General features: G+C 37.1%; 1 protein-coding gene across 1 annotated transcript; it reads left to right on the forward strand.

Annotated features, from left to right (window-relative positions):
• The first annotated feature begins 1,841 nt into the window (after positions 1-1,841).
• Positions 1,842-60,390, forward strand: LOC131050170 (uncharacterized). Its single transcript, XM_057984353.2, has 2 exons — positions 1,842-2,112; positions 59,863-60,390. The coding sequence occupies exons 1-2, from the start codon at positions 1,970-1,972 to the stop codon at positions 59,981-59,983; spliced, it is 264 nt and encodes an 87-aa protein (XP_057840336.1). The 5' UTR covers positions 1,842-1,969; the 3' UTR covers positions 59,984-60,390.
• Positions 60,391-72,089: the final 11,699 nt, after the last annotated feature.

Below are 72,089 nucleotides of genomic sequence, written 5' to 3' on the forward strand. Positions count from 1 at the left end.
TGTCAATGATGGAAATAAGATAAAATGGACAAAGATACCTCCTAGGAATCTAGTTTGGGGAATGTGAAGAGTCATGAGTTGGACACCCAATTTTGGAAGGTCAAAGGTTGTCCATTGGGTGATCCAAAAAGTCATTGTGAAGTTACAAAGTATTTGAGAAGTGGAAGAGTTGAGTGGCTATGGGTTAGGCATTCATTTTGGAGTCATTTTAGATATTTTATCTTATTATCATGTCAATTAGTTGTCCATTATCACATGCATGGGTTTTTTCAATTGGTTTCTTGCCTCTTATTTTGGGATACTATAGTGGTTTTCCTTCTCACAATTTTTTATAAATTGGATCCATGACATGCTAGTGATGTATTGAATTCTTGCAAGTATTAGGGTGTTGTTGAGTTAGAGAGTAGTGAAGTGTATCGTTGTATGTCTCATTGAAGATTAATAATATACTTGCCCTCTTTCTAGCATGGAGTTTTTTCTTGAAAGGATTTCTCCATGTAAATTTGGTGTCACTATGGTTTGGTGATTTTTCTATTTAAGTTGAATGTGCAGTCATATACATAAATAAGATTTGGTTTAATCTTATTTTTAGATTTTCTATCACATTTAATATTGCAAGCTTTCTTCACCTTATTTTCAACATATAAGAGCACACATGCCATGGGATGGATCCACATTATGATATTCAACATTTTCCATTACTTTACATTGACCCTTCATTATCCTTTTATCTCTATATATTTGATTACATGCACGTTTGTGAAACTTACATACTTTGAGATGCATTATTCCTCTAAGATTCAAATGCACCTCAAAATGGGAACTAAATGTAATGACACAATTTGCACACCCTTGCCATTTTCCATGTAGTTGTGTACCCACTTTGAGAGGATATCATAATATATTATATATTGATGAATAACGTAGTCTTCTGCAAAGTTGAACTCCTTCCCCTATTCCATTATTTACCAATTATATAAATTCTGATACAACCATCCCTTACCTTATCCATATATTTTGAAATTACACATTAACTATACCTATCCATGCACATATCCCTATACATTTTGTTATACACTTGATTTAATTATTTATATATCTTGAGTCATTTTTGTGATTACATCATCGATCCCATGGCTGTAAATTTGACCTTAAAAGTTCAAAATTTAAATTCAAAATCTGGTCAACTAGTCCATTTCTTTCCTACCTAGTGCCAACTAAACAAATATTTTTGAGATTTATTACTATGTCTTAATATTAGATATCATTCATAACAAAAGAAGCATGCTAAGAACATTTCAATTGGAATACTTAAAAAAGTTTAGTTTTGTATCACACCACACTAGAGTATTTCCACAATTAGAAAATGTTGTCTTTTAATTCTTTACATAGATTTTTTGTGGATTGACCTAATAGAACATGTCCCCTAGCAACATATTGACAACCCCCTCAAGTTATTTCTAACTACTGCCAATATAGATAACAAAATTAATAAAAACAAATTTAGCAAATTAGAAAGTAAAAATGCATACTCAAAAAGATTAAATTGTAAGATAGGAAGACATATATGTGAAAATGAAAATTACTTAACCTACATACTCAATCATAAACCAGATAAAGCCATTCTGTCCCATGAACAAGATAGATATACTTTAATGCTACTTGATACATAAAACCAAATACTTTCATTTATCACATCTACTTTCCTCATTTAACATTTAATATTCCAATTTTTTTATATCCAATACCCATAATTTCCTTTATTTTAATCCAAATCAATTCATCTTAGGAAAAGTTTATTTTCCTTCACTCTCCTATGTTAACCACTTAATTGTGTTCATTAGTTTTCCCAACCCACGCTCCTTCAAATGTTGGGCTTAGAAGTAATTCTTCTTATATTTCGCTGAACGCAGGAGGCAATGTTAAACTCATAATACGAGGCATTCAATATTTTGGAAAGAGGCGAGCTATGCCCAAGAAGGCAGCTAGTTTGAGTGAAAGTCTCTTTGAATTGGCGCGAGAGAAATATGAACAAGTTGATCTTGGCAACGCAGGCACCTCCAAAATGCTCATGCCGGATTCTTCCGTAATCGTCGCTCACAGGCCAACCAGGTACGTTCTTGCTTTCATAATGCAAGCAGAAAAATCTTCAAGTGCTTGTAGTTGTTTGTCTATGGGACTTGTCCATGTCACCCGAAGCAGATGACACCACTGACAAAATTAGGGTTTGTTGGTTTAGGATTTATCCAACAATCTTTTATTTGTGCTTTTCATTTATAGCCTTTTGTCTTGTTGGGTTAGAGCTTTTCCTTAAAAAGGCTTCCTTGAGCTATTCTTATTAGTTGTTCTATCAAAGTTTCAGTGACCTGCTTCAGTCGTTTGTGGACAATTTGCTGCCTATGTTATCTCCGTAATGGATCCTGGAGTGTGATTTAAAAAGATGATGCAAATATTATTACAATTTTTAAATTTTTTTTTTTTCTAAACTCATTGAACTGGACTATGAAAATCTATTTCTCCTATTTAATAAGTATGGGTTAGTAGTGTTTGAGCACTTAGTTCTACCCGTGTAAATTGAAATTAAAAGCCACATGTTTCATTACTGAAAGTAGTCGAAGCTTTTAATGCATCTAAGTCTGAATCTTCTTTGAGTGCCACTATGATACTTTTGCACCTCATACTTGCGCATCGAGGCTTTTCAAAATCTCTGTCTACCATCCTTTTATTTTCCCATTGGTTCTTTCCGTTTGTTCCAGGTTTCTTCAGAAATAATACTGGCGTCTGGCAGTTGTGCTATTACATCAGCAAACTTATGATTACTTATCAGCGGTTTGCAGCCTTTTCCTTCTTAAGTAAAAAAATATTAAAGATAGTTTATTAGGTCGTCATCAAGTGTGAGACCAATTTGATTTATGAGTCTCTTTTTATGCAAACATTCTACAAGTGTTTGTTTATTTTCTATTTTACTGGGTTCTGCAGGGGGGCCCCCGGGTCCAGTTACCTATGGGTTTGGCCCTGCGAACTGAGGAAGAATTTTGATGCTTTTCAAGGGACCTGTGTAGAATTTGACCAAAATGTTATTTTTTTGACTTTTTTTTTTAAATTGTTTTTTTTTTTTTTGTGAAAAAGGCAAATCCGACCCCCCAACCCTTATTTGACCTCTTAAAACACAAAAAATGTAAAACCTATTTCATTTTTGCACAATAGAATGAAACAAAACTTCTTTGCTCATAAATCTGCTTGCTTCAACCCTGTCTTAAAAGCATCTCTAGGAAGCAGTTAAAAAGGCTAGTCATGGAAACATTAACTGCCCTGATAAAAGCAAACTCCCCACAGACCATAGATAGTGTATTGTACTTTGTAGTACATGGACTGTCAGAACTAGTTAAATCTGTTAAACAGTTAAACAATGAACCATTGATAAAAACTTTGGAAAACAGTTAACTTCAGATTCTAGTCTTGGTGGCATCCTCACCATCAATTACAAAAGCTAACAACTTACCCAAACAAACTTAATTGCTAGTACTGCTGCCCATGCTAGTGCCAGTGCCAGTGCCAGTGCCAGTGCCACTCCCAGTGGCACCGTTTGTGGTTCTTCTAATTTGCCACTGCATATGGAGGTGGATGATGACATTTTTGATGACCCATATGATATTTGATCAGTGATGGCTGATTGTTGACACTTCACATTATTATTTTTGAACTAAAACATTAATATGGTGGTGTATTTACTATTTTGCTATGTTATTTAAACTAAAACTTTAATATATCTCATGGCAGTCGATTTTTGGCTATTAATATGGTGGTGTATTTTGCTATTTTATTTGAATATTAGCATAGTGGTGTATTTTAAACTTAACTACTGCTGCATACATGTATATATATTTTTAATTTTTATATGTCTTTGTACTAATGAACCCAAAACAAACCCAAAACCCCCCAAAAATATTTGACCAAACCCGCAAACCTGAACCTTGATCCCAAACTTGAGCTCATATTGGGATTGGCAACTTAGTTTATTTTCACTGAACTTATTATAATTGAGTTTTACAACAGTATCTTCCATTCGACTTAAACATGTGTGTAATGAAATAACTTGCACAAGAGCAGCTTTGATAACACTTGTAATGAAATGATTTACACAAGAGAAGCTTTGATACCACTTGCAATGGTATAATGTGCACAAAAGAAGAATATGGTAGGAAATATGCTGCAAATAATTGATACTAATAAGCCACTTCAATTGGGCAACCTCCAAAAGTGGCCACTTTGAGGGGGATACCTCCAGTAGTCTTCAATAAGAATAAAATACACAATACGATGATAATAAACTACCGCTACCTCCTATATATACCATACTTATGCCATGGATGCCACCTATGCCAACCTAACTACCTATATAAGGCTATATAAATGATCATATAACTTAATTAAGAGTTATGCTAGTCAGATGCCAGCTACACATATCCCATGTGCACTATAAATTAAGGCTGTAGTATGCTCCATCCTTAAAAACTAACATTGTCCTTAATATTGATGTACTCTAGATGCTTTTGAAGGAATATGCCGTTTCCCATGTTGCATCTTTACTTGCGAAATTCTTCCATTTTTAGATACTCTATAATCATCCTCATTCGCAACCTCTTTGTGTGACAATGTTGACGAACTTTGGATGCTTCTCAAGGAACATTTCATTTCCCATGTTACATCTTCACTTGCTAGATTCTTCGACCCGATTAGATACTCTATAACCATCCCCATTTGCAATCTCTTACTGCATATTGAAAGAAATCCTTCAAGTTCCAAAATGTTTTTGCCCTCCTCATCAAGCTTTTGTAACTTATCTTGTATTGAAATTCTACACTAATTAGCTTGTTGCCCCATAATATTCTATACTTTTGCCTTGTTCTTTGAGAATGCCCCTTGTTGGTGTTACATGCTTTCTTCCAATGCTCAAACCTTTTGGCGTACCTTCAAAGAAGAGGTGATGGATGGTGAATGGTTCTTGAGTACTAGTTTAATGACCAAGTCCTGGTCTCTTTGGTTGGTAGACACTTTGGTATCTCTCCAAATAGTGACAATGCATGGCAAAATATTATTGGCTAGGACACTTCCTCCTCCTCTTCCTTTTCTTCATTAGCACCTATTTGCTTTATTTTGGTGATAGGAAGAAACCAAACTGCAGAAGAAAAGACCTTACTGCCTTAATCCAAACATGAAAAAGAGAGTGAAGATAGAATTAGACAAAATGTTGGCAACAAGAATAATAAAACCAGTGGAGGACTAGTCCCATGTTGGTTCAAAATAAGAAAACAAGCGAAATTAGGATCTGTGTAGATTTTTGGGAGCTCAATAAAGCTTGCATTCACAATCCCTTTCCCAGCCTTTTTATAGAAGAAATCTAGGAATATGTTGTAGGGCGAGAGATCTTTTCATTTATTGATGGTTATTTTGGCTACTATTAGGTTCAGATAAAAAAGGAAGACCAACCGAAAACCACATTTACCACTGAATGGGGTTTATGCCCTTCGGCCTGAAAAATGCTCTGGTAGCATTCAATAGGATTATGGTGAACACATTTAAGGAGTTTATTCATGATTTTCTGGAGGTATGTTTAGATGATTTGACGATATATGGATTGGTAAGAAATCACATTCAGTCCCTCCACATGATGTTAGAAAAATGCCAAAGTATGCGAATCTCTCTCAACATCAAGAAATGCATATTTGTGGTATCCTTTGGCACACATCTATGTCATATAATATGTAAAGGACTCACGGTGACCCAATGAAGATTGCCCTAATCATGACACTACTGCCACCCAAGACAGCTCCACATTTTTAGGATACATAGGCTATCATAGGAATTCTATTAAAGGATATGCCAACCTAGTATTCCCTCTAGAAGAACTCTCTTAAAAGAAGACTAATAAAGAAATTACTTGGACCAAACAATGCTAGCAATATTTTGACACCCTGAAACGAAAAATAGCAAAAGCCCCCTATCCTCATATTTCTAGATTTGATAGTCCCCTTCCATGTCTATTCGACATAGCTATAGGAGCAGTCCTCACACAACCTTGTGGTAACAAAGATCATCCCATTGCCTTCGCTAGTCGGAGACTTTTCAAGCAGAACAAAGCTATACAACCATCGAAAGAGAGGCCTTGGCTATGGTCTACACACTACATCAATTCCATGACCACCTTTTGTCTACACCCTTCACATTCTACATAGATCATGAACCTTTGAAGTTTTTACTAAATAAACTAGTTATTGAAGGACGAATCCGTAGATGGTTACTACTATTTCAAGAGTTTAATTTTAACATCACGGTGAAACCAAGGAGAAATAATCAAGGTCCAGACTACCTATCCTGCATTGACATAGGAGAACTAGATGAGGCTGAGGAGGACCTACTTGGCACCCTCTTGTTCAGAATAACTACGGTATTAGATGAGCTCTATGACGTTGCCACAATACTTTCTACAGGTGAATACAGTGCTGATATGACAACAAATATTTTCTAGAAGGCTCACCTTTCAAAATATTACTATGTAGGTTACCATGATGAGATGTACCTAGGGTTTGAAATTCTAACTTCAAATTTAAATTTCTGATTCCAGATGGAGCACTGAGATGTACCTAGGGTTTGAATATCTAACTTCAAATTTAATCCACTGATTCCAGAGTTACCTTACACCATCCATAAGAATTCACAACAGCATGCTTAAAAACTCAAATATGAAATTTTTATCTACAAAGAGTGCACAAGAAGTTTAGTAGTTTAGAGGACAACATAATTAAATTTTTGAGTTAATATAAGGGTCTGAAATTGATTATAGATCTTACATATTACATTAGCCTTTGTAGGTGTTATTAGGCCCTCCCAACTGGCAACAGTTGTGTCAAGGCCTCCAATTTGCCACCAGATTGATCTAGAATGCCACCACATAGTGGCTTAGGTCTGCTGATTAGGTGTCCTCTCTGCCGAATCTGTAGATCTAGGTTTGTTTATCTTAATTTGTTCCTCAATAATTACCCAGGTTTGTCAAGATCTCCTTAGGCTAGTGTTGTGACGTTTTCACACATCGCCCCATTGCAAATGGGGACCCTTGTTTTTTGCTTTTTAGGGTTTGTTTTCTAGGTCTTTTAGGGTTTTGTTAGCTAGCCTTTGCATTTTGAGTGTCGCCCAGGTGATCAATAGGGTAGCAAGTCCTACTTAAGTGATGCCCTAGTCCTGAAATTTGGCTAAGTCTGAATGTCCTGATCCTGAATTTGACTAAGTCTGGAAACTGAAAAAACCTCCAAAGACTAGATTTTGCAATATAACTCCTGGAGGTCTGAAACCACTCTCAAACATCTTGAAAGTATATATGGAATATAACTTAAAGTATAAGTAAACTTTCTTATACTTAAATGTTATATTCCATAAAAATTGTCCTGATAGAGAGTTCGAAAAGTCAAATTTCGTTCCTGTTCTTCACTGAGGATCCAGAGCGAACTTCGCTCCTGTCCCTCCCAGGAGGACCAAGGCGAAGCGCTCCTGTCCCTCGCCAAGGGTCCAGAGCGAAAATACTTATTTGAGCCATTCCTGACCTTGTTTGGACAAATTGAGACATCAAAGGCATGGTGAAGGACGAAATGAGCATGATAGAGCATCCAGACTTGATCAAAAACAATGAAATGATGAAGTTTTTGCCTAGAAGGTCAAATTCGCTCCTGTCCCTCACTGAAGGACCAGAGCGATTTTCTTTATATGCACAATTTTAGACCTTTTTTGGACATTAACTTTTATTCATAGCATTAAGTAAGATGATATCTTCCTTAGCCAAGACTTTTTTTGATGAAAATTGTAACGATTTGGCCTAGAGAGCAAATTTCGCTCTTGTCCCTCAGTGAAGGACCGGAGCTTAAAGTCTGACATTGCTTTGTCCTCGCAGGATTTTAACGACTTGATGATTTGAAGAAGTCCAAAGAGATGCATTTTACCAAATGAATATAACTTGAAGTGCCGTCGTGAAGAAAAATGAACCAAAATGCAAAAATCGCTCCTGTCCCTCAGTCAGGGACCAGGGCGATGAGGTTTGTATTTTTTCATCTTCCCATTTTGGCTCCAAAACAAACAATTGAATTTATTTTAAATGCTAAATTCGATAGGTTTTGAAAATTTAATTAAGTGGCATTTAAAAATAACGCACATCATTTATTAATTAATTTTGCCTATTAAAAATTAAAAAAATTAATTATAAAGGCATAAAGTTAATTAATTATAAAATCAAGTTGAGCGCTTGGGTTTATTTTGTCAAGGTCGGCCATTATTATTTATTTAAAATCATTTTAATTGCCTCATTTTATCAAAGTCGGCCTAGAGGTAATTGTGAGAGGTGAGCGCTTATAAAAGGAGGTGTTTATTTCATTTTCACATCATCATTTATCATCTCTCATATGCGACTTGGAGAAGGCAAAAGAGGAGCGAATTTCATACAAAGGAGGGGCGAAATTGTCATTCAAGAGAAGGTGCAAATTGTGTTCAAGGTGCGAGTCTTATCAATAGGAAGGCACAAGCATTATCAAAGGAGTTTGAGTTTCAAGTTAGGCGAACTTGCCAAGGACATTGAAGAACACATCAAAGATTCCAAGGGTGGCGAATTAATAAAGAGGACGTTCATTATCCTTCAAGATCAAGTCAAAGGCTTCAAATTTTAATTTTGCCTAGGCAAATTCCTCATTTTGCATTCTAGAGTTAGCTCTCAAGTGAGGCATCAAATGGAGATCTCATCAAGAAAAATCAAGCCGAATCAAGGACGATCTTCGCCGGGACGATCAAGCCAGGACAGGGGCGACCTCTTTCAATCCAGCGTTCCAAGGCAAGGTACATCATCATCTTGCAAATCAAGGACAAAAGGAGTTAGGACAAGAGTTAATTAAAGATAGCCTCTCAACGACATCAAATTGAATATCTAGCAAGCTACAAGTGTCAGATGAGGTGGCATCCTAGTCATCACTCCTCCAGTCAGTGTGGTCCACCTCAGCATGTCCAGATTCAATGTACCTAACTCATGGAAGGTGGCACAAACTCCGATGTACCTACCCCAGCTATCCATTGGTCGATTTTTCTAGAAGGGACATGTGTCCAAGCAATACAATTTTATCATTGGTCAAGCATTAAATGTTATGTAATGGTTGTAACAAACCCTAATTAGGGTTTTCATTGTTGAATCTTGGCCATTGATCTTGAATTGATCTAAGCCATCAAATTGTATTGTGGGCACTATATAAGCCCAGGCATTTCATTTGTAAAGGCTAATTAGAAATAAGGAGAGAGAGTTGTAAATAATAGAAAGCAGTTAGTAGATAGAGAGTAGTTAGAAATTGATAGAATAGTAATTAGAGTAGAATAGGAGGACAAGGCAAGAAATTGTTGCCATTGATTATAAACAAACTCCATTTTCATTGAAGTAATGGTGAAGTGTGTCGTTTCTTGCAATTTGCATGGTTTCTTGTTGAGTCTTCAATCCTTGATGGTAGATGATTAGATGAATGGAGGAAATGCGATTGATTAATGGTGGAATTCGTATATCCATACTACTAGCAGTTTGTTGATTGCAGACTTGCCTTGTGTAGTCAACTGGAATCATTCAGCTTAAGCTCAATTTCAATTTGTCGCTTCTTCATTGATATGCATCAACTTGATGGTGTCTATGCCTGCGGTGATGATTTGAACATCATAAAGCTTCCCTTAGAAGATCGCACTAGCCTTGTGGAGATGGTCCATTGATGTCAAAACAAGACCTAGTTAGAGTTTCATCAAAAATCAAATCATTGCTCCTACATTCTTAGTATTAGGATTAGATCTTCTCTTCGCCCTCATCCTTTTTCCATTTTTTCAAATCTAAGCCAGTAAGAGCCTGTGTTCCAGCAAAGCAGATCGGAAGTTCAATCATCAGATGTAAGTCCCCTTGTGATTCCAGCAAATCACATCATACCACGGCGAGCTTGTCCACACGTAGAGACCCTACTAACCAGAACATTGGAGTCATCCTAACTGATCCTTCATGCGAATCTTCAGCAGTTAGAGACTTTATTCAAGAGAGGATAAGATGCCTTTAGGTATTTTATTCTGTGTATGATGGTGTACAAAATACACGTCAACAGCTAGTTGCTGCAATAGGTAGCACCAGAATGACCCTCTGAATTCCTCCAACACTGGTTGCTGTAGTGATTATTGTCCAGGTGTAGCTCGTTCCTAGGGTTTGAGTAAACTGTTTGCCAGTTATGATTGGGATCTCCTGATTCTAGGGCGTAAGAGGATTACTACAGTTGCTGGTGGCTAATTTGGAAGTTGAATAACCCTTCCTTCTGCCTGTGATTGGCGACCTGCAGTCTAGAAATAACTTTGCTCTACTGAAGATGGCGATCAACACTCTAATCAGCTTCGTTCTGCCTGAAAATGGTGGCAGAGGATGATCAGCATTCTGTAATGAATTATCCTGAGGTTTGCATGTAATGTCCCTTTTTGTATAATGCCCTAATTTAACCCTAAATCACAATTTCCAAGTAAAACAAGAAATGGAATAGAGGAACATTAACTTAATATGATATACCTAATTTTTTGACAGAATTCAACTATAGGGAAGCTAGGATAAGGTGACTTGATAGGGTGCCCTAGAGATCTCTACCCTAGGCCCAAGAGCAGATATACCATCCCTCTTGGCCTCATGCGGCCCATACCATCCATATGAGGTGGTGTACCTAGTGAGGTGTCCTATAACCATTCCCCTTCATCTTGCCATCCATTTCCCACTTCCTATTATTGGATTTCTTGATGTATTAATTCACCATGATAAAGGGATGAGGTGTATTAACAATAGGGTGCCCCAGAAGCCCATCCCTTCTAACCTCAAAGGCAGTACCCCTTGTACCCCCTTGGCCTCATGGGACCATTTGGTCACCACCATGAGGTGGCATACCTAGAAGAGTACCCCATCGCCATTCGCCTCCTTGTAATCCCTCATTACACCTACCATGGTTGAAAAACATAATATATATAGAATATCCTATATTATGTTACACATTCTATACATTTATATATTAAATAGTCATAAGCAACAACACAATATGAATCAGCAATGAACAGATAGAAATAACATTCATTGTGCTATATTAAACAATCATAAATAGCAATACGTTATTAGGCAGTAGTATGCAGATATGTACAGTATTCATTATGCTATGTATGGGGAACTCATACCACAACCACTGTATAGAATCGAACTGCTGTGTATTTACTTTCTTATAAATGCCAAATCTGATCTCATTCAATGATTGATTGATTGAATGGATGAATTCCTTTGATTTGATGATTAAGTGATTGTTGATTTGATAGAATGATTTGCTGATTGATTGTTTGCTTCATTTGAATGATTGGAATGATGATTGATAAGTGATCCTTGAATTATTGGAATGATCTCTTTTATACTTCATTTGTGAAAGGGTCACCACCTTTCATAAGGCTTGAGTCACCACCCTTCATTAGAATTGAGTCACCATCCTTCATGACTATCTATGAGAATAATAAATTATTCTCCAAATAAATTGATCTCCCTTCTGTCTCTACCTAAATGAACCTTCTTCCTTTCATATCATCCCATGTGAGGGACAGGTCACATCTCGCATGGTCACATCTCTTCATCATGCCTGCCCTTTGGCAAGAGACACAACCTTTCACAATTTCCACCCTTTGAAATAGTACAACCCTTCATAATTTTTGCCCTTTGAAAAAGACACAACCTTTCCACTTCCCATTCATTTCTTCTTCCATTATTCCTTCCTTGGTTCACATGCTTCCATTCATTTCTTCCCCTCCTTTTTTCTTTTGAAATGACTCCTCTCTCTTATATCTCATGTGTGAGAGAGTCGTAACTCTTCATTCCATGCCTTTTGACCTTTCATTAACTTATTTACATTTTAATTATGTTATATTATATTTTTATTATTTTATGTTTTAATTTATTATTATTATTTATTATTGAATCCTATTTTAAAAAGGGGACATTACATTGCAGTTCAAAACACAATAGAGTTCGATGAAAGAGACTTGGGGTTTCTTCCAAAACTCCTAGGTTTGTAGCAATTTGAGTCCTTGTGCAAGTCTTTTCAGAAGACCAAAATCAGAAATAAGCTAAGTTACACAGTTCCAAATGGCACAATTAAATACCTGTAGTAGATGGGGTGCTAGGGCCCAAAATTGGTGCCTTGTTTGAAATTTATACTGCTGGCTGACCTAGCCACTTTATTTTTAAATATTTATTAATTATTCTTATTATTAATAATATTAATATTATTACTATATTATATTTTATTATTTATTAATGTTTTAAAACACTGCGATTAAATTAAAATAATAATGTTATATCCCCTGGATGAAGGGAACATGACAGTTTTCTTGTCCCAAATATTGGTTGTCCTCAAGCAATGACAACCCCTGAAACACTGTCCACTTTATGCAAAGGTAGCATAACATGGATTGGTGCTCAATGATCCTGGGCATTGCTCCAAATAAACTATCTTGCTTCCTTAATGTCCTTATCATCATATGTGTAAGCTTCCACAGCTTGTGCAAATACCGCTTTTGAGTTACTTTTGTGAAGTTTACTGGAGAACATTTGGTTTCCGACCATGCTACCTATTGTGACGTTTTCACACATTGCCCCATTGCAAATGGGGACTCCCACTTTTTTCTGTTTTCTAAGGTAGTTTTGGAGTCTTTAGTTATTAGCCTTTGTAAGGGGTATAGTTGGTTAAGAGCTGATCAAGTCAAGTCTCTCTCTCTAGATTAAGTAAGGTCAGTTAGTCTTCAAGGCTTAGGAAATGAATGGTTCACATCTTTGCTCGCTCTAATGGAAATGAAATGTTGAAATTTGGCTAAGGCAAGTTGCTTTTGGAGGACTTCCTTTGACCACCCAAATGTGCAACTTAAGCAAGTTGATCATTTCCTTTGCCCGTCCCAGGCATTGACAACATTTCCTTTGCCCTTCCAAGGCATTGACACCACTTCCTTTGCTCAACCAAGGCATTGACATCACTTTCTTTGACCTCATAGAAGCCTGATCAAGGTAGAAGACCTTTGAAATATTGGTTAAGGATGAGCATTTGATGTTTTTGTAGCGATTTGGAAGATATTGAACTTGAGTGAACAAGCTTGATGCAATTGATGGTATTTCCTTTGACCCTCTGTAATGCCCCCTACTAGATTTAGGCCTTGATTATAAGTGTGATTCTGACGACAACAATCATCGATGATAAACTAATATTTAGTCATCAACCTCATTGATCCTTCTATCTTCCTTGATCGATATATGCGACGCACACTATCTTATTGGTCACTTGTACATGCAATTGGGTGGATAGCAGATTAAACCTCTTGTCTTCATTACTACAACTTATTCATTAATCACACATGTTATCATTTGCCTTAGCGGATATTCTTTGACTGTTATTTCTTAAGCGCTAAATAATCATTAATTGGGGTAGCGATAATATGATATCTTATGTACTACAAATACAGATCGTTGCTCTTGCAATATTAAGTATGATCGATAAAATAGTCCACTTCACCTGTTGCAACCTTTGATTGGTATTGACAACGATGGTCGTTTTGGCTTGGCTCTATACTTTCATGTGTGATGATTATAATCGCTCTTTTCTACCTTTCCGTATTTAACATTAACTGAGTTTCTGGAATGTTTGTTTGATAATCCCTGGATTCGATAATCTTCCATGTGATAGTGTTGATTACGGAGACATATATTCATCAACATCTCTTAGCTGGGATTGTATACAAAAGGAGTTTTGGTATTAGCATAGCTCGACCATTTGCTGGCAGTGAGGAATCATTTATTGTAGAATTCCCAAAGTCGGTAATACCAAAAGATGATAGAGGAAATTCTCCAGAACCATAGTCTATTAAATATTAATCAAATAATAATATTTAACGGATGGATAAATAAATTTTAAGAATATTATTAGTAAAATATTAATTAAATAATAATATTAAATAATCATTTGTTGTTTAATTATTATATTAATTATTAATAATAATTGTTTCTTTTAGGATACATATAGCGATCAAGGAGGGGACATGACACCCCCCAAAAGTGTGACATAAGGATTGAGTGATTTCCTTTGAGCCCCCAAAAGTGTGACATAAGGATCGAGTGATTTCCTTTGACCCCCCAAAAGTGCTACTTAAGGATTTCAGGACTTCCTTTGGCAATGGAAATCAGCAACATAAGGATTTTAACACTTTCTTTGGCAATGGAAATTAGCAACTTAAGGTATTTACTTCCTTTGCCACCTAAAACCTGTCAAATCAGACATATAAAGTGGGAAATCAGACATAAATCAGGCCTGAGACACAAAATCAGACTTAAAATCAGATGTTTCCATGATCAGAAAATTCATTTTCAGATTTAGTAAAAGTAGTAGGAAACTTGATTAGATAATTTTGCAATGTCTTGATTCAAGTTATGTTTGTTCCCAGGTTTGATGCAATCGGAATGAACATGCAAAGGAACATTAGGTTCAAGGCGTGGAGGGAACATCAGCTCACATACAAACTCAAAATTTCACCACGTAAGCAAAAACAAGGGCCCAAGGAAGACATTGCAACACTTCAAGTGTCAAGCTCATACAAGGCGATAGGATCATCATCAAGACACTATAAGGCAAGAATAGAGAAGAGATCAAGGGGAGAACAAGAAGACTCTAGGCTAGGAATGAAGGATTTCCACCGCATGAAGAAGATGATACTATACAAGTAAGATCAATGCATTCAAGGCAAGAAGGAAGGATTAAGCATAAACATCACAAGGTCTACATCAAATGCAGCACTAAGGCAGAATTCCCAAGCAAGAAGACAAAAAGTGAAATGATCAAGAAGAGATATGCTTCAATCACCTTCACTTGTGATGAGTTACAAAGATCAAGCTAGCTAAGGTGGCGCCTAGTCATCACTTAGTCAATCATATTTTTTCAGGCTAAGGCGTCCAGATTCAATGCAACTAGCTCATCCAACAAGATAACTACCACACATGGGCACAAAGTCCTATGCACCTACCATCGTCATCCATTGGTCGAAAACTCAAGGAAGGACATGTGTCCTACATTATGTAATTTTGTCATTGGTCAAGCATTAAATGTTTTGCAATGGTTGTAACAAACCCTAATTAGGGTTTCTATCTTTCAATCTTGGCCATTGATTGTGAATCAATCCGAGCCATTCAATTGTAATGAGAGCACAATATAAGGCTCCACTTATTCATTTGTAATGGTTAATAGGGAATAGTTAGTAGTTGATCAATAGTTCATAGCAGATAGTTAGAGTAGAGTAGGAAGAGAAGGCAAAGATTGTTGCCAAGACATTGTTGTAAGAAGCATGTAAACTTCATTGAAGATATGGTGAAATTCATATGTTGATTCAACAATTTGCATGATCTCTACTTCTTATTTAATTTTCATGTTGTTTAGATGAATGGAAGAACTTTGTGCATGATCAATGGTGAAATTCGTGCATCCATACTACTAACACCTTACTGATGTTAAAATGTCTTGCGTAGTCAACTGGATTCATCTTAGCCAAGCTTAACTTCAACTCCTTCATTGATATGCATTGCCTTGATGGTGTCTATGCTTGTAGTGGTGATTTGAAAATCATAAAGCTATCCCTAGAAGATCGCACTAGCCTTGTGCAGATGTTCATTGCATGTCAAGTAAAGCTCAATTGAATTTCACCAAAGATTGTCCATTGCTCTTGTATTCTTAGGATTATATTAGCTTCTTCAACCCTCATCCTTTTTCCTTTTTTTCCAAATCAAGTAAAATTCCACGCTCCAACGACATTCAAGCATTCAATGAAGTCCACCTTGTGATTCCAGCAATATCACATCAAACAATTGAGTCTATCCAAAAGCACGTCAAGACCCGACATTCGAGAACCTTGGAGTTGTCCCATTTGATCACGCAGCTTAGCATTTGGGGAGTCTTTGTCCAAGAGAGGATAGAATACTTAGTATTTTATTCTATGTTGCATAGTGCGTAAAAACATTATCAACACTAACTCTGCCACTTGAGGTGAGTCTGCCACCAACCCTCCCAGAAACTGCAGAACTTCTAGAGATACAACAACACCAACCGTCCAACCTGATGTTGGAGAACTGTTCCTCTCTGTAACTAGAGACACACCAAGAACAACTGTCACGATTTTGAGGAAAAAATCGGCAAACCCTCCAAACTATTGTAGATGAGCAAGATACCCGAAAATAGATTGCAAATAAGAGACTAGTGCAGATGTTTGCACAACAACTCCAGGTGCGACTAAAAACAGACTACAACAACGTACAATTTTTGAGGAAAAAATCATAAACCCTCCCATGATTTTTTTTTTTACAGGGACAAAAAATATTTAAAAACCCACAGATAATTTTTTAGGACAATTATTAAAACCCATAGATTTTTTCAAGGGAAAAAAATATAAAAACCCATAAGAATTTTTTTCAGGTAAAAAAATATTAAAAACCGAAACAAACATCGATGCCCATAAGCCATCTTCATGCTTTTCGAGGCACGAAAAACGAGGTACTGAGAAGATGCTAAGTGCACAAAACCTGAGGTACGAGGTTCAATGCGCATGCACTGCTTCCAGGTGTTATAATTTTTCCCATTAAATCGCTGACTGCTTTCCAACATCAAGTTGGTCAATGATGCCATCTTGCACTTTTCCCAATGCACGGAAAACGAAAAAATCGAGAAGAGGCACTAGCATGGAATTCAAAAAAAATTCGAATCCCAATGCAAAAACAGAGGCAGATGCAAGTACAGACTTCAAAAAAATGAAGTACGACGGGCACGAATTTCAAGAAAAAAATTCCAGTTGACCTAGAAAAATCCGAAGACAACCCAGAAATCCTTGCGAAAAACCCAAAAAGAATATGTTGTTGGAATTTGGATCGGTTGCTCGAAAATCGAGGCACCCAGAAAATTATGATGACGACCCAGTTGAGATCTCGAAAAACCCACCACGAGTCTATGCTCAGAAAATTTTTTCGACTAAATCTGGAGGGTCAAAACCCTAGCTGAAAATGCAGATTTCTGTCCAAAAATGGCAGAAAAAGAAATCTGCAGGCGGGAAAAAACGCGTCGCGTGGTTGCGTGAAATGCAGGAGAGACGGGTCACGGGAGAGGGCAGAAAATAGCCAGAAAACCCTAGTAGCTGCAGCCAAAACGAACTGCCAAAGTAGCAATTTCGAATAAACAAAGAAATTTTTCAAAAAAAAACTGTTAAAAATTCGTGACGAATTTTTAATTAAAAAATTATTTCGAAAATAACCAAGGCTCTGATACCATAAAACATTGCGAGACACGCAATGAATTTCAAAGAATTGATTAATTTACAGAATGAGCAAGACGCTCATAAATAATACAAGAGTATTTATAAGAATAGCAAGTTTCTAATAAGAAACTGCTGAAAAGATCGTAGAAGATCTTACTAAAATAGAATATACACTATTGAGCATTAATACTAAAATTAACATTATTTTAATATTCTAATATGCTGTCTCCACAAGAAACTCCACAACACTTGCTGGTTAACGCTGTCCAAACATGATACAGTCAGCTGTAGCCTCTTGTCATAGCTGTCCACTTGCTTTTCTTTGCTCAGAGAAGAAAATATAACTGCATGTTTGTTGTTGCTCATGAAAATTATCATCAATTTAAAACCAGATTTTTGCAAAATGATCAATAGGAAACTATCCTGCACTAGTTGAGAGCACTTCAGCCATGGTAATGGATGGAAGTCTCCTCCACCATGTAATTGAAAGCTCTCCTTTGGCAGCAAGGGGAGTATGGAAGGTGCTAGAAATTTTGAGGACAATAGATCTAAAATTGGCAACCTTATTCAAAGTGACCCTTGGCTCATGTCTAATGCAACCAATGTTCATCCCAGCTATACCAAATCTGTGCTCCTCAAACAATAAGTTCTATTCAACAATTTTTTTCTTTGGTGGCCACCTTCGAATTGTAATATCGAGCATAAACAAAATAGACCAAATATCGTTATGGTCAAGCATCTCACCTTGAAGGAAGTTGTTATTTTAACCCAAGAGTCTTTCATTATGGCAACTGTTTGATCTCCTCCTTCAATGCCTTGAAGTCCTACCTCCTCTTGCTTGGATTTCAACTCCATGGTGAACTTTCCCATAAGATGTATCCTGGGCATGCCCAATACTATGCTAAACCCCCTTGTGTCATAGAAGTTGCATCCCATGTATTCATCTATTATGTTGGCTAGCTGCTGTGCACACTTGTTCCCCCTATGTGATGAAAGACCCCAACCACCTATTTGAGCTTCATGACTATATTCTTGAGCCACAATGTGATCCATAATGCAATTCAGCTGGAGAGATCATAACACCCGTGAGTCACTTGGAATCTCATCCAATTCATTACTAGGATGGTTAGAGCTTTTCCACTAACGTTTCCATGCAAGGGAATCCTTTCCAAACTCTTCAATCTATTGCTGTCTGTGATAGAAAATATCAAAGCCCGCATTACAGAAATAATGTAACAGCTGCAGGTACCCCACCAAACGTAGAAGCAGTGGACAGCCAAACACAGAATAAAAACTCTCCATTGGAGGTTGCCAATTGAAAATTACTTTTACCCATGGCTGGAAACCCTTGCAAAACCACTTGTGTGAATGCCAATGGAGTAGGGTGGTGGCGGCTAACAATGACAGTAGTGTTAGGAACTTAGGACTGGAAATTAGCTGTATCTTTTACAGCTGTCCTGAGAATACTTCCACTGTCATATGAGGATAGCACATTGCTCAACCTCCTCGTTCTTTGATGGCAATCTTCTCAATAGATACACCAATTTGGACCCGTCTAATCACACTTTTGAATTACTGCCCTTGCATTGATGAGAATTCCTCTTATCGCTATACCAAGGACTACCATATTCATGAAATTAGCCAGTGTACTAGTGTATAGGACTGGAATCAACAATCCAAAGTCTGAAAATATTAGGGTCAGCAACATAAATGGGTACAGCAGTCAGTAATTAGTAATATCGACAATTCGGAAGCTGGTAATAACTGAATAGTGACTGAAATTCCCCCCACAAATAGCTTCACACTTTTAAAACCCTTCAAAATCAGCAACCTTGTGATGTAACATTGGAATATACTTGTTCATCTTCTAATAGTGAGTTGTAATGGCTGAACATATAGAGAACAACAGATCTAAAGTTGGAAACCATTTTCATAGTGGCCTTTGGTTTATGTATCTAGCAGTCAACACTTGTTCCTATCATGCTTAGTTGGTGATTTTTAACAAAAAATTCCTATTTGGCAAATATGTTTTATAATACCTCGAACATAGAATAAAGTATTGAATACTCTAACCTCTCTTGAACAAAATCTTCCCAAATGCTGAGTGAAAGGATCATTGAGATGACTCCAAGGTTTATATTGTCAGGTCTTGATGTGTGGATAGCTTCAATGGTTGATGCAATTCTTGGTAATCCAAAGGGACTTACGTAGTTGTTCTTATGAGATAATCTTTCAAACGCAAGGCATGCTCTATGAGTCTAATTTGTATTTTCAAATGATATGCAATGAGGCTCTTGGATTACTACTACTAATGATTGTTTGATAAAAAGTGCAAAAGGATTAAGGGTTTGAGGAATGCTAAACAACTAGGCTTTGCTTTGATATACAAAGAACAACTCCACAAAGCTAGTGCAATCTTCTAAGGTAAGCAATTGATATTCAAATTACAACCAACGACATAGACACCATCAATGTGATGCATATCAATGGGCGAGTAGCAAAGTATTTGGCAATCAGCAAAATACCAGTAGTATGAACATACAAATTTCTCCATAAATCATGCACAATGATCTTTCTTTCATTTAAAATACTTGAAGCAAATCTATTCTATCTTTAAAAGGATGGAGAAACACACAAATACTCCAAGAAGTCACCAACACTTCAATGATTTTATTATCTCTGGCAGCATCAAAGCAACAATTCTTCAAAATCTCTCATTAGTTATAAATGAAATGTCTTGAGCTTATATAGAGCTCTTAATATAGATGAATGGCCAAGATCAATTTAAAATCAAGGGCCAAGATTATGCCACCTAAACTCTAATTAGGGTTTGTTACAACAAAATGCCTCATTATTGCATTTCATTAAATATTTTCCAATAAGAAAGAAACAACTTTCTTTGCACAAACAATGAGGATGAATCCTCCAATGAGAAAATTCAATGCCACATAGGATCATAACAAACTTTCATCTAGAATTTTGTTCCCCTTATCTCTTTCTCTACAAGCAAATTCAATGAATCTAGACATGATGCAATCAAGCTCATCCATTGGGACACTTGGCTTGATCTTCAATTGATTCTCCATGTAATCTAACTTGGCTAAGGATGATACGAAAATCTTCTCCCACTCAGACCCCAAGTCTTGGATATTGCTTGCAAGTGTCTTGAATGACTGATTATCCTCCAGTTGCTTTTCTGAAATTGATTTGGTTGTCTGAAGAAGATACATCTTACTCTTTCCTGTCAATTTGTCAACAATCACGTCTACCTCTTCCTTCATCTCTTTTCCAATTATTGTTTCAGCTGCTGCTACGATTCTATCATTTATCACCTTGATCATGTCTTCAACTTGAGTGCAACCCTTGTTGATACTTTCAAACATGTCGCTTCTCATTCTAAGTGTGGAATACCATCTGTAGAAGTCACGTGACTGCCCATCTTTCACCACTCCAGCATTCATCAAAGTTTGCTTGGGGATATCCATCAATATTTGCAGCCTTGGAATGGTTAACTCTTTAGTGTGACTAAAGACATCATAGGAAGTAGTGAGTGCTTGGATCCTATCAAGGATAGCTGAAACTCTCTCAAATATGTGTGCTAACTCTCCCACAAACTCATTTGCCTTGGTGAAGGCATTATCAATCCAACTCTTCACCACGTGAGAGGTAGTTCTCATTTTTGCAAAGTCCTCAATTGAATCTGGTGGAAACAATGATGGAGGAATGCATGAGGGGTCAGCTTGTCTTATTGGATTCTTGAGTTGTTGGATATAGTTCCTCGAAACATTCAATTCTTTTTCCAGCTTCCTCTTATCTTCTTGTAAAGCTTCAGTCTATCCTAGATTGTCTTCTTTGACTCACTTAGCTCTTCCATCTCTTGTTCAATAGTAGTAGGACCTAGCTCAATAGTTGTTAAGTCATAGTCATCAGTTGTGATCTGATCCTCTGGCTTGTCCACTCTTGGAGTAGCTATGTGTACAGTCCGGGACCCTATATTATCTCTTGTAATCTTAGAGAGCTTAGTAGCTTTCTTCTTCTTAATTATCTAACCAAACCTTTCCAAGAAGCTATCTAAGTCATCTGTTGTCTTTTCTTCTGCTACTATCATTTCCCTAGTCACTCTTTCTCTAAGCCATGCTGGGATAGTGGATTGTTCCCTCTCTGCTACCAATTCCTTTGATTGCTGATCTTCTTGGGGTGGAGAGTTTCTTTCCTCATTGTCATCTTCATCCATGATCTCAACATACTCATCCCTTGTGGCTGTGTTATCTACAACTTGCTCTTGCACTGCTAGAGGATCTTGTGTTTGAGGTTGCTTTTCCTTATCCATTCTTTCACCTCGATTGTCTTGTACAGTATATTCCAAGGACTCATTCATGCCTTGATGTACGCCTCTCTTGAGTGATTGACCTTCATTGATGGATACTCTTTTAATTGTGACCTCATGTATGGATGAGGTGCTGGTGGAAGGATGACTTGAACTTGTCTTCTGCCTCTTTTGTCTTGATCTTTCTTTCTGACTCTCTTTCCTCTTAGAACCTTTAGGTTGAGATGTCTGGGTGGCTTTATCACTCCTGCTTATGCTCTCAATTTCTTCATAAGACGTCTCCAAATCTCCCATTATATCATATGTTAATTGAACATTCTGACTCAACTTGTTGGTTTGAGTATCTACCCACCTTCGTGTGTTGGCCATGACAGGGTTCATTAGCTCTTCTAGTTCTGTGATCTCAATGTCAGTCCAATCAACTTGTATCTCTTTGTCTCTTTCTTGCTCATAGGCACGTTGGAGGTGCCTTCCACCATCTTGCACTTGATCAGGGATAGGGAATACTCTACAAGTCCTTATGATCTCAATAGGTAGCCTGGAGAACATCATCCTCCTGACCTCAAAGTCATCCTTGGCATTCATCCAATAATCCTCAAGGTGTGGCCTGTGCTTGTGCCTACTTCCATTGATCCTCCTTATGTTATCATATGGATTAAAGTTGTTATGTGGAGGATAGATGACAAGGGGATAGAACTTCATCTCCTCTTTTGACTTCTCGGCTGTTTGTATTGACAGACACACTTCCTCTGATTGCTCAATTGAGATGGGTAAGGAAATTCTAGCTTTGTCTATTCTTTTGAATCTTGTCGTAGGTGACCAATTGCCTTAAGAGTTTTAGCAATACCATCTTATTTGTAAGATACCTTGGAAGTTTATATGGTGGTGATGAGCATCCTTGAATTCTTATGTTGGTGAACTTGGGATATTGGATGAACTAGGCTCCGTACTTCTTCACTAATTCCTTCGCTTGCAGGGATAGTTTCTAATGGATGCCACCTTGCAATGTCTTGACTATTTGCATGGAGAATGCATCATTCACTCTCTTGAAGTGTACCTTGTTGTGGAAGTGTAGCTGTGTATAGCACTCACACACCCTTGTCTCTTGCATGTGAGTAGACTATGTAGGAACTCATGTAGAATTGCTTGGTGTGCTCTAGCTTGCTCAATTGTTGATCAATGTTATCGCTTATGATCCTCGCCCAATTCACCATCTCTTGTTCTGTTGTGACTGCTTCCACATAGTAAAACACCCAAGTCTCAAAATAAGAGGCCTGAGGACTCCCCATGATTCAGTTGAGCAATGCGATCAAGTTGCCATACTCCTTGAAGTCCACTTAGAGCTTATTAGACATCTTGGAAGGATGAGACCTAGCCTTTGATATCCAATATTTGTTGATGATGCCAAAGCATTTCTTAGGGTCGTCATCATACATCATTTGTGCTCCTTCCTTATTCTTGTATATCATGTTCTTATGATTAAGTATGTTGAATGCTTCACTGATGGCGGCCTCTGATAGGTAAGCTAGGACCTTGCCATCAGGTGCCATTATTTGTCTTGTGTCAGCATTTTAATGCTTGGCACATTCCACTATTAGCTCGTTGCATTGGATAGATGGAGCAAAGCCAATTGCTTGCACAATTCCATTCTCAAGCATCTTCTTTGATACTTTGTTGGGTTTGCTCTCGTAGAGAGGTCCTTAGAACTTCTTCATGTCGAACTTGCGTAGGTTGGTATCTCCAATGTTAGCCCATACCGACATGATCCTTGACTCCGGTAGCACTCCTTTTGAATCCTCCTTGATGAGAGTTTGCCTTGAAACCCCTCAGGTCTTTGGGGCTGCCATCATTCACCCATGAGAGTTGTCTAAATTAGGGTTTTGAAATGGAAATTAAGGTGTAAAGGCATAGAAATCCATAGTGAAGACAGCAATTCAGCCTTAGAAAACTTGAAAATCAATATAAAACCTAATGAATTGTTATAGCTTTAGCTTCAATTCAAACCCTAACTCTCTTTAGACTGATATTTACTCCAAAAAATGATCATTTAAATGCAAGAACAGTGAGTTAAGAGCAGAATTCATCAATTTAAGGGCTTGAAAATGAATGAACATGAAGGAATTTTACAATTCAAAACTCCGTAACACTGATTTGAGTCTGTGCCTACCTACAGTTAGGGCTAATTTTTAATAAAATGCTTCAAAATCACAAAAATCAGACCTTCGTAAGCCCTGCCTGATAATTAAATAATGCTTATGCTAAAAAATAGTCTTTAATAATGCTCATCAACACCTGAGGATGATGCAACTCACTTGATCATCACCTTCAATGACTCCCAGCTGTGAATTTTTTGCACCCAAAGACTAGTTGGAGTCACCATCAGTAGGTTGTGGATTTCCATGAGTCGTGGATTTTGGTGACTCAAGGATAATCTCAATGACTTGCATTTCAAGTTGATTTCTTCATTCCTTGCTCAAGTTGATCATTACAGTGTCTTTGCTTGCAACCTTGGAGTCATCTCAAGTTATCCTTTCACTCAGCATTTGGGAAGATTTTGTTCAAGAGAGGATAGAGTATTCAGTACTTTATTTTGTGTTTGAGGTGTCATAAAACACACATCAACAGTAACCACCTTAGGAAAGTGATATTGAGTACATCTAAGACAAACCAGACATTAGCATAATGAAGAATTTTTCCTAATGATATATCCTTGGTTTCCATAGTTATCTCTTCAAGAGGATGTAGCCATTGGAAGACCAATTTTGTTTTGGTTCTCTCTATATCCATGATATAAAAATCTTTACATACCTTGTGTCCTTTCAATTTAATAGCAAGTAGTTGTGTCTTCATGATGCGAGGAATAGTGAGGCCACTATGGAATACCACATCTTATGTGTAGATTGGATCCACAAACACCACACCATTCTTAAAATCTTGAATGTCAGAATGACCTTTATTTTACTTACCCTCATCTAGCATCAAACATCCCAAGGTAACTATCTACACTTGGTCTTCAAGTGTGGTGAAGTGACAACTTGGTGAATGATTCCATTGTCCTTCAGTGTTCATGTTGGCCTCTACTAGACTTGTAATGTGCAAAGCCAGAAATCCCGTTCTCATGGTTACAAAGTAACCTATCGATGAGCTCATTGATCTTTGAGCAAAGGTGTTCAAACGTTTCTTGCTCAACCTCTATGTAGTTGGTGTCTATCATCATCGAGTTTTCTTCCCTCATGTCAGCAAATGCCCAAGAGGCAAAAGAGCTGGAAATTGTGTGGCCCGTTTTGGGCACCTCCCTATCATATTGCAGACCTTCATCGATTAGTCTACTAGTTTGTGAGATCTCATCAAGGGAATTTCTCAACATGTCAGTCCCAAAATATAAATCACCACATACCTTGCACTTGCTTATGGTCAAATTGAACTACTGTTCTATCTATGTATAAGGGATGGAAAATCTACAGCCAATAGTGAGAGTAGCTCCAATAAAGACATAGTCACTTGGGTCCCATACCCTTATATGTGAATGTCCTTGGACTTGAAGAAAGGGATCCTTATGCCCCAATCTATAGGATATAACCTTCATCTCTCCAATATCGATAGGGTTTTCATGATAAACTTGCAATTCTTCCTCTTGGGGATCAACCTTAGTCAAATCATTCTTCACAATAACTCTTATCTTGCAAATCGTCATCATATGGTCCAATCATTTCCATACATTCCAAATCATCATTACATGGTTCAATTACTTCCATACCAAAAAATTGGGTGAATGTTTCTTGGACATTATCTACTATTATTGATACATCTTCAATACACAATATCGGTTCTTTGTGAGCGTAGATGCTTTGTTGATCTTGGTCCTTAATACCTTCTATCTTTGAGGTACCCTCAACTTCATTTTGTACAATGGACTCCGTGGGTTCTGATATAAAGAATGGTTGAGTCTCAATGTCTTGTAGATGTGTCATGCCCCATCAACTAGATATTTGTATAGGGAAAGACGTAACAAAAGATGAATATAAGAAGATAGGATAAGGAAGAGAGAAGAGATAGAACATAGATAATAGAAGAGATGTATATATGATCAATGATGCAATAGGAGATATAAGGACAAGATACTGGAGTACCATTTGTATTATGATATTTCTTATGGATGTTCTACGCTTTAATATTTTGTCAACTAGTTAGTACATTGTTTGGATTAACTCCTTACTCCCTTTGTATAACCGAGTTTGGGGTGTAAATACAACACAAGAATTACTTGGGGCTCAAAACTTAGGTTTGTGTTCCCCATTTTTCTTGCTAACATTGGTTCCATTGTCAAGACCCTAGTTAGGTTGTATAAAGGACAACAATGGTATACTCAAATTTTAAAATTCTAAGCTGGATAAAAAAGGAGGAGAAAGGATAAAAGTTTTCTTATAAACTGTTGGCAAATTGGAGGAATTGATTATGTGTTGCATTGATGTTTTGTCATTGATGGCAACACCGACTGTTTTTGTTGTTTACCGGTTTCCGGTAGAGCGGTTGGATTATGATATTGATTTGGTATGCTTCGGTATGCTTTGGTTTGTGGAATTGGTTTGGATTTGTCATTCATGCTATTCAGATATGTATCATGATCAATTGGTTTGGGATTTGATGACTCAGGAGCTATCATTTGTTCTAGTAAGCCTTTTGGTCACCGGTAAGGGTTTTACCGACAAAGCTTTGTTGAAGATCTTTTGATGCACTTGATAAGTGGTGTTGGTGCGGCTTCTACATGGCTTTCGAGATGCTGTTGGTTATCTTGTTCGTGTTTCTGTTGATCGGTGCTTTTGCATTTAGGATTGGACCTAATGCTATCTTATTTTGCTAGGTTATGGACCGGTTTATGTAACGTGCTGGTGGATGATCCCGATGCGTTACCGGTTGGATCTATTGATTGGATTAAGTTGTTTTGGTCTTAGGCCGACTTGGTTGATCATTGGATTGCGGGTTTATGTTATGAATTTATTGTATTATCTTTTAGGTGGCCGACCTAATTGTTTAGGTCCTGAGTTGGTATAAATATGATGTAAGATCTCTTTGTAGATCATGGTTATGGTTTTAGGGGTTATGTGATTATTTGTGTGCGAATAAGGTTGTAATTATATGCAGAGGTTTTGGTTGATCATAGGTGATCGAATTGGGTTGGTGAAAGAGGTTTAAGGCCTCCGGTACTGAGCTTAACCGGAATTGTACTTAGGCACAGGAGATGCTATTCTTGCAGTTCACTCTTCTTTCCAGATTGTAGTCTGGATTTATTTTGTAGTTAGTGAGGCTCCTTTTGTGATGAGCAGTGCGCTAGGCTGTTGGCCTTCCTGCATGTGCAAGCCCCTCTTTTTGTAATCACATACTTATTGCAGAAGTATTATCTGACTGTGGGTAGGCTTCCCACCGTGGTTTTTCTCTTTACCGGGTTTTCCACGTACAAATCTTGGTGTTATCTTTTGTGGATGGTTGGTAAATGTTCTGTGGTTTATATTTGTGCTTAACTGTTATATCTGCTATTCCGGTATTTGGTTTATGTATTCCAGTAATAAGGTTTTAATGCTTAAAGTTCTATAATCTATCAACAACTGATTCACCCCCCCCTCTCAGTTGTCCACTGATTATCTAAGCTGTCTAACATAAACTACAACATTGTCTCCTTGGTGTCTGCCTCATGAGAGGGGGTTAGGCTCCAAGGAGATGACGATAGGAAAGGGGGAGGATCTTCAAAAGGAATTTCTGAAAGGATGTGACCAATAGAAAAAAGATCTAATAACTACCATGGGAAAAGATAAAGGATTAATGCACTCCCAAATCAAATACACCCATGGCCACAAGAGATAAGAAAATTCAATAGAGATTGCATAACGGATTGAACTAACAAAGAAAGTAAACATGGCAAGCCCAAACAGAGAGGAAAGAAGGCAAAGACAAAATGTTGAAAGGGAAGAGAGATATTGCAAAAGATTAGAAAATGCGAAAAAGTAGAGGAGTGAGCGTGTCGAGGTGGGTGTTGCCAAGAAGAAAAAAAGAAAAGAACTAGAGAGGAAGAATAGAAGACTCGAGAGAAATCAAATTAATGGTGGGAAAAATATGGACACCTTTTAACTAGTTTAGAGAAGATCATAAATGACTATGGAAGATCTAAAAAGTTGTTGCTAGGAGATTGTAGTAGCATAGAGGCTTCATCCCTACTACAACTCTCCAGAAGTTCAACAATCAAACTGGATCTGTTAAACACAATGATTAAGTTGATAGATTTCTTGAGTTTCTTAAAACTTTGAATAAGGTCCTATCCATTCAAGAAGAATATCTGGAGGAAATGGTCAATAGAAGTACAAAGAAATTAAGAAAGGAAGAAATAGAAAAGGAGAAGAGATTATGTATAATTTGGGAGAAGAATTATGGTCACTAACTAATGAAATGTTATTAATAAACAAAAAGATAAAAAGATGTTATGAAGAGTCACAACCCTTGGACCAGGATCCATCCTCTATGCCATATAAGAGTAGAAGGATTTCAATCGAGGAAGTACCACAAATGGAAGAGACAAGTAAACAAGAGGACAAAGCAACAAATTAGGTAGAGATTCTTGGAGGAGTATCTTGAGATTAAGTTAGCTAGAGATAAGGGTAGAGAACATAAGTCCCTTACAACAAAAGCCTTCAAAAAGGAGAAAACAAACAGCTCACCTCTCCACAAACCTAATACAGAGAAAAGGGAGACAAAAATGGAATCAACCATCAAGCTACTAGTGTTCAGGAAAAACACCAGTTGTAGAGCATATCTTCTTTTTGGAATCACTTTGGGCAAGGTAGGACGTTGAGGAAGACAAAATTAAATTATTAGAATTTGTGGCCTCCCTATGGAAAGACATCCTAGATTGGTATAAAAAGACATCCTAAACATGAAAAAGATTGGGAAGAAGTGAAGAAAGACTTGTTAGCCAACTTTGATACTTCAGACTTTCCTATGGAAAGTGTAAGTACGATGAGGGAATTAGTTCAAAAAGAGGATGAATTAGTCAAAGTGTATGATTAGAGATTGAAGGAAGTATGCGAGAAGCTAGAGGAACCCTTGATCGAATTGTAGAAGATTGAATGCTTCATTTCCAGTTTATAGGACATTAGAGAAGAGCATTGGATGGGAGGATTTTTGACACCTACATGGATGTTGTCACAATCGCCTATCGCATTGAGGCCCAACCATGGCGCAAAGTAGATAAAGAAGTACATAAAGAGGCCTTTGAGAAATTGCAATTAATAGTAGAACAATTGACTTTGCAGCAAGGTATCATGGTAAGAGGAGAAGCAAAGAAGTCTAAAGAAATATGGTGTTCATGTTGTTCAAGAGAAGGGCACATCCGGAATGAATGCCCCAAGGCACAAGGAGAAAGAACAACCACCACCCTCCAAGTAGATTTCAAAACCGCATCGGCCAAATTAAACTCAGTATTGTGGGACTTGTGGTGTTGGGACAGTCGCCCCACAAAAAATTGCTCTACCAATCAACTATGTATCCGGAAAGCTAAAGACCGTTCGGACCTCAGATGTCTGTTGCATCATGACTGTGATAGGGAGGTAGACCGGAATATGGCTTGTCAAAGGTCTTGTGGAGCAACCTTTATATGCTAATGATGGTGGATATAGACAACTACCATGGAGGAATAAGAAGAACACCTATGCATTGCAAATCCATCCTCCGTACAACTATTTAGAGGACAATAGTCAATCCAATTATAGAGGAGGAAGAGGATGCAAAAGAAACAATCGTAGAAGGAATTGTGCATCTTGTTACAATTGTGGAAATGTGGGTCACGTTACAATAGAATGCTGGTCTGAGAAGAAGAAAAGTTGTGCATTTTGTGGATATGATACCCATGATCTATTCAAATGTGAGAGAGCGCAACAATATTTTCAGAATGCCCCACCACATTCAAGGATTGATGACTTGCAAGGGAATAGAGGAGCAAGAGTGATAAGGAGAACTCCACCACAGGGTGTGAGAGGATGCCAATGCATGGATAATTGGTCATTTGATATCTCAAATGAAGAGTATTTTGGAGAAGAACATCAGGGGTGGACCTCAAAGAAGTAGTCAAGTAGTAAGAAGGACAAAGCTACAATCCTAATGCACCAAGGAATAGATACCATCGAAAATAAGAACATCATTGAAGAAGTCAGTGAGGAGTCTAGACCAGAAGAAGAAGAATACGATTACTTCCTACCCAATAAGCAACAACATGATAGGGTAGTAGAAAATGCCAAACAACATATCCTACAACGACAAAATGATGATGTGGCTTTTTTTTTTGAAGAGGAAGTTCTCATGTTGAAAAGCTTGGCCTCCTTGGCTCAACAAAAGGATTTATTAGTCAAATTGAAATAATTGGAAATGTTTTGAAATAAACAGAAACAACCACAAGTTCATAAGATAACAAAAGATTGAAATTGGAAAAATTTATCTTTGTTGATTACTGCACATCTTAATAATGTTAGTAAAACATGTTATGATAGATTTGGGTGCAGATCTCAATATCATGTTGGCAACCACTTGGGAAAGACTAGGCTACCCCAAGTTGGTCAAAACTCCAATTAACATAAGCTTAGCAGATGGATCAGGTATGGAGACACTAGGAACCTGGAGGAATGTAGAAGTAAACATTCATGGCCTCAAGCAACTAACAAATTTTGAGGTAGTGGAAATGAAGGAACCCTTCAATACTTTTAGGGCACTACTAGGCCTAAAATGGTTTTTTAATTTTAGTGGAATTGTGGATTCAAGGAAGGAAGAGTATCTCTTTTGTAGATGAAAACAAAATAATCCACATTCCCCTATGAGAATGAGAAGATAGGACATATGTGGAAGAAGTAAAAGATAATAGTAATCCATGATTGACCTATTTAGTTTCTAAAAGGTCCACCACTAACCTTACAAAACCACCACAACTATGCACCTGCAAGATGTATGGATTCAAAAGAGTGTTCATGTTACAAATCACTTGGAATGTATATTACAAAAGCATCAACCTACAAGATTAGAAGATACAAAACAGATAAATCACATTCAAAGGGGCATATCACACAAAATTACCAAGATTTTTGGTGGTGGGAAATGTAAATGAATGCATATTGGATATGGAACGACCTTTTCAAGATGAATCAGTGTGGCTTAGCACACTTCAAGATACTTTAGTATATAATGTTGTTTGTTGATGGATCAATGTGGATTACCACACTTCAAGATACTTTAGTATACAATGTCGTTTGTTGATGGAATACACAGACACTATTCCTAGTTGGCATGCCTTCAGAATCCTAATTCGTGTCTGGTACATAAAAGGGGAGTACGACATTATCCCTAAATATATAGTATTAAGCATCTCGGAGGATCACCTTCAAGTATGTCTTATCACATGGAAAGGATATAGGGAATATGATAATCGTCTATACATTCAACTTTTCTACAGGTCCCTAATGTCAATAGTACAAACCTAGTACATCAATCAAGAAAGACAAGTAGAGACCAAAGATTGGGATGAACTTCAAAAGGAATTCATTTATAGATTTTCCTTTAGGATGAAAATAAGCAAATTGGTACTGCATTAAAAAGAATCAAGGAAATCATCTTCAAACTAGCTCTAGAGATAACCACTGCTCCACAACTTCACAATCCGCCACCTCGAAGTCAAGGTATATGGAAACTAATTGAATGGTTGGAGAAAAAGCACACTTGGTGGAAAACAGATGCTACACAACACACAAAGATGAAGAGAATCCAAACCTGTTGTGACGTTTTCACACATCGCCCCATTGCAAATGGGGACCCCCAATTTTTCGCTTTTAGGTAGGTGTTTTGCTTGGGTTGTCTTGGCCTAGCAATAATCTCTTGGTTTTTTAGCCTTTGCTTATGAGAGGGTGTCCGTCATAATGCAAAAGGTTGTCAAGCTGTAAGGAAATGATCTTAAGTGTCAAGTCGCTTTAACGTGTCAATTTGTCCTTTTGAGGTCAATTTTTCACTTTGCCTTATAAATTTTGAGCAAAAATGATAAAATTATTGCAAATCTATGTGATTTTTGTGAAAGTCTAGATGGATGGACTATGATTTTCCACTTTTGGGGACTCAAAATGATGCAAAAAAAAGTTAAAATTCCTTAAAGTTTTGATGGAGATCATTTTTTCACTGAGCAGTTAAGCTAATATCCATAGTCCCGATGGAATGGGATTTTCCACTTCACAAATGAATGAACAAAGTCAAATTTGATCAATGGAAGTCGTGAAAATCTGCTTTGTCTTGATGGGAGGTGTTTTTCCATTGAGATATTAAGGTAAATGCACCTTGTCCCTATGGAAGTTGTTTTTCCACCTCCATTTTGGGCACCAAATTACTTATTTTGAGTTTGGGACATGTGTTTGGAATGTTTAGTTAATAAAGGAATGAGGGTGCCCATGTGGAGAGTCCCGATGACCTTGGAATTTCCACCTTAAAGGCAAAAGTCCCAATGGACTTCGATTTTCCACCTGAGGCAATATTTTGTCCCACATGCATCACGATGTTGTAGGAAGTGGAGGAAAAGTGAATAAAGCTGCAAGTGGGTGAATGAGCAAAGGTAGTAGTATAAGTGTTGATTGGTCCCTATGACCACCAAATCTCCACTCAGGGATAAATCAAGCAAATTTACAAGGACTGAATTAGTCCCTACAAGGATCGATTTTCCACTTGGAGAGAAAATGATCAAGGTGATGCAAAAACAGCAAAAGTGGAGTCTTGATGACTATCGATTTTCCACTCAGCATAAATCAAGTAAATTTTACAAGGTGTCCTGACGGGAGTCGATTTCCTACTCCAAAATGTGATTAAATAAACATGAAATGTCAAGGACTATTAGTCCCAATGAGAGTTGAATCTTCACCCAATGGACTTAGATTGCAAAGGAAATGAAAAGTGATGAAACAATCAGTCCCTATAAGGTTCGATTGTCCCCTTTGGGTGAAATTACAAGGGAAGGACAAAATTCACTAAAGAAAAGAGTCCTTATGGGCTACGATTTTCCACCAATTTGGTGGATAAAAACAATAGAAATCGATTCAGAAAGAATCTCAAAACAGTCCCAGTGCAAGTCAATTTTCCACCAGATAATGTTTGAAAGGACTTTTGTCCCGCATGCATTGTGGAGTGAGTCATGATAGAGGAAAGGTGAATAAGTGCGAATGAGATAAATGAAACAAAACATAAGTTTTAAGCAGGTTTTACAAGTCGGCTAGTAATGGAGAAGAAATGCCACCTTTGGAGAGACAACTCATCGACATATAAATAGAAGAAGATAAAACAAGACCGGCACCCCAACTCAAATGCGATTCAAGGCAGAGGTAATTACCAACAGAAGATCCGCAAAGAAATCAGAACTCCAAATTGTACTAAAGGCTGATCCAAGATCAAAGCCTTCATTGCCTTGCTAAGCGAATGCCAGATGAGATTGGATTGAAAACGAATTTTCAGCTGAGAACATCCAGATTTGGAACAATTGCTATCTACGATTTGGTCATGATCTCAAACTAGAATCATCATTTCCGGACTTAGATATTCATTTCCAGATTTAGGGGGACTCTAAAACTTGTTTGATGAAGTGTTGATATTGCTTTCATTTATATTTTCATGCTTCTTGATTCCTGATGTTTCATTTTTCAGGTTCAATGCAAGGATGAAAGGTGAAAGGAAGACTTAACCTTATAGAGTAATTAAGGTGTTCAAGCAGATCCAAGTAAGGAATTCATCAGGCCAAGAGAGTCCCACAATGAGGACGTCTGAGACACATCAGATCTGGAGTGAATGGGGGATCCAAAAAACCCATTCTCATCATCAACTTAAAGCTCATTCATAGCGAATTTATGGGGCAGACCTGGGGCACACCATTTGACAGACATAGTTACAGTTTATATCAGATTTTTGAAACGAATCATATACAGAACTAGAAGAGCTTGAGAATCTGATTTCAAAATCAGATTGAACGAATTGGTGGATTACCTAAGGGAATGGTTGCTGACACTAAGTGGTGCATTTCTAGACAATGTATCATTACCAGACTTGGAAGGTTTAATGCAAGGAATGCAAGGATGATGAAGAGTGAAGAGGTGAACACAAAAAAAATTCCTAAGTAGAGATCAATGTAGGACTCAAGGTGGAATAGTACACAAGGATGAAATTACCAAGTATGAGATAAAATACGAACTTGATCTGGGAAGAAGATAGTTTTAGAAGAGTTGATCAAGTCTAAAATACAGGCTGGGGTGGCATCCCAGTCACCATTCGTCCAATCAAAAGGTACCAAGTCAGAATTCAGTCAAGGATGGAACAAGTGACATGTAGCGCTGCATCAAATATTATTTATCTTACCTATCCTCGTCTCTCATTTGGCCAATGTAATGGTGGTTGTAACAAACCCTAATTAGGGTTTCTATCTTTTGATCTTGGCAATTGATTGTGAATCAATCTGAGCCGTTCATTGTAAATGGGACCTCTATATAAAGCTCACTGCTCTCATTTGTAAAGGCTAATGTTAGAAGAGTAGAAGAATAGTTGCTAAGGCAATTAGGAATTAGAAGTTAGAGTAGGAGTAGTTTAGGAGAGAAGGCAAAGATTTTTGCCAAGATCTTGTTGCAAGAGACATATCATTTTCATTGAAGTTATGGTGAATTTTGTGTGTTGGTTCTACAAGTTGCATGGTTCTTACCTCTCATTTGCTTTTATGTTGATTAGATGAATGGAAGGAATTGTGGATGATTAATGGTGAAAAACTTTTCTATCCATACCACTAGTGATTTGCTGATTATAAATTTGCCCTGTGTGGTCAACTGGAATCCTTAAAGAGCGTAACTTCTGTTGGTATTCACACCTTGATATGCATTGTCTTGATGGTATCCATGTTGTTAATAGTGATTTGAACATCTATTGTTTCCCTTAGAAGATAGTACTAAGCTTTGTGGAGTTGTTCTTTGCAAGGCAAAACAAAGCCTAGTAGAGTTTCACCTAATCATTCATTGTTTCTTACATTCCTAGGAGTAGATCAGTCTCCCTAAACCCTTCATCGTTTTGTCCTTTTGTCCAATTCAAGTTAGTTTAGGAGAGAAAGCATCACAAGATTGCAATATCGGATGATCAAGTTTTAGCAATGTTCAAACATTCATGCATTCAACACAAGTCCCCTTGTGATTCGAACATTATCACATCAAACCATTGAGCTTATCCACACGTCAAGACTTGACAGTAGAAACTTTGGAGTCTTCCAATTGATCATATAGTTTAGCATTTGGGAAGATTTTGATCAAGAGAGGATAAGATACCTTGGTATTTTATTCTGTGTTAGAGGTGTCTAAAAAACACATCAAGAAGACCCTAAAATTGACATAGCAGTAGCAGAAGGGGAATGTGAATTACAACACCAAAAAGGTTCAGAAGATCACTATTACAATCAGCCCCTAAAACTTAGAGAAGCAATTATAGCCTCTAGGGACAATCCAAAGTTGGCAAAGATTGGAGATTATTGGGATGAATAGGTTGTTGCAGCCGTAATTGAATTATTGTTCGAGTATGAAGATCTATTCCTCAGACTTTCATAGAAATGAATAGAATCAAAGAAGTTGGGGTAATAAAGGTACAACTAAAGGAATAAACCAAACTGCTGAAGAAGAGACCTTATTATCTCAATCCAAACATGAAAAAGAGAGTGAAGATAGAATTGGACAAAATGTTGGCAACAAGAATAATAAAACTAGTGGAGAACTTAGAATGGATTAGTCCCATGGTGGTTCAAAATAAGAAAGCAGGTGAAATTAGGATCTGTGTAAATTTTTGGGAGCTCAACAAAGCTTGCATTTATGATCCCTTTCCTAGCTCTTTCATAGAAGAAATCTTGGAATATGTGGCAAGGCGAGAGATGTGTTCATTTATTGATGGTTATTTTGGCTTCTATTAGGTTCAAATAAAAAAGTAAGACCAGCCAAAAACCACATTTGCCATTGAATTGGGATCTTTAATGTACAGAGTTATGCCCTTCGGCCTAGAAAATGCTTTGGTTATATTCAGTAGGACTATGGTGAACATGTTTAAGGAGTTATTAATGATTTTTTGGAGGTATGTTTAGATGATTGGATGATATATGGATTAGTCAGAAATCACATTTAGTCCATCCACATGATGTTAGACAAATGCAAAAGTATGTAAATCTCTCTCAACATCAAGAAATGCATATTTGTGGTATCCTTTGGCACACATCTTGGTCATATAATATTTAAAGGACTCATGGTGAACCCAATGAAGATTGCCCTAATCATGACACGACTGCCACCTCACGACAGCCCCACATTTTTAGGATACATAGGCTATTGTAGGAAGTTTATTAAAGGATATGCCACGCTAGTAGCCCATCTAGAAGAATCTATAAAAAGAGGACTAATAAAGCAATTACTTGGACTGAACAATGCTAGCAATATTTTGACAACCTGAAACAAAAGATAGAAAAAGCCCACTATCCTCATATTTCTAGATTCGATAGTCCCCTTTCATGTCCATTTGCAATAGCTATAGGAGCAGTCCTCACACAACCTCGTGGTAACAAAGATCATCCAATTAACCTTCACTAGTCGGAAACTTTTCCAAGAAGATCAAAGTTATACAACCACCAAAAGAGAGGCCTTGGCTATAGTCTACACACTACATAAATTCTGCCACTACCTTCTGTTTGCACCCTTCACATTCTACATAGATCATGAACCTTTGAAGTTTTTATTGAATAAATCTGTAATCCAAGGAAGAATCTGTAGATGGTTACTACTATTCCAATAGTTCAATTTTAACATCATGGGGAAACTAGGGAGAAATAATCAAGGTCCAGACTACCTATCTTGCATTGACACATGAGAAGAACTAGATGAGGCCAAGGAGGACCTACCTGGCACCCACTTGTTCAAAATAACTACGGTATTGAACGAGCTCCTTGATGTTGCCACAATACTTTCTATAGGTGAATACCCTACTGATATGATGACAAATGACAAAACAACTATTATTGCGAAAGTCACTTCCTTTCACAATGATAGGAGTGCTATACAAAAGAGGAAGAGATGAAATTCTTTGAAGAGTGGTATATGAACATGAACGTGATGTAATTCTAAGAGAAGCACATGAATGCATCGCCAGAGGACATAATTGTGGAGACACCACTGCTCGAAAGGTCCTATTAGCTGGTCCTTGGTGGCCTAATTTTAACAACGATGCTAAGAATTATACCAAAAGTTGCATTTCTCAACGAATAGGATGACCCACCGTGAGAGACGAAATGCCCCTTAGTGCAGTTCTAGCACAAGTTCCTTTAGAGAAATGGGCCATTGATTTCATTGGACACATAGACCCTTCGATAAAACTTTTTGAGGCTAGATTTATCATTGTTGGTATCGATTAGTTGACAAAATGGGTTGAAGCTGAACCAACCAAAGATTTGGCTGCTTACATTGTTGCTAAATTTCTTTATCATAACATGATCACTGGATTTGGTTGTCCATTAAGCATAATGGGTGATCAAGGCAAACACTTTTTAAATACAATAATCAAGGAATTATTGGACAATTTTATGATTACTCACAACTGAAGTACACCCTACCATTTGCAAGCAAACAGGGCTAGTGAAGCACTAAATAAGATTATTGAATCCATTTTAACTAAGATGTGTGATGCAAATAGAACAAATTGGGATATTAATATTTCTGCCAGACTCTGGCCTCAATGCACTACCCACAAAAGGTCTACTGAGTTTACTCGCTTTGAGCTAGTCTATGGTGTGGAGGCCGATTTACCTCTTCATTTCGTAATCCACAACCTCCACACAACAGTTTCCTTAAGGCTCATAGATGATTAGTCCATCAAGCAATGACAAGAAGAATTAGACAAATTGGACAAGGCGAGACAACTTGCGGAAGATCATCTCTTAACATAAAGGAGGCAACAAAAAGCATGACATGACCGAAATATCAAATCAAAAGAAAGTTCAAAAAACAAGGAAAATTTAAAGTCCAATGGCTTGGTCCTTATCAAATCGATGACATCATGGATTATGTAGAAATCAGATTAGGGAAATTGGATGGAACAATTCTACAATGCTATGTAAATGGTGCCCAACTAAAACACTATCATACCAATCTAGAGTAGAGTTGACTTGAGGACAAGCTAGCATTTTGAAAGGGGGGATGATATTGGTAGGAACAGAGCAAGTGTACACGCAGTCATTGAAGAACCTACCATACTTCACCGCAAAGAGCAAATATCGTCTAGAATAGGAGTAGAGTGAATGGGTCACATCCCATTAGCTAAATATTTGTATAGCGAAAGATGTAACTAACAAAAGATGAATATAAGAAAATAGGATAAGGAAGATTGAAGAGATAGAATAGAGATAATAGAAGCAATGTATATATGATGTAATAGGAACTAGCAATTGCACCTTGGTGTGCAATGGGTACACCAAAGAGTTGTGGAAGGTTAATTAGGGAAAATTTTGGTATATTTTTTGCATACATTTGTCTTATACATGAGGCCAATTTGTAGGCCACTTAATAAATGATATTGTTTGTGCAACAAAGGTCTTAATGGAGAAGTGATAGCTTTAAATCAGCTATGCATCCACTTTAGAGGTCCAAACATGATTGAAACAAAACCTATAAATTAGATTCCATTACCAATAGGCTTATGCTATGTTTGCAATAGGGAGAGAGAGAGACAGAGGGAGAGGTAGGGATAGAAAGAGGGAGAGATAGAGGGGGTAAGGAGATAAGATAATTAGTAGACAGAGGTATAGAGAGATAGGGAGAGAGAGAGGAAGAGAGCGAGGAAGACCAAGCAAGTGAGAAAGAGCAGTAAGGAGATAGAGATGGAGATGGAGATGGAGAGGGAGATGGAGAGGGATATGGAGAGGAGAGGGATTAATAGAAATGAAAGAGATAAACATATACAAAGGGAGAAAGAGGGAGAGATAGAAAGATAAATATAGAGATAGGAATTGATATATAGAGATGGAAAGATATAGGGTTAGAAAGAGCTTAGAGAATAGATAACCACCTTTATTGTGGTGGTCACCCGTATAAAAAGACAAGTTCTTTGGATAATCTAAGCCCCCCTTTCATCTTTCATAACTATTTGTTTAAATGTTAAATTAAGTCAACAATATCTTAGAAGTAGACTAGTCTCTTTCATTGTTCTACTTAATTAAGATGAACCACATCAAAATATGTAAAAATTATGGTTGCGACCATCCAAACTATTGCATCTAGAATCCCCCCCCCCACTTAATTTCTACAATTCTATGTGGGCCTGCTAGAATAAGGAACAAATTGGACCAGTAGGGGGTGCCGGCTACACCAAAAAGGAGCATACGGTAGCTGGTGGATATGGACCCTTTAGAATAGTAGGGTGGGCGTTGGGGCCCCAAGCCATTGGAGGGGCTTAGCTATATATGTTTCTAAAAAAACTGGTCCCCCTATCAAGCCAATACACATGTATAACATAGGATTTTATGTGATCTCTAAATTAGGCAAGAAAATACACCTTTCATGTCCAATATAATAATCATAATTTAAATTGATATGAAAGGGAATTGATAATTTGATAATTGCGGATGAAATCAACTAATTGAAAAAAATATATTTTAAAATTAATTGAATTTGATTTGTTTAAATCTTAGAGCTTGCTCCCACAGTCCATAATGTTATGAACAATTGCGTATAAAAGAATTGTTTCAAATCACTCAAAGGGGTTCAATAGAAGTTATATTCTTAAAAGAACGATTTTTACAGCTTTATCTGTTTAAACTCTATTATATTGCAAATATGAGAAGACTATAAGTTTGTTCTCCATTACCTACTTATTTATCAATTTAGTCCTTGTCATGCATACATTTATGCTTATGGGTCGAGGGTAGAAGATAAGTTTGGGTTTGATTTTCGGCTTAGCTTATGTCTCATTAAGTTTATATGTAAATTTGATTTGTTATATATAAAAATATATTAATTATTTAAAGGAAATTTAGATTTGTATTTAATAGTTTTTATTATAAAATATAATTATATAGTTTTTATTATAAAATATAATATATAATAATAAATATAGTTTTTAATATAAAATATAATATATAATAATAAATATAATTATATTATATCTAATTTAGTTTATATTATATATTAATTACAGATTATACTATATTTATGTTTATGATTTCTAATATAAAATTTAATAAATATAACCATAATATTATTTTTAAAAATAAATATAATTTAACTTGTAGTATATAAAATATATATTATATATTGTATTATATAAAATATTATATATTTAATAATGTCTAATATAAATATAATAGATAATAACAAATATAACCATACTATTTTTTTACTTTTTAATAAATATTGTTATATTTAATAAAAATCATCTCACATATAATAGAATAAACTTTAAGGATAGTTTAATTTTATAGATAATAATGAATATAACCTGTATTGTACAACAAACTATCACAATAATTAAAAAAATGATTGAGCTCCATTATCAATAGACACATGTTATATTTGCAATTGGGAGAATGGGAGAGATAGGGAGAGAAGGGAGAATTTCTATAGAGAGGGGGAGGGGGGGGAGAGGGGGTGTGAGGGTTGGAGGAGAGGAATATGGAGAGGAGAGGGATAGATAGAGATGGAAGAGATAAATATATAAGAAGGGAGAGAGAGAGAGGGAGAGATAGATAAAGACAGAGATACAAAATAATATATAAAGAGTGGTAGATGTTGATTGTAACTAGGTAGAATGCGGATTCCTATTGCCTTAAGGCAACATTGGAATCCGCCAAGGGCTGAGCCCTTCTCTCTCCCCTCTCACATGCCACACTAAAGGGGAAACGTGTTCCCTCTAATAGGACCGACCCTATAACTAAAAGACACACGCCACTCAAAAGGGAAACGTGTTCCCTCTAATAGGGCCGACCCTATAAACCAAAAGTAATAAAATAAATAAAAAGAATCAGCACCAAGACGACCTCAAATAGGTCCTCGTGCCTCATATAAATAAACAACTACTTGACCTCATTCAGAGATCATATCATTCTACACATCATGCGAATTAGCTCTCAAGTTGAAGCGAAAATAGTCAGTTATCTGCTGCCAAGGTGTAAACTTTAAGTGTGATTATCTCCAGGGAAAGGTGCGAACAGCTGTCAAGGATTAGGCGTCCAAAAGTGTAGACCAAGTTACTGGTTGGTGAAGTCAAAAGTGCAGATCTGAGGTGCAAACTTGATACTGATTAGTCAACTACATCAGCCCTAAGTGTGGCCATATCAGACCTCTTAAAGAGATAAGTGTTGTAATCAGAATATTGTGTATAATTCATAATCAGATCTGAGGATCTCTTCTTGCTGGGTTTTTCCTCCTAGGAGGTTTTCCCAGCGTAATGTTGTCTTGTCTCATTTTGTTTGCTTTTGTCATTTACTAAGTTGAAATCCATAACTAAAATAATCTAATTCTAGTTATTAAATCTATTTTCTGAGTTTTTCTGTTAATCTGAAAGTAAAACTAACATGGTATCAGAGCTCTAGGTTATATATATATATATATTTAACTTTCAGATTTTAGTAGTCTTTTATTTCCAGTTTGCTGTTTCATTTTCAGTCAGGACAATGACAGGGCTGAAAGTTGAAGATAGGCTCGAAGGGGCACTTAACTTTGCTGCTGGAAGGTTCGCATCCTACTTGCTCTTGAGGAAGATGATCTCCTTCAGTTTGTGCAAGACAAAGAGCTAACTGCGCCCACAGATCAAGAAGATCTAAAGCAGTTCAAAAGGAATGCCCTCAAAGCCAAAAAGCTCATCATCGACTCAGTCAGAGATCACCTTGTCATCTCTATCTCCAAATTCACTACAGCCAGAGAGAGATTCAAACATCTAGAAGGTATTTATGAGATCAATAACCTCAGTAGAGCAATTGCATTAAGGCAACAATTACTTCACATTAAAATGGCAAAGGAAGATTCAATTATGTCTTACTTCATGAAGATCTCTGAACTAAAGGATCATCTAGGCTCAATTGGTCATAACATAGAAGACAAGGACATTGTCATGATCTCGTAGATTCGTGGGATTCCCTCATTCAATCCATAAGTGGGAGATCTGAATTCCCAACCTTTGATCGTCTTCGAAACGATTGCCTTCATGAGGAATCTCGCCTTGCCACAAGAGGAAAACTCAAGAGTCCTCAAGTGGATGATCAGCATATGCTTGCAACCCAATGCAAGAAAGGTGATAATTGGAAGAAGAATAATCCTAAGAGGAATAGAGAATTCAGACCACCCAACTTTCAGAATTCTTGGAAGAAGCCAAGAGATCTTTCTTGTGTTCGATGTTTTAGATGTGACAAATATGGTCACTATGCTAAAGAATGTCAGAATGAACCCTCGCAAACCAACCTAAATGAGGTCTCAGAACAAAATGAAGACTTCTTATTCATTTCTATCTTGTCAAGCAACATACCCTCAGATAGTAACACATGGCTGATTGACAACGGTGCTTCCAGACACATCACAGGCTATCGTGAGCATCTTTCAGACTTAGTGGAAAAGGATACTAGTCTACATGTGGTAATTGGTGATGATGCTCGATATTCGGTAAGAGGTTCTGTCACTACCTCTTTAAATTTAAATTCTGGTATTTCACTTCACCTTAGTGATATCTTATTTGTTCCTGGAATTAAAAGAAACTTAATTTCTATTTCCGCTCTAGAAGATAAAGGTTATCAAGTAGCATTTTTTGAGGGTAAAGTACTTGCTTGGCCTAAGAAATCTAGTTTTAAATTTGCTCGTGTTATCGGAAAGAGATATGATAGTTTGTATAAGCTCTCCACTAACCCTGTTCAAGCCCTCATTAATGAGGCCCTTGAATCCTGTGAATTATGGCATCTAAGGCTTGGACACTTACACTTTCAAGCTCTTTCTTCCCTCGGAAGGATAGTTAAAGGTATGCCTAAACTCAGTCAATTTCATGATGATACTTGTAAAGGTTGTGCTATGGGTAAAAATGTTAAAAGTTCTTTTCATAGAAGTGAAAGTAGAGCTAAAGAAAAATTAGAACTTGTTCATTCTGATTTATGTGGACCTATGTCTGTAGCTTCTCCTAGTGGATGTCTCTAATATGTAATCTTCATAGATGATTTCTTTAGGAAAACTTGGATTTATTTCTTAAAGACTAAAGAATTTGATGAAGTCTTAAGTAGATTTAAAGAATTTAAGTCATTGGCTGAAAACATTTCTGGTAAAAGAATTAAATGTTTAAGGTCTGACAATGGAGGTGAGTATACCTCTGGCAGTTTTTATGACTTCTGTGTTGAGTCAGGAATTAAGAGGGAGTTCTGTGTTCCCTACAATCCTCAGCAAAATGGAGTTCCTGAAAGAAAGAATAGGACCATTGTTGAGGCTACAAAGGCTATGATCCATGATCAAGACTTGCTGACTTTTCTTTGGGCTGAGGCTTCTAGAACAACAGTCTATATTCATAATAGATGTCCCCACCATGTTCTAAAGAATATGACTCCCGAAGAAGCCTTCTCAGGATCCAAACCTGACATCAGCCACTTGAGAATTTTGGAAGTCTTGTATATGTTCATGTGCCTAAAGAAAAGTGAACTAAGTTGGAGCCTTCCGGAAAGAAGGGGATGCTAGTTGGCTATAGTGAATCCACCAAAGCCTTCAGGATTTACATTCCAGGTCAAAGGTATGTTGAGGTAAGTAGGGATGTTATGTTTGAAGAAGATATTGCTTTTAAGAAATCAAAAGGTTCACTTGTTGTTGATGAGGTTAATAATAATCAAGATATGAATATTGATACTAACCTTGAGATTTAGAGGGAGTCTGTTGAGCCTCCACCTCAACAAGAGCATAATGACTCACTTGAGCCCATGAATCCCACTGATATACCTAGTGACATTGTTGTTAGCAAAAAGAGGCCACTTTGGGTGAGAAACACCATTCAAGAAGCTGAAAGATTTGCAGCTCCCAGTGGCACTTTCAAAGAAAGCAAGAGACCTCAAGTATTCTCCAACTATGTTGCATTGATGAGCATTCTCATTGAGTCTGAGCCATGCAATGTTGAAGAAGCTTTGAACCATCATGCCTGGAAGCTTGCTATGGATGAAGAATATCAGTCAATCATCAAGAATGATGTCTGGGACTTAGTACCTAGACCCAAAGGTAAATTTGTTGTTTCCTCTAAATGGTTATTTAAAATTAAGCATAATGCTGATGGTAGTATTAAAAAATATAAAGCTAGATTTGTAGCTCGTGGTTTTTCTCAAAAGGAAGGCATAGATTATGAAGAAACATTTGCTCCTGTTGCTAGATATACCTTTATTAGAACTATAATAGCTATTGCTGCAGCTAGAGGTTGGAAGCTACATCAAATGGATGTTAAGACTGCCTTCCTTAATGGTGTCATTGAGGAAGAAGTTTATATTGAACAACCTGAGGGTTATGAGATTCATGAAAGAGATACTCATGTGTGCAGATTGAAGAAAGCTCTATATGGCCTCAAACAGGCTCCTCGTGCTTGGTATGAAAGAATTGATAAATATTTGTTAAGTTTAAGATTTTGTAAAAATGATGCTGATTCTAACATTTACTTCAAAATATCCAATGATGAAATGCTAATTCTGGTTCTATATGTGGATGATTTATTTCTTACTGGTAAAGATGAGCTTATCATTAGATGTAAGAAAGAATTAGCTTCAGAATTTGAAATGAAAGATTTAGATCTAATGCATTATTTTCTAGGACTAGAAGTATGGCAAAGATCTAACGAAATTTTCTTAAGTCAAGGAAAGTATTCTATTGATATCTTGAAAAGATTTAGAATGATGAATTGTAAACCCATGTCTACTCCTATGAAGTTTAACTTAAAGAAATTGAGTGTTTCTGCAGTTAACTCTGATTTTGCAGATCCATCTAAGTACAGACAATTGATTGGATCCCTGATGTATCTAGTTAACACTAGACCAGATATATGCTATGCAGTGAATGCTCTCAGCCAGTTCATGAGCATGCCTAAACATGTTCATCTTGTTGCAGCCAAGCACATCCTAAGATACTTGCGAGGCACAGTTGGTTATGGGTTGAAGTATCCACTTAACACTTCAATAACCTTGGAAGGTTATTCAGATGCAGATTGGGCAGGAAGTGTCAAGGATAGGAAAAGCACTTCTGGCATCTATTTCAGCTTAGGATCTGCAGTGATCTCTTGGGTTTGCAGAAAACAGTCCTCAGTAGCACTAAGTACAGCTGAAGCTGAGTACATTGCAACAAGTGTTGCTTCTAGAGAAGCGGTGTGGCTTCATAAGCTCCTTGGTGGGTTGTTTGGACAACCTTGGGAATCTACAGTTATTCATTTTGATAATCAGAGTTGTATAAAGATGTCTATCAATCCGGTGTTTCATGACAGGTCAAAACATGTGGAGACTCATTATCACTTCATTCGAGATATGGTGCAAAGAGGCGCCATTTAGCTGAAGTATGTCAGCACTGATGATTTGATAGCAGATATTCTTACCAAGCCCCTGTCGAGAGTGAAGTTTGTGTACTTCAGAGACAGACTTGGTGTTGTGGAAAATGAAACATTGGTTGAGAAGGAGTCTCAATCTCAGTGATACATTGTGTTGTATCAACCACCCTCTGCGGGCAATGCAAGGTGGTATTCTTCTCAGGGAGAAGAGCAAATGTAACCATCCTCTGCGGGTAATGTAAGATGGTAGAAAAGATCCTCTCCACTCTCTGCGGGCAATGTAAGGTGGATTCATTCTATGCTTGTGTGCAAGATGGAAGACTATGCTATGTAATTCCAATCTATGCTTGTGTGCAAGATGGAAGACTACAACATTTTGATTATGTAATCCATTCTTTGCTTGTGTGCAAGATGGAAGAGTAGGATATTCTGATTATGTAATTATTTCTTCCCTAGTTAAGAGGGAGTGTTGATTGTAACTAGGTAGAATGTAGATTCCAATTGCCTTAAGGCAACATTGGAATCCGCCAAGGGTTGGGCCCTCCTCTCTCCCCTCTCACACGCCACACTAAAGGGGAAACGTGTTCCCTCTAATAGGGCCGACCCTATAACTAAAAGACACATGCCACTCAGAAGGGAAACATGTTCCCTCTAATAGGGCCGACCCTATAACTAAAAGACACATGCCACTCAAAAGGGAAATGTGTTCCCTCTAATAGGGCCGACCCTATAAACCAAAAGTAATAAAATAAATAAAATGAATCAGCACCAAGCCGACCTCAAATAGGTCTTCGTGCCTCATATAAATAAACAACTACTTGACCTCATTCAGAGATCATATCATTCTACACATCATGCGAATTAGCTCTCAAGTTGAAGCGAAAATAGTCAGTTATTTGCTGTGCTTGAATGCAAATTACATCTGCTGCCAAGGTGTAAACTTTAAGTGTGATTATCTCCAGGGAAAGGTGCGAACTGCTGTCAAGGATCAGGCGTCCAAAAGTGTAGACCAAGTTACTGGTTGGTGAAGTCAAAAGTGCAGATCTGAGGTGCAAACCTGATACTGATTAGTCAACTACATCGGCCCTAAGTGTGGCCATATCAGACCTCTTAAAGAGATAAGTGTTGTAATCAGACTATTGTGTATAATTCATAATCAGATCCGAGGATCTCTTCTTGCTGGGTTTTTCCTCCTAGGAGGTTTTCCCAGGGTAATGTTGTCTTGTCTCATTTTGTTTATTTTTGTCATTTACGAAGTTGAAATCCATAACTAAAATAATCTAATTCTAGTTACTAAATCTATTTTCTGAATTTTTCTGTTAATCTGAAAGTAAAACTAACAGTAGAGAGAGGGAGAGATAGGGGTAGTGTAACATACACTTTGCTATGCAAGCTATGCAAAAAAAAGAAAATTACAACTTTTACAACTTTTGAAACATGAAGAAAATATTAAACTTGCTATATTTTTTTTTCTTTTTATATCTACAATATTAAACTGAAACAGAAACTTGAAATAAAACAGTGATCTATCCTACGAACACATATATATCTTGGTACAAATGCAATTCTATTATTTTAATTTAAAAGAGTAGAGATGTTTAGAGATTACTTTTTCTTTTGTAGATGCACAATCTGATCTCTTACATAGCTTTTTTAATTAATTGGAGGAGGGAAAGTATCATTAGGGCGTTTTTCTGCCCAACCATTGACTTAATAGTCCCCTGTACCGTATCCAACTGGATTGGCCCGACCCTTCGCAAGGAGGTAACGAGAAGTTGAACTCATGCCATCTGAGACTGGTGTATAATCCTACACAACTCCCTAGTCGGTCATACACTAAAGGCTACCCCTAACTAGTATGACCTCTGATTGGGATGTATATCTGGATTATTGAACTGACTGATGCTCTTGACTGATGCTCTTGAATTGAGCATCACCTTGGCCAAAGCTTTTCAATTAGTTGCAATCACGCCAAAGCGTGAAGTCAATGTTCCACCCTACCTGGTTGCAACTCGGGCTTACATTTCATAGGTCCACTTTTGGAGGTACTATATATGGATGACCATTTAAAGATCACACATGGTGGCCTTTTCCACACATGAATTAAACAAGAATAACAACAATCAAAATTCTCCATAGATTGGGTTTAGTTGAATAAAATGGCCGATATCCATCCCCATCCTGAGGTTTAGGGCCATATAATTTTTAATTGTATTAGTTTCTTTCTAACTCCATTGTTTCAAGTTTGAATTGAATAACCTTAGTTTGAGAAAACTACTCTAGCCTATTTTTCCTTCATCAAACCAAGTTAACAAATCAACACCTAGAAGTTATTCTCAAGATTATATAAGCAGTTAACACAGCTGAAGAATAATCCCCACTTTATGCATTTTTTAATGACTCAGCTAAATTTCAGTCTTAACAGTTCATCTATATTCTTCCTGAATAAACTTAAAATATGAAAGCACCTCAAAAGTTAAAGAGGGTTTTTTTGCAGTCCCAACTCAGTTCTAGATTGCAAGATTATGTTGACTAGATAAGCATTCACGCATATATTTATCCCATTTTCAAATTAAGAATTAAACTCAGCCATACTGTAAATTACACAGTGTGTATAATTTTCCTACTGTTATGAATCATTCACAGCCGTACAGTATAATGTGTAGTGTGATATATTCTTCTACTAACAAAAGAATTTATCACAGCCAGACATTATAATGTACTGTGTGGTTATAATTTCTTTATCGATTTACAATTAGCCACAGCCATACGTTTAATAGCACTATGTATGTTATCTCACCCTACTTCCAGCAAGCATAATTCACAGCCATACCGTATAGAGAACTGTGTGTGTTATAATACTTTTCTTTCATAATTAAAAACTCAGAAGAAAAGAATAATTGCACATAGCCTTACTAGGCCATCATATAGTGACCTTGGTTTACTGATCAGGTGTCTTCTCTCCTGGGTCTGTAGATCTGGGTCTGTTTATCTTAATTTGTCCCCGTTTAACTGCCCAGGTCTGTTTGGATCTCCCTTAGGCTGGTTGCTGCAATAGGTAGCTGCCAAGATGACCCTCTGAATTCCTCCAACACTGGTTGCTACAATGGTTATTTGCCAGGTGAAGCTGATTCCTACTGTTTGAGTGACCTGTTCGCCAGTTATTACTGGGGTCTTCTGATTCAAGGGCATAACAAGATTGCTACAGCTACTGGTGGCTAATTTGGAAGCTGAATAACCCTTCACTCTGCTTGTGACCGGCGACCTGCAGTCTGGAAATACCTTATCTTTGCTGAAGATGGCAATCAGCACTCTAATCAGCTTTGCTCTGCCTGAAAATGGTGACAGATGATGATCAACATTTTGTGATGAATTATCTTCAGGTTTGCAGTTCAAAACACAATAGGGTTTGCTGAAAGAGACTTGGGGTTTCATCCTCACTTCCTAGGTTTGCAGGAAGGTTTTGCATCCTCATGCAAGTTTTTTCAAAAGACCAAAATCAGAAATATTCTAAATTCCAGATGTTCACACAACTCCAAAAGGCACAATTAAATACTTGTAGTAGATGGGGTGCTAGGGCCCGAAATCGGGGCCTTGTTTGAAATTCAAATTTAATCTCACTTTATGTTATTTATACTTATCAATTTATTATTATTATTAAGAATATGAATATTGTTAAATTAAACTCACGTAGTTTCCACAGTCCATGAAGATCAATAGTAGTTTCTTGGATTAAACTGTGTATAGATTTTTCTCATCAAAGTTTCGGATCATACTGCATGATGCATCATCAGGTTGAAATGCATAGAGAGCAGGATTTTTTTTTAATATTAAATATAGAGAGTAAAGTTACAAAAAGTATAGCTTCAGCAGTAACGTGAGGTCATGCCTCAAAACCAACAATCCTGACCTACATAGATCCGATCAATGACTACTAATAGTTCTGCATGCACATTATAAACAACATAATGCTATACATAGCCTATTCTATGATGTGTCCAAGCAAAAAGAGTATACATAGATAATGTTCATGTTCGAACAAAAAGAACCAAACAACATCTCAACACTCATGAAGATGATCTTGACAGGGCTCCATCCAAGCTGTCCACCCCAAAGGGCCTTCCATCTAGATTGTCTTCCTTCCCTCATGTGGCTGAGTCAACATTTGGATCTGTTCCATTGTTGGGTTTCTGGCTTTCCGAATCTCAATGCCAAGATTCTCCATTGCAGTGGCAAAAGAGGTGTGGTCTCCTGCAACCCGCCTCCATTCAAATCCATTCTCCAGCTCATATATGAACATAGTAGCATGATCATCTTTGAGAAACCGCAGAAATTTGTTCTTCTCTATCTTCATAGTTACCTTGGAATTTATCTTCATTTCTAATTTTCCAAATGTACCATAAGATATCAGTAGAAAGAATATGCCAAAATAGATTAGTATCTTTTTTCAAACCATGGATGCAACCAGTAAGAACTTCCATAATATTAACCTGGTTAGGAATAGAAATACCAAACATCAACTAGATTTCTTTAGCAATAATGCACTCAAAGAAGATGTGTCTAACAAATTCAGGCACTTTACATATATTGCACATATCAATATTGGATTGATCTTTCCTAAAAGGAAGCCTGTTAATTAACGTAAGCCATTTAAAACATTTTTTCTTAGGAACAATAGGACTGTTCCATAATCCTGTGAATACTTTCTACCACTGCTTTAAAGATAAATATGCATACCACAAAGTATTAGCATGATTGATAATAGACTCATCATAAGAGAGAGTATTATAAACAATGATAGACTTAACATTAGAAATAAGGATATCATTATTCCATTTATAAGCAGTAAATCTGTTATTATCCACATTACAATTTTTAGGCAATTGAAGAACAACACACATTTTTAACCATATTGTAAGTTCTTTTTTGGGAAGCCGGAAGATCATACTTAGCACTAAGTGCTTCCCAACTCATAAGCATATCACTATCAATAATGTCTTTAAAGCAACAAATACCTTTGTTAGCCCATGTTCTGGCAGATCAGCCTTGTGTAAGCGCAAGAGGTTTGGAGGAGTGGAAAAGGTTCCACCAGATAGATCTCTCTCCATGAATGTGATCATTGTTGCTGGCCCTAGTACTGGTGATGAATGGTCTAACTATTTCCTAGGCCCTCCAGATAGATTTAAAGACATACGAACCCTGTACTGAGACTGGGAAACCTCTAGCCACCAGGTCACAAAAGGGTAAAGACTTCCAAGATTTAGCCCCCTTAGGTACAACCCTCATAATGTTGCTTCTGACCAAGACTTTCCGTGGTTCACTGCCTTCAAACGCTTGAAAGATCCATTTTGCAGCAAGTGCAATCCCTTGGAGTCTCAAATCCTTTAATCCGAGCCCTCCCAATCTCTTCTCAATATGACACCAACCCCATTTAACTGAATGTATCTTATTGTTTCCTTTCCCATCAGACCATAAGAACTTCCTTATAATTTTCTAGATTTCAAGGATCTGATAGTTACAAAACATCCAGACAGATGAATAGCAAATGCTGTATGAAGATAGAATCTTTTGACAAACTTGCACTCTGCCAGCAAGCAACAGATATCTATTGTTCCGCTTATTTAATTTCTTTTCTATTTTCCCTCTAACCCATATCCACATTTCCTTTAGAGAAGGGGAGATATAGAAGGGTATCCCCAGGTATCTGACAATCTTGTTAGGACCCCCCCACCGGAACCCAAATTGCTGTAACCAATCCGGAGGGTCCTCTCTCCACCCAAGCAAGGTGGATTTAGTTTGAGAGATTTTGGCCCCTGAGATCTCACTGAGGAACTTGATTTTTCTTTCAAGGGCTTCCATGTTCTGCTTGGTGAGTTCTACAAATAATGTAGTATCATCTGCAAATTGAATATTTAACCAAATTTGACCCATCAGGAAGCACAACACCTTCGATTTTAGGGGAAATGGTGCAGTCTCTCAATATGTAGTACAATGCATCAGAGGCAATGACAAACAGGGTCGGGGCAAGGGGGTATCCCTACCTGATGGACCTTCCAAGTTTAATGACCTGAGTGAGTGAGCCATTAACCTCAACCTGTGCGGAAGCATCTTTGAGAAGAACCTTCACAAATTGACAGAATTCTGTAGGGAATCTGAAAGCTTCTAACATCATCAATATAAAATCCCATTCAACCCTATCAGAAGCTTTCTCAAAATCTAAGAGGAACATGGCAACATTCTGCCCGGAAGCATTAGCCCAGTCCATCGCTTCCCAACTGGTTATTAGGTTTTCCATATGAATCTTCCCTTAATGAAACCTGTTTGAGTAGGACAGATAAACTTGGGCAACACATTTTCTAGTCTAAGAGCAAGAACTTTGGCCAAGATCTTATATGACACATTGAGAAGCGTAATAGGTCTCTAGTTTTTGATAAGTGTCTTATCCCCCTCTTTGGGTAACATATTGATAATCCCTTTGTTGATGATGTCTCCTAGGGATCCTTTCTCAAGAGCCTCAACATACAACTCATGGAGATCTTGGCTAATCCATTCCTCATTAGCTTTATAAAAAATAACAAGCAATCCATCTGGGTCCGATGCTTTGTCATTATTAAGGGCTCTAATGGTATTTTTCACTTCCTCCACAGATATAGCTTGTTTCAAGGAATGGGAGTCTTCATCAGTTATTCTGCTGGGAATAAGTGCTCTGCATCTTTCTCTAGCTCTTTGTGAATTGGGAGAATCTTTAGAGGAGAAGAGCTCCTTGTAGAATAGGGCAAAGGCCTCTTTAATATCTTATACCTCCACTATCTCCTTGTTATCAACTCATAGTCTATCAATTTTTTCTCTGTTCTGCTTTTGTCTAAGAAAATTGAAGAAGAACTTAGACCCTTTGTCACCAAATTGCATCCATTGACTTCGGGCCCTAATCGTTGCCCCTCTAATCTTAACCTGTTGGTGCCGCCTCAAAGCATCCCTAGCCTTTGCAACTTTGTTGGATAACTCAAGGTTACTAGAGTTGCTTTGAATATCCTCTTCAAACTGGTGCAACTCATCAACAAGTGCTCTTTCTTGAAATCTACCATCCTTAGCTCTTTTCTGCCCAATAGTCTGAAGCAACTTTTGCCAACTCTTAACATTTTGATTCCATTTGCTGATATGAGATTGCACGTTCTTATTTCTTTTATTGAGCAACCTAATAATGTTAATGGCAGCCAACACATCTTGATCCTTAAGGAGATGGGTGTTGAGGATGAATTTGTCTCCACCTTTCCCCTTCTTGGCCGGTGTGTCTCCAAGCCTAATGAGAGAAACAACATGGTGATGATCAGAGAGGGAAACCAGCTAGTTGCCCTGATCATTCGATGTAAAGGAGAAATGATCTCTATCTGCATAAAATCTATCCAACCTACAATATATTCTGTGTTTTTCTGGTAATTGCACCAAGTGTACCATATCCTTCTCGCAGATTGCTTATTACCAAGTAAAGGTGTCAAAGAGCTTCTTACAATTCTTCATCCTTTCCCAATGCAGTTTCTCAGCCCCTTTCCATTCTATAGAAACACCTCCGGACTTATCCTCATGGTTTTCAATCATGTTGAAGTCTCCCCCAATAATCCAAGGAATGTCAGGAAGAGAGGCAATCCAGTCCCATAGTTCAGTCCTCTCCCTATAATCATTGGCTGCATAAATTGAGCAAACACCTATGACATAATTATTCAAGCTGAATGAAGCCCAAACTGCTCTTTTACATGGAGTATCCCTAACTAATAATGTGATCTTTCCACTTAGGGTTGATGAGTAGCCCAACTCCCCCTCTCCCTTTATCATGATCCGAGCAGATCTTAATAGAGTCTCTCCAAATGAAATCAAGATTGACTTCCAGAGTAAATTTAGTTGCCTTCAATTCTTGTAGCATCACAAAATTTGAATCTCTATGTTGGTCAAGAAACCTCCTGACAATCTGCTTCCTGTCTAGCGACTCTAGACCTCTAATGTTCCATGAAATGCACTTCATCATATCTAGGAGATTTGTTGTAACTCTTTGGCAGTCCTAAAACTGCTGAAGCATTTGGGGAGATCTTTTTTCTCTTCTGCTTTCCTTCTATTGGAAGATCCTTTATTTTTGGACCCTAATGGTCTACCTCTCCTTCTTCTGGGTTTATGATCAATGTTCTCATTGTCAACCATCTCATCACCTTCTTCGACAGAGTCTTCATCATATTGGGAGTCATCCCCACAGTCTCAATCCTTGTTGGGACCAGGTTGACTGGAGGCCACCTCATCCCCAGTACAGGGTCCATATGTGTTTAAACTATCACTATTGCCTATGGCATCAAAACCATCTGCTGATGGCTCACTAGGGTTGGGGTCACCTCTATTAGGGTTAGCAACAATGACCTCTATAACGCAGTTATCTGCAATCTCAACAAACTTCTTAGGGGGAAGGGCTATAGACGACGCAATAGTGAAGTTTGTAAGAGGGGGGGCTCCCTTAGCCAATACAGGGTCACTAGATGGAGAGATCTCATAAGATACATCCATATCTGTAGAGTCCTTATGAGCAACAGGCTTGATGATTGCCCCACTAGAGCTCCCTCCCTTACTTGATTCACTACTGTTTCTGTCTCTCCCTTCAAAATATTTAACCAAAGATTTGACAAGGGAAGAATTTGCATTCGTACTTGAGAATCTCCTCTCGGGGGACATCTCCTGTGCATCATCTTCCATAGGAGAAGCAAAATTGTTCGCCCCAACATTTTTATCTTTGCTTGCTCACTTCTATTGGGGTTAGCCGCTCTAATTTTTTCGAGCGCCAACTGCTGGACATTTTTCCTCCTCTTTCTAGGGTTTTTGCCAACCATTTGAAAACCCTCTTGTTGATCTTTATCCATCTGTTCTAGGGCTTCTGCAATTGCAGAGTGGGGCGGGGGAGCTTCATTGAATTTCCCAAAGTTTGCGTTTTTATCAAACTCGTGAAGCATTTTATTAGCTCCACTCATAGCATTTTTAACATTTTTACTTAAGGAGTCAAGTTTATCCATGAGAGGGGTAGAGGCCGATAAGGGCAAATGATTCTTGGAGGCAGACAAGGAGTTGTGAGCACCCTTTTGGGGTTTCTCCACACCTTTTTTCCAATTGATAATGGGACAATTCTTTCGAATATGCCCCTCTTTTCTGCAGAGGAAGCAAGCATTGACGACTCCTAGAATTTTGATAGGGCAAGAGACAATGTCATCCCCTAATTTAACATTGAGAAATTTAGGAACATCTAAACCAGGGTTAATAGAAACAAGAGCCCTAGCATCCAAATGCGGTATAAGGGAGGCTGAATTATCCATACGAATGGTTTTGCCAATTGGCTTAATCAGTTGGGGTATGAATCTCCACAACAACGAAGGGACATTTTTAACCAGAAGCCACCTAGGGCACGACAGTGCCAAGATTCCTTCATTAATGGCTTCAGGAGACCATCGTAGGGCACGAAATGTACATCTACCACCAGTCCAATATTGCTTATTAATAACTTTAGATTGGGCTTATGATCTTTGAAAAAAATAACAAATAATCCTTTTTGAATTAATCTACAGAAGGAAACATAAAACCCTAGTTTAATATTCCACACATTTCTAAACCAATCATCAAGGAATTTTCGGGCCAAACATTTATCAACATCAACAACAACGAAAAAAATAGCAACATCTTTTAATCTACTCTTTTCAAGAACAATCTCATTACACATTGAATCATTAGGAATGAGAGAAAGGGAGCCCAAGGCAAAACTAGGGTCCTTACCTTCCCCACTGGAGTTGCCATAATCACCTACTGCCAAGGGTTCAACAGAGACAAACCTAGCACCTTCTGCGATAGTGGGAAGTAGTTGAGCAACGACCTCCTTGAAGGATTTCTTCATGCCTTTGGTTTTCGCTTTATCCACCGCCTCCGTTTTGTCAAGAATTGATGGTTCTCCTTCGGAATTGTTCTCCATGAAGTTGCATTAATCTTCGCACAGGCTTGCACAGAGAAGGATGGACAAGCAACGAGGCAAGCAAGAAGGGAAATAAAAGAAGCTTAAAGAATAAAGCAAATAAGAAGAAAAGCAAACCCGCGTGGAGGAGGATTGCCACCTCCTCCACGGTCGAGGGCTCGACCCCTCAAAACGAAACCTTCGGCCCCGTTACGTCAGCGTTGCAGAGCATTCCTCTCCATCAAAGCAGAATATTTTTACTATATTATAGTTTATCATTTATTAGTGTTGAAAAAATGCTATGTTAAAATAAAAATAATAATGTTATATCCCTTGGATGGAGGGAACATGGCACATGCCTTCGGAGATCTCAAAAGAAAAGTTCCAGGAGCTAATGGACAAACAAATGCAAAGAGGTTTGAGATCAAAACAGCAAATTTTTGACCGCATGCCAGCCAAGAAGATGTAGATGATAAGTTTGTGAAAAACTATACGCAGTTTCATAGAAGGCATAATAAATTTCACATGTGATATGATCAAAACAGTAAAGTTTTGACTGCATGCCAGCCAAGAAGATGTTATGTTTGTGAAAAACTATATGCAGTTTCATAGAAGGAATAATAAATTTCACATATGATATGCTTTTGGAGGATATGGGACTCAAGGAAAAACAAAATAATCCCGAGGTTCATGCTGATTTGGAGGTGTTAAAAACGAATGATAACATTTCAGATGTCACTCCTCCAATTGGGACCTATGAGCTGGATAGATACAGTGAAAGTTGGAATGAACAGTACAGTTTGGAAAAGATAATATGATCATGTACGACATGATCATATTTCCATCCTTTGTTCTTGCTGTTTTAGCTATGTTGTATGGACTGTAGTGTCCATGAAACTTGACTGTCTGTCCAGGGCATATATCGTATATTATAAACTGCTTTTATTTTTGGTAATAGATAATCGATTCGAAAAATACAATGAAGCATTTGTGCAGTGACTGAACCTCTGTTTTCAGTTGCCTCTTTTAAAGTATGCTGAAATGTTGTGTAGCTACATCATTAATCCCATCTGGACAACTAATAGTGGTAGCATAGGGTGGAGATAAAGATGATATTGAATTTCTGTGATTACAACTAAGAACAGATTTATTAAAAATTTCTGGGTTTTGGTCATTTTCCTAACTCCAAATGGTGCATGGTTTTTGGGAGTAGTGTATCACCTCCATTTTATGAAGATATGAAAGTTTTCAGGTCAGTATTTACAACTGTTCCAGTGAGAGAGACCTCTTCCTCTGATGAAACTCTAATATTGCAAATTTGGTTTAAGGAGTTTAGACCTGACAACACTAATATCGCAAAGGAATTTTGGCCTGCCAACATATTTGTACATGGCAAAGCTAGGATTTTCTGGACATTCATTTTACCAGTACTGTATGCATTCATAATGTTGATGTGTAGCTTCGGTTGGACGCTTCAGGACCGACTTAACCATTCAACGTTTGAGTGGCCTATCGGCCTTTCACAGTCAATAAATGATATTGATTAATTAATGACCTTGCAACATGTAATTGCAAACCCGCCATTCCTTGTCATAAAGACTTATTAGTTATATTGTCACCAAAGGATATTAATCAAATATAACTAATAGTTAATGAGAAGACATAATTATTAAGGAGACGTGATTGTTGTTGAGGAACCGATCTTGGAAGAGACGTGTTGATTGGCTTCCTCCATCCACGTATATGATTCGATTTCTCCTCTCTTCCAAAGGTAATCGAATTTTCTAACTATCAAGCAGATCGAATACATTCACTTCAGCAGATCGTGCATTATCTGACAGATCGTGTTCTTTGTTTATCTTCAACAATTCAAATTGATCACACAAGCAGTTCAAATCCTCAGCAGACTGGTATATCTTCTTCAACGATTCATAGCGAGTGTGTAGACCTTCATCTTCAGCAGTAAGGAGGTTTTACAGCAGTCAGTGTGCATTCATCCACAGCAGATAGAAGACTATCTACAGCAAGTGGAGAATCAACTATATTAAGCAGTTTGTAGATCCTCAATTGTGAGATTATTGTCTACATAATTTGATCACCTAAAATTAACACATAAAGCAAGGCTATTGGTACCACATATTTTCTAACTTGAAAGTGGAGCCTTTTCTTTGGATGGAAGGTTGTATATTGAGCAGTTTAGGCTAATCATCAGAAAAAGTACATTTGCACATGAAAACAGAAATCTGCATAGATGAGTGTATTGAATTCTATGAAATCAGAATACTATCAATTATCTTTGCTATGTATTTTAAGCCTTTCCTCACATTTCACAAGTGAGCAGCCCTTGAGCAAAATCTACATCAACCAGATGGCTATTAAAGATAAAATGATGTAAAGAATTGGCAAAATGGACATTGAATTGCTGTTCTCCCCTTTCTCTGTTTTTTTTAGATTCATTAATGAGGGATCTATAGGGGTCCTCACCTGAAAAGAAAAACATACATGAACAAATAAGGACCCAATCCCGACAATAAACACATTTAAAAAAAAGTCCAAAATGGCACCAAACCACTAGCAGAACCAGAAAAATAACTTCAACCCAACCAAAAAAAATGACTAACTGCCAAAACCATACAGTTCACAAGCTTGACAACCAGCAACCAGGTTCGCCATACTGAAATGCTCCCCAGCCACCCACACCACTAGCAGTATCCATTCCTAATGCTTAAAGGTCTATGACAGCAACCTTATCACAAATGCAACACCCAATCTGTCAAATCCCTTTTCTTCAGCCGCCTTTAATATTGTCTTTATTATTAATTAAAGGTGATTTATCAACACGATTAATATAATAAATTAATAAAATAAAATAAAAGAAAAAGATAAAATTGAAATTATGTCACCCAAAATAGGACCCATGTGTCCTATTTGTGAGATATATTTATAAGTTCATTTGTGGAAGAGGATCTAATTTTGTATCTTTACATTGTATTCTGAGGTTAGGACAAAATCCCTGATCTCAACTCGGGCAATTCTACTCAAGAATTTTAGGTGGTACCGTTGATGGTGGATTTAGCACAACCAACTTCAAGTAGAATGATAGTCTACTTCTCTTGAAAAGCTGAGAGATCTCCCCAAGAGTCAGCTCCAAGGTTCCTTTTAGTCAGGTCTTGACTGAGTTGGAACATCTAAGCTGTCTATGTGATTTGTTTAACAAGGGGCTTTGCAGGGTTTCTTTCCCTGTGTGCACAGGTTTGGCATATATGACATATTTTCACGTGTTGGTGACTGTCTTTGAATAAGTTAGGCCAATAATAATCGGCTCTTAGCATTTGATGAGCTGTGGATCCACTCGACCCTTGTCTTGTTTCAAATTTATCATGAAATTCTGTAAGAAATTGGATTGTCTATTCTCTGTTCAGGCATCTCAAATATATCTCTTCATAGTTCTTATAAAGGACCACAACTTTATCATATAACTGTTACTTTTCAATTAGAGCACTCTTCTTTGTATTGTGTTAAGACCTTCAGGACACTTTTTTACGTAGCACACAGTGGGCTATATCTTTATACCAGCTATCACTGGTGATCGTTTCTACTGAGTATTGTTGACAAATTAGTTGCACATCAAACTCTGCTAAAGTTTTGGAAAGACCCTGCCCTCTAACTAGTTTCATTTGTTGCATTTCTATCTAAAATTCTTGCAAGATTGCCATCCATTTACCTCTTCTTTCTCCTAGCTCATTCTGCATCAACTTTGATTTTACTGTCTGGTCAGGAACTATAGCAAAGATGTTTGTGTGCACACCTGATTTTATTAACGAGTCAAAAATGTAGTTAGCCACTGCCAAGAAGAAAATGTATTACAAGCTGATTGAGGATGATTGTTCAGAATTCATGGCACAGTGAAAGTCATTCTGTCTTGGGCATGTTTGTTGGTTTTCACCTTGGATGATGCATTCAGTTTTTCATCAGAGTTCCCAAATTATATTCATTTAACCCGTTACTGGTACTGCATCATTTAACCTTTGTCTGCATTAGTAGACATTGCTGTTTAGAACAACTGATGAGACAATGAAGAATTTGATTATTCACCGATGATTCATCAAGCACTTAATGGAAGGAGCAAGACTTTTAGTCTTGCAAGGCCTTTATGTAGAAAGAGGTCTCCTCACTTGCCCCAACAAAATCTAACTTGTTAATTTTGTCAACCTTAAAAGTCATTGATTTTCTTGTGATTGTTTGTTGAATGTTAATAACCATTAAGATGTCTTGTATCAATTTTGTAATTGCATTCCAGACCTCTTGCATGTAGATCAGTTTTTAAACCGATCTGTTTTGTTTTCATTTCAAGAGATTATCTGCTGTATTTGTTTATGTTTTTCATATCCATTTTGCACATTTATGGTTAACAGAGAAATGCCTTTGATTCCTTTATGTTGGAATTGACTGTTTTATGGGGTTATTGCCATTGCCTAGAGGTAAGGAGGTGTACTTTATATAATAATTTATCTTCCTTAAGAAGTTCAAGTACATGGACAGGTATTAGCTTCCAGAATTGGTAATTGATTATTCTGCATTTAATTTATAGGTATACTGTTTCGGTATGGACATGCTCGAAAATTGCATTGGCAGCTTTTGCTGTTGGTGTTTTTGTTGGATTTTCACTGTGTAAAAGATTGAAACGTTCAATGCGGCGATGGAGTAGATGAATGTCGAATGATGCTTGGGATTCAGTTCAATGCAATAATGACACTGTTGCTAGCACTCCGCTTTCCTTACGTTACAGCACATCAAATGATAGGGATCATGTAGTTCTATACCACACTAAATGTTGACTTCGATTACAATGGATATCTAGGTGTACTGCTTTGGCATGGCTTGCTCAAAAATTGTGCTGTGAAGTTTTGCTTCTGGCGTTGGTGTGGGATTCTCATGGAACAAATGATTCAATGTCTGCTCTGGCTATGGTGTAGATAGAAATTGAAGGATGCTTAAGATATGCAATAATTTAGTTTCTAATGTTGCATCTTCTTTCTTTATTTGATAGTGTATCAAATGAAAGGTTTATGCAGTTCTGTGCATGCTAAATATTAGATTTTCTTGCGATTGTGTAGTCCTAGAAGAAAAAACCATTTTTAGTCGTGGGTTTGTCTAAATATATTCTCCATTCAGGATTGTAAACTAAAAAAGTTCCAAATAATGGCTTGAAAATTATTTTCTGTAATTGCATGCACCAATTATTTAATGTGGGGCAAATCTGGAGTCCGAGTTTTTTATTACCAGTTTTCCACCTCCTGTATTTCTAGGTCTTTTTCAAAATGCATTAAACTTCCAATTTCTTGCCTAAAAAGTTAAACGAATGCTTCATTCTTATATTTTAATCTTCAATTCATTAGTAATAAGAATTTTAGTTGTCCATGAGATATTAGCTCACACGTGGGATTGAACTCATTGATAAAGTATTGTTTCTTTCTTCGTAGACCGATATCCCAAATTCTCTTGTAGAACTTATCCATAATGAATGCCTTTATCTCTTTGTTATTTGTGGGGCACATATTCAATATATGTTCCATTTACTCATCCATTTGATGTTTTGCTGCATCCAAGTCTTCTTTCTTTTGCACAATATGTCATTAACGACAACCTTATGCCATCTACCTTCTCCCATTTGCTTGGTTCTTTTTAAATATCTAATGAGATGACAAGGGAACTTAACACTTTATATACACACACATACACATACACGCACAAATGCAAACCCACCATGTAACCTAATAATATGGAGGTGAACCATTTATACATACATGACAACCAATTGGTAGAAAACCAATTTATTAGTAACTGATTAAGATTTCAATGAATGCAATAGTATTGCCTATTGCAAGTACTAATAAACAACTTTGAAAGTGTTTTATTTTATTAATATTGATAATATATTTTAAAAGATACCAGTGATACTAAATATTAACCTTAAGAACTCATTTATAATTCCTTCCTAAAACATATATTTGTTCACATTAATATCATGAAGATGGTAGTTATATATTAACAATCTTTTTGATTATATGGGTAAAATAGGTTTTGAATGGCCCTTGAAATCTTGTACAATAGATAACAACTAACACAAAAGCCATGAAATAGAATCATTGTAGCCGAGCTGTCTCATAACAAAAATAACAAATCCAAAAACAAATGATCAACAACCTACAACACCTTATTTAACAACCTACACAACACATCGTGTAACAAATTCTATAGCATGGGTGGAACAACAACAATGTAGGTGGCAAAGGGTGAGAACAAAGAAGGCTGGTATAGCGAAGGTGGGTACTCAAACCTCAATGCCAATGGTGATAGACTTGGTAAAAGGTGAAGTTGAAGGAGCCGATGTAGATGGAGATGAGGAGGGTGGTGATTTTGGTGCCTTACCTATCACGTTGAAGGCGAAGGATCCAACGAAGGCTTGTTTGCAAACCCTAGCAATTTTGGCATTTTTGACTAAGTTGAAGTAGATGATGGTGATTCAAATTGTGGCTTCTATGGGGATGTTGCTTGGGAGAGCTTGGTGGGGGAGGACGATGTTCTTGCTCTTTTTTCGCCCTTTGTTGTTGGTAGCGTTGAGGCAATTTTTTTTTGAGGATAAAGGGTTGAAGAGGGCAAACTTCTCTTGGATACCCTCTTTGAAGCTTGTTTGAAGGAAAAAGGGCATGTTGGGGAGTTAGGAATTGGTTTTTGGGTTTCAATCTAATGAATGATTCAATGTTCAAGTTCTTTGTTTGGATTCGTTTTTAGGATTGCCATTAGAGTTTTGGAATGAAAAGATTTTTATGATCATAGCAAATACACTTGGGCAATATTGTGCTATTGATTCAATCACCAAATTTAAGAAGCATTTGATTTTTGCTCGATTTTGTGTGTTTGTGGAAAAGAATGGGTGCTCCCTACTCAAATTACCTTATCTTCAAGATATGGTAATTGGGTGCAACATATTGATTTTGAAGGTTCTATTGTTTCCCGTTCTTGTCATAAAGTGGGTCATGCTATTGCTACTTGCCCGAGGAGAAGAACAATGCTATTCAGAGGAAAACGAAACAAATGTTTGAGGGGTCTAACAAATCTGTCGAGGAGGTGCAAAAGGTTAATAATAGGAGGAAATCTTCTATTGTATGCTCTATGATTGACACCTCTTTTAATGTTTTGGATTTGGATGAGGTTTCTCCTTGCAGTCTTAAGAATGTTCACAAGAAATGAAGCCTTGGGGAGAAGGATCCTTGTATTGTGGTAAAACAACACTCTTTGAAACAATTTTTCAAACCATTTGACTTTGGATTAGTTTTTTGTAATGTCTTGTCTTTTGTAGTGTCATAGCTGCTCTTTCATTGTTAGTTGATGTTTTGTTGGGCTTGTTGCTTTATCTTTCTCTTTGTTCAAGGGTTTGGGCCCTTTCAAAATCCTTATTTATCTAATAATACAAAAACATCTCATGTAAGAAAACATAAATATAGTAACACTTCAAATTTAGTTCACTCATTCATGTTGATTAAGACTCAAAATTCAACATTTACATGGAAAAAATAAAAAAAAGTTTATTTATTTGAAAAAAAATAAAATAAAATCTTAATTTGAAATAGAGAAAAAAAGATCAAGCACTGATGAACTTAGTACGACCTTTGTACCCTAAGAGATTGTGTTCTTTCCAAACTCTTGAGGAAGAGTGACCTTCACAACCATTTAGTTTTTTAATAAATTAATGACACACTCCTTGTTATATCATGCAAAATTGGTTTCCCTATTGAAAGTTTCTAAAATATGTGATTGATAAAGTTTTTTATAACTGTTAGGAGTTTAGTGGAAATACTAATATTATGGTTTGCTTTAAATAAATCGACTATGTAGGTCACATTATTTTTCTTATACTTTTGGCCCTTTATATGTCTTTGTGAACTTTTCTTTAGCTTTGGTGGTTACCTTTTTTGTCGCAGGAGATTTTTTAGTGAACTTTTCTTTAGCTTTGGTGGTTACCATTTTTTGTAGCAGGAGATTTTTTATCCACAAACTTTATCTCTACCTTGGGCACCATTGATAAACACCACAAATAAATGCCCACAAACTTTATGATGATCAAATTAAATAAAAAACAAATAGATTATGTTTTGTAAAGTGAGATTTTGGAAGAGATCAAATTAAATCATATTTATTTAATTTATATTTAAACATTTAATTAGAAAACTAAACTAGTTTTAGTGAGAAATTTTTTTGAATCTTACTTTTTTGTTATTTTTTTTCTAGTCATAATTTTTTCAAAAATCAAACAAAAAATTTAAATAAAAATATTGAATTATAAAATTTAAATATAAAATTAGAATTATAACATTTTTGAATTATATCTTAATATAATTAATTATAGAATCTTAAGATACCTTTGATTTGTGAATACTTTAGGTTAGGAGGAACTCATGAGAAAGCTTTAGAAATTTTATTACATTATTATCACAATTAAACAATAAAAAAATAATTATTTAAAATAATATTCATGTTCCAACCATTACTAAAACAAAAAAGATTTTCATTTACAAAAGATAAAAACATCTATTGTTTAATCCATAAATATTATTTTCAATACTTGGTAAAACTGGGTTTCGAAAGGGACTCTTGTACAATATATCAACCATTAGGGAGATTGAACAAGTATCATGGGATACGAGACTACACAAACCCAACAAAATGAAATTGAGAGATATATAGCTATAGCCTAGTTGCTGTCCACCACAACAACAAATAATACTATGGTCAATCCCACACTTCACTTTAGTGGGATTAGGAAATAGATTTCGGAAAACATTTCTTCTACCTTTGTATAATAGTCCATGAAACACTATCATTTAAATCCACAAGAGCAAGGTGAAGAGGGAGGGGATTCCTCCATAGAGGGTCCAATAACGTGCACAAAAGGAACATTGGTACGTTGAGGTGGAACAAGCACGTGTCAATCAACCACCACAATATTAGGCTGAAGTGAATATGAAGCCAAGCAATACATCTCCACCACATAAAGGGTTGAAGTCGAAGGAATAGATAGCTAAGTGGTCAAAGAAGAGGGTGGATCTCCCATGGGAGTTGAGGGAGTAGTAGGGGCTAGATATGTCATATGAACAATAGGATCAAGATAAACATTCTCTTGAGAAGACTCATTATCTTGGGAGGAGCCAAGCATCTAGGAGTTAGTGACATGAATAATCAAGTGATCTTTATGAGCATTCTTCCACCACATCACAACTCCTTGCATTCAAAAAGCGAACAATTACATCTAGATGTCGAATGGCGAAACACCTGTCGACTAGGAAAACGGTTAGAAACAAACATGGTATCGAAAGCGAACCACAAAGCTAAATAACATGAAAATTAACCTAATCAAACCAATAACGCTATCAAAACTAAATGCAAAACAAAATAAACAACATAAACTCCAAATGATATCACCAAATTGTATTCCTTCGATGTCACTTCATCGTTTCTTCTTTCTCCTCTAATGTGACATAGCTCTCAAATGGGTGAATGCACATTTGTAGCAAGCAAGGACAAATTCAATAGCATGTTCGCGAGGATATTCAAAGGATCGTGGTTATGAAGATGAGAAATGAGACCTCAATTTATAAAATTCAAAGATGGAATGGATGGACAAGATCGATTTCAATCAATGGACAAGTTTGAATGAGAGATTGAGTTAAGATAAATGAAATAGGAAAGGTGTCATTTGCAAGTGGAGAGTGAAATGGAAGGTTAGTGAAGTTAAGTGGAGTAAATTGAGAAAGTGGAAGAGATAAGGGGAGTTAGAAGTGGAGACCAAAATGGAGGTGTAATTAATAAATATGCATTTATTAATTCACTCCAAGTTATATAATTAGCCAATTAAACATTCATTTAATTGTGACAAAAGGAATGGGATAAATAAATAATGAATTCATTTCTCCAAAGAGGGATATGTTAGGATAAATGGGGGGTCAATTAATTAAATGATTTTTAACCCTAGGAGGGAATTAGGTCAAATTGATGCAAAGGGATAAAGATTATGTCAAATTGATGTCAAAGGATAGGAGTTGGGCAATCGACAAAATTGTTTAATTAGGCGGTCAAGAAGGGTGATTTAGGTCATGATAGGGAATTGATAAGAAGTAATCAAATTAGAGGACAAAAGAATGACATAGCATCAATGAATGGTGAAGACTAAACACATAATAAGAAGACATGTTAAAATGGGGAGACGCAAGTGTTGATCATTTTTTAGTGTCTACATTTTGTCCCTCTTTGAAACAATGTGATTTAGAGCGTTGTCTCAAAGAAAAATCAAGAAAAATCTTATTAATAGCTGCCCGAGACATAATAGGTTACAAGAATTCCCCCTCAAAAAATTGACTGAAAAATTTGGACAAGAGGTCAATTTGTCGAAAACAATGTCAGAATTCCAAAAACACGAACGGAAGGGAAATTCGAAGTTCAAATGTAAAATATACAAGTTCCGGAAGGTGAAAATGATCGCAACCAACACAAATTGGAGAGCATGCACACCCATCCAAGCACTCCAAAGAGGTATAAAAGGGCTTGGGTGGGATAAAAGAGGTCATTTTCACTCTCATTTAGAGCTTTGGAGCAAGGAAGACTAAGTGAGGATGGTTTGTATTATGAAGGAGAATCATCATGGTGAGCGTATGCGGAGCTACTGGCAACTAGAGGGTGCAGGACCAAAGGTATGTACTTCAATAAACACTTGATAATTAATGATTCGTGAACATTATTCTAGGCTTTACTATGCATTTTTCAATGCTTTTCTAGGTACCTTGCACAATATCTGCGCTGTTGATTGTGCATGTTGTGTAGTTATAGGGATTTTGCTATGCAATTGTTAGAGACTTGTTGTGCAGTTGTCAAGGACTCTCTACTTAGTTTTCGGGGACTTACTACACGGTTGATAGGTTTAACTACACATTTTATTGCATTAAAGGAAAATTTGCCTAATAGGATGCTTAGTTGTTAGATAGGGATGCTCATTTAGGGTTGACAACTATGTTTTTGCATTCACATGTCTATTTGCTTAATAGGACATAGTTTAACATTGATGGAACTTGGAGTTTGCAAACAAAAGTCTTGACACATTTGCCCCATTTTGTTTAGGTTCAACTCTCTACATTACAGACTTGAGAGAGTAGGTTCATCTAGGGAGATGGAATCTTGTGGGGGACATGGAGGATTAAGACATGGAGATGAAGAGATCTTGACGGGGATCTGGAGGGATGATGGGATCTTGTGGTAGATATGACAGTGAAGGGGTACTTTGATCGTGACTTGAAAAGGGACCATTAGACTCCATTTTAAGGGTGTTTTGCTCTTGATTTTGGATGTAATCATTAGGAAGGATATAAGGGACGTCATGATCTTGCTTAGGAAGTAGAGTATCGACAAGACTTGGAAGGACATTATGCTCTTGAGACAGAAATAGATCACCTTGGATAGGACGGACATGGATGATGGGATCATCAAGAGATTATGGGAAGATGGGATCTTGGTCAACAATTGGATGAAATGATAAAGTTTTGGGATCTTGATCTTGATTTGTTTAAGGATTCACTTCTTAGTGCTTTGGATCATCCCCTTGACATGGGGTGTGATTTTGCATATGTATGGGGGATTCTAGAAAGGATTCAATATTTTGACATGATGGGGATGGACTTTGCATGGGACTCTTTGGGTTGGGAGCATATGGTGGCATTAGGTATTGCATTTTTGAAGCACATAAGGGACTTGCATCATGAATTGGATTAGCTTGGAAACCTATTGTGGATAGCCCTTGGGAGGTTACACCATTGGATGTATCATTTGATGGAGATGGTGTAAATTGCTCTTGTGTAACTTTAGGGGATAAGGAAATGGTGGGAGATATGTAGGATACTTGAGGAGAAATTTCATGATGGAAGGTGGGTGTGTCATTGGTGTGATTACTTTGAAATGAGTCATTGCTAGACATGGGCAGATGATCATGGAAATAGTCTCTTGTGTATGACCTAGTTTTCGAAGCAACTTTTCAAGAATTTTCACTATTTGGGCGATCTTGTTTGTGACATCTCTTCAACATTCTAGTGTATTGCAAGGTATTTGTTGATTGACCTTGTTGCACAATAGGTGACACAATGACTATGTTTAGTTGATGCCCAAAGGGTGGCATGTTTGTAACTACATTTGTGTTTGTTTGGAACACCCTTGATGATGCATTTGAGGTCATAAGAGGATGTTCACTGACATGTGATGCGACCAAAGGCAAAGTCAATTGTGTAATTATATGTGACCTTGGTAAGGGTTGACTTGTTTGCACAATTACTTGTGGTACTTGGGGTTATGTGTTTGCTTGAGGAATACCTGATTGAATTGGAAGAAAAAAAATTGGTTCAAAATTTGGTGGTAGTGCCCTAGTTGAATTATACGAAACTCTGGTTGCATGAAGTTACCCTTTGGTAGTGTTAGTTTAAACTCTGGTTGTATTGGGTTGAATAAGTTTTGCTTTGGGACTTGGTTGAACGAAGTTTGATTTGGGATTTGAGCAAATGAGGTTTGATTTAGGACTTGGTTGAATGAGTTTTGATTTGAGACTTGGTTGAATGAGGTTTGACTTGGGACTTGGTTGAAGTTTGTGGTCGTTGTTTGAAATTCGTTTGTCATGTCTATTTGTGAGATGAGAGTTGGTATGTCTAATTGTGAGATGTGAGCTAGTATGTCAACTTGCTCAAAGTTTGGATTTGGACCTTTAAATTTTTGAAATAGTTTGGTCATCTGGGATCTTCTCTTTTCATTGGTTTTCACTTTTTGTTCTAAGATCCCTATTTTTTGAGCTAGTTTTTCCTCTGGTGATAGAGAAATAGGGATGACATTTGTTTGGACATTGATAAGTTTGATCCAAGTTTTGGGACATGTATGAGTTGGATTGGCATGATTGATTGTTTGATTGTGATAACATGACCCCATGAGAGTTGGAAGGTTGATATGGGGATGATGCTCTTTCAATTGGAGGGTCACCTTCTCTACGATACCAATAACACCAAGTCATCATGTTTGTTTTGGACTAATATCAAGAATGTTTGGTGATGAAATTGGGCCAAATGCTTTGATTTTTTTTTTCTTTTTGAGCTTTTCTTAGAATTTTCAAGTTTTTTTTTTTTTTTTTGTCTTTTTGAATTTTGGGATGAAATGAAATGCACCTAAGGATGGTAAATGCAACCCTATTTTTTTGGATTTTTTGGAATTTTGAAAATGGACAAATGCACTTAAGGATGATAAATGCAACCTATGTTTTTGTATTTTTGAAGATAGACAAATACAATTTAGGGATGAAAAATGCAATTTGTATTTTTGGGATTTTTGAGATTTGTGAAGATCTTGGAAAATACAAATCTAGGTATGTAACCCTAAGAGACCAAAATGAAGCAAAGACCTTAAAGGACCAAAGGGACAAAATAATGGACAAAAGAAAAAGTTGTACTTGTCACTAAACTAATGAGCTAAGGTTTGACTTGATAATGGTGATATAGAGGCAAAGTTTTGACAAGGTTTATACTCCTTAATGATCACCTAAGATTTGATCTAAAAACTTGATTTTTGGGATGTCCCAAACCTAATTTTCAAAATTTAAGTGCAAGCTATGTGCTAAAGAAATGCAATGAGAGATTTTGAGATAGGACTAAGCAATGACCTAGATTTAAGAAAATGCAACAATGGACTTAGGACCTAGGAAAGATAATGATAATGCAAGGTTTAACCTAAGATAAGACCTTTGTTTTGACATGCAAAGTTGAATCGAGATTCCAAAGTTTCTAATATGTTTGGTCTTCCATGTTTTTGAAATTTAAATGTATTTGAGATAATTTTGAGACAATTTGAGATGGTTTTGAGATCAAATTTGAGACTAATTTTGAGACAGTTTTAGTTGATTGATTTGTTTTTGATTAGTCAAGCAACGTTAACTAGGGCACTAACCCTTAACATAGTAAAAAACTATCAACACCACATTAACAACACCAACAACAAGGGTGTAATCCCTTACAACAACAACCTGAAGGCAACAAGAAACAACAAAACTGGGGGCAAACCCCCGAAAAAACATAGTCGGACAGACCAAAGAAAACCCTGCCAAACCGAAAAACACCCAAAACCCCATCGAGGTAGGGGAGAGACCAAAAGCCAGACAAAGAGGGGTTTGGGGGAGGGGAGAAGACTTCCCCTTCTACTTGCGAGAAACCACTGTTTAGGGGATACTGTCATTGGGACCAACAAGAGAGAAATCAATTGGGAGGGATCTCACAGGGTTACAATAAGTAGTGCCAATAGAGTGTTGCAACAGAATAACCAAAGGCAACTGCAGAACAACAATAGGTTGCTACAAAATAACACTAGAAGCAAGTTTAGTAGGAGTAGATCGAGGCTGTAAAACAAGAGAAACTGGGATGGGGGCCTCAGGAATAGAGGAGGCCACAATAGGAGGATCAATAGAAGCTACAGTAGTAGTGAGGGGCACAACTTCCTCCTGATAGGAGACATCATCCTCATGAGAGGAGCCAACAAAATCAGAGTTGGAAGTATTGACCATCAAATGATCGACAATAACATTCTTCCACCAAGTAGCAACACTCCTATGCCGTGGAATAGAATAGTCTACAATAAGATGACCCATTGAGAAGCATTTCTGATAGCAAAAAGGGAGGCCCTCATAATCCAACTGTTGCGTCCATGGCCTATCCCCAACCATAAGAACCACATCCCTCGAGAGAGGCGAATAGATGTCAATGTCGATTAAAATGTTGACAAAATTACAATGCCCCATAGAAGACATGGCATCATCTACTTTCAAGAAATGGCCAATAGAGTTACCAATGGCCTCATAGCAAGATTGCCCCTAGAAGTGGAGAGGAAGATTAGGAAGGCAAACCCATATTGGACGCACATTAAGTGGTTTAGTAACTTGGGGGTTAAAAGAAGTTGTCCAAGGCTTGATAGAAAGAGGGTGATCTCCCCAAGCCCACAACTTGCTCAACACCAAATCTCTATTCGAGGAAGAAGTAAAGGAAGCAACGAAAAAAACTTTAGCACAAGGAAAAAGCTCAATACTAAAACCAATCGGAGGCTTCCAAGAATCACTCACCCAACGATGGAGGTCTAGAAGAGAAGGCGATAACCTAGTGAATTTGTACACCAATGCACAATGTTAATAGAAATTAATATTATCCACAACATCATGACCACAAACCACCATAGGGGAAGATTTGGCATAGGGAAGAGGACGAATCCCCTTAAGAGGATGAGCAACAAATTTGGCCATACGAGCATAACTTCGTCCACTAGTGAAAATGGGAGGTCTGGGAACACTCCTAGTGTCAACACTAGTGGAACAACCCCCCAGACCAGCAACAGGGACATCATCAGAAGCCTTAAATCTAGAATGAGGGGTGACAACTATAACTCCTTCCAGAAGGGCATCCACGAATCCGTTGGTTGCAAGGGAAGAAACACCTTAGACGGGCACAAAGGCACAAGGGTAGGCAAAAGCACTACATGTACCAGCTAGGGACGAAACACTGACACCAGTGATGGAGGCATCCACGTAGGAAGGAAGGGGCAAACCATCTAGAGATGGAGTGGAAGTGGAAGGAACAACAACGGTTAGAAACGAGTGGACGAGAACCATTTCAAAACTTCAAAATAATTAGTTGACCGATTTGTTGTGACAATGATGTTTGAATAGTTGTGTGAGATTTGAGTGAATTGTGTTTGATTGAAAAAAATAAAATTTAACACACATAAGACACATAATTTTGAATGGTTGTTTGATTGTAAAAGATCAAATTGATATTCAAGGGACCTAGATTAGCCTATATTTGAGATCACTAGTTTGAACAATTTGAGAACATTTGCAAATATATACAAGCTAGGATAGAAATGGTTGATACTTGTTGAGGTCCTTACAATAGAATACCACAAAAAATGTGAATATGTAGAGATTAGGTGGCGCTCACTACCCAACATCGTACTAACACAATCTTTCTCTTATCTTAAAGGTTTGAAAACCTTGTAATTGAGGAGTTTTCTATTTCACAAAGAAGGGTACATGGAGGGTATCTTTGAGGTACGATCCACACACCCTGAATCAACAAGCATGGATTTTGGGCTCCTAAAATTAATTAGTTCATAGTGGGAGAAATTTGGGGGCTTGATGTCCATACATGCGACATTAACTCACTTAAGAGCTTATCCCAACCCTAAAAAGGGCTTTGATATGCATAAGAAAAATTTAAGTACTAGGGAACTATTGGTATGGATAAACATTGTGAAGTAGCTTCGACTTTACCTAGGCCATATATATAGTAGACCGAAGGAAAGCATCACTTAGATTTGTCCCTTGGGGTGAGTACTTTTTCCGACCAAGGCTCTTTTCTAAAAAAGAAAAAGGTCAAGCATCATTGCTACTTTTCTCTTACACCCAACAAAGGGGAGGGGATACTAAGCGCAACAATAGGTCCACCCTACAACGTGCAAGTGCACAAGAAAATTTCAAACACACGTTTGTTTATTAACTAATTTAGCAAAGTAAGTGTGCTCTAAACTATGAAAACAAACATACAATGTTCAAAATCACAAGTCTTTGTAAAACGTCCTACATCAAACTTGTTAGTAGTTTTCATGTAGAATATTCATCCCATGATCATCGCAAAACCCACAAAAACCAATAGTAACATCAAATCCTTCTTATGCAAACAAAATCAAGGAAATGTAGATTTT

Source organism: Cryptomeria japonica, chromosome 2 (assembly GCF_030272615.1).
Source record: "Cryptomeria japonica chromosome 2, Sugi_1.0, whole genome shotgun sequence".
Taxonomy (NCBI): Eukaryota; Viridiplantae; Streptophyta; class Pinopsida; order Cupressales; family Cupressaceae; genus Cryptomeria; species Cryptomeria japonica.

Coding starts and splice junctions, on each gene's coding strand:
- LOC131050170 (XM_057984353.2), top strand. CDS start 1,970: ATGCCCAAGAAGGCAGCTAGTTTGAGTGAAAGTCTCTTTGAATTGGCG. Junction 2,113..59,862: donor GTCGCTCACAGGCCAACCAG/GTACGTTCTTGC, acceptor TTTAATTTATAG/GTATACTGTTTCGGTATGGA.